The sequence below is a fragment of the Sinohyriopsis cumingii genome, chromosome 13 (assembly GCF_028554795.1).
Source record: "Sinohyriopsis cumingii isolate HCF-2022 chromosome 13, ASM2855479v2, whole genome shotgun sequence".
Lineage (NCBI taxonomy): Eukaryota > Metazoa > Mollusca > Bivalvia > Unionida > Unionidae > Sinohyriopsis > Sinohyriopsis cumingii.
The window spans coordinates 24,495,505-24,567,593 of record NC_142973.1 but is presented as its reverse complement, the minus strand read 5'-3'; the positions used below and the strand labels follow the sequence as shown (position 1 = coordinate 24,567,593).

The following is a 72,089-nucleotide window of genomic DNA, read 5'->3' as shown; positions in this document are numbered from 1 at the left end:
CTTATACTAAAGCTTCTTAAATGGTCTTAAAATTCTCTTAAATCCAGAAGAGCTTTGGAAGAGTTAGAAAAGAGATTTAGTCGTCCTTTAAGAGACATTATTGTTTCTAAGGAAGATATGTATCCTGTTAACATTTTCAGGTGTTAAAATGACTGGAAGAATTATAGTGGAGCGACAACATGATAACTAACCCTTAAAGATAAAAATGGTATATAAATATTGCTGGCTTCACTTAATTCTTGTAACCTATACGTTTCCAGTGATATCCCATGTTAGCATCAGTTGAAATTTCAAATCAAAACAGTTCAGGTATGTGACAGAAGTTTCAATTGATCTGAATTTTCTTCAAAAATTCCCTAACGCTAGTAAAATCTTGAAGAGCATTTATTTAGGTAACGATGAGCATTTGTAAATACGTTGCAAGAAGTTAGATTCCAAAGGAAGACACAGTTCTCGTTATCGTCTTCAAGAGATAAATGAACTTTAAAAATTATTGCAGAGGAACAGCAATCCCCAAATGCCCTTTGGTAATTCTTACAAAAGTCTTCCAATTCTATTCAAACATCAGGCATAAGATGAACGTTGGTTCATATGCCAAAGCGTGTCAAATGCTCTTGAAATGCTCTTAACTCCAGAAGAGCATTGATAGAGATAGAAAAGTGCTTTAGTCCTCGTTTACGAAGAATTATTATTCCAAAGGAACATATGCATCCCGATAACATATCCAGGTGTTAAATGATTGGAAGAGTTATGCTACAGCATAATAACCAACCCATAAAGACAATACAGGTATATAAATCTAAATTGCTTCACTTAATTTTTGTAACGTATTGTCTTATACGTTCCCAGCGATCTCCCCTATTGGAGTCAGTTGAAATATCAAATCAAAAGAATTCCTGTATGTGACAAAAGTTAGGACTTATCTTAATTGTCTTCCGAAATTCCCTAACGTTCGTAATTCTTGAAGAGCATTTAAATAATTAAGAACACTTGCCAATATGTTACAAGAAGTAAGATTCCAAACTAAGATAAGTAACTCGTTTACGTTTTCAAGAGATAAATGCGCTGGAAGAATTATAACAGACCATCAGCAATCCCCAAATGCCCTTTGGTAATTCTTACAAAAGGCTTCCAGTTCTCTTCCCTAACTGGGTCAGTTGACATATTAACTAAAAACTCTTCAGGTATAGAAGACGAACGTTGATTCTTATGATAAAGCTTCTGAAATGCTTTTTAAATGCCCTTAACTCAAGCAAGGCATTGGAAGAGTTGACAAAGAGATTTACTTGTAATTTAAGAAGAAATATTACTCCTACAGAAGATATACATCCCAAAAATATTTTCAAGTGCTAAAATGATTAGAAGAGGTAAAGTGGAGCGACATCATAATGACTAATTTGGGAAGAGAATCGGAAGACTTTTGCAAGAATTACCAAAGGGCATTTGAGGAATGTTGTTGCTCTGTTATAATTCTTACAGTTAATTTAGTTCTTGATGACCGAAACGACATACATTTCTTTCTTTGGAATCTTACTTCTTGTAACGTATTAGCAAATCCTCTTCACTAATTATAAACATGCTCTTCAAGATTTACGAGTGTTTGGGATTTTTGGAAGAAACGTAGGATAAGTCCTAAATTTTGTCACAAACCTGAACTGTTTCGATTTCGATTTGATATTTCAACTGACTCCAATAGGGAAGATCATTCTAAACATTGTAGCCAATACCTTGCAAGAATTAAGTGAAGCAAACAAGAGTTATGTTCCGTTATCGTCTTTAAGGGTTAGTTATTATGTTGTACCTCCACGATAACTCTTCCAATCATTTTAACATTTGAAAATATTATCGGGCGACAGATCATCCCTAGGAATAATAATTCTTTATAAATGACAACTAAAGCCCTTAGCAAATTCTTCCAATTCTCGTATGCAGTTAAAACATTTCAAGATCATTTCAAAACCTTTTGCATAGGAACCAACGTTTGTTTAATGCCTGAGGAGTTTTGAGGTAATTTGTCAGCTGACCCGATTTGAGTACAGAACTCATAAGAAAGATCTGCATCCCGTTAACATTCTGAAGTGTTAAAATGATTTGAAGAGTTGTAATGGAGCTACATCATATTAACTAGTCCTTAAAGACGATAACGGCATATAAATATTTCTCCCTTCACTTAATTCTTCTAACGTATTGGCTAATACGTTTCCAATGACCTCCATAATTGGCGTCAGTTGAAATATACAATTTTAAAAAATTCACTTATGAGACAAAAGTTAGGACGTATCCTAATTTTCTTCCAACATTCACTAACACTCGTAATTGTCGAAGAGCATTTATATAATTAGCAAAGGTTATTTGCCAATAAGTTACAAGAAGCAAGATTCCAAACGAAGATATGTATCTGATTTACGTCTTCAAGAGATAAATGCACTGGAAAAATTATAACAGAGCAAAGTTACAAGAGTTCTCACATGCCCTTAGGTAATTCTTACAAACGTCTTCCAGTTCTCTTCCCAAATTGGGTCAGTTGACATATTACCTCAAAAGTCTTCAGGTATAAGACATATAGTGACTCTTACGCTAAAGCTTTTGAAATGCTCTTGAAATGCCCTTAACTCGAGAAGAGCACTGAAAGAGGTTCCGAGAAGAGAAGAATTAGTATTCTTTATTCAGTTACCATTTTCAGGTGTTAAAATGATTGGAATGATTATAGTGGCGTTCTACAGTTTCATATTTGGCATAGGGTTAGGATTTTAAAGAAAAAGAATTTCCCCGGCTTTCCTCACTGGTTATACTGGCTATTTAAAAAAGACCTTGTCTGTCTTAGGTATAATTCAAAGAACATTTAATTCCCTTTAGTTTGGTGTACGATTGATGGGTGTAATATGGGTTATATAGTGTACAGCTTGGCCTTACTCCAGATGTGCACCTTTCAAAAAGCTGCTAGCTCCGCTTGGTCAATTTCACTTCCTGAACTTCAGAGGTAAATTATATAAAAAAGAGCCGATAACTTGTTTTAAATTTTCATATATTTGGTAATTCATTCATTGCACTTTTAGAAGCTGGTATTGTCTAGTCTGGAAAAATTCATTTTCCCTATTTTAATAGCTGCTAACGATACTGTACTTTAGACTAATTCAGGTTGATGTTTTAGCACAAGGGAGCAGTCATTTTAGTTAGCAGTGTGTTTAAATCATGTACAATTTCCAAAAGTACAATATCCAAATAAATATCATCCACATTACATTAATGTAGCATAGAGGCATGCCAACATTCTCTCCATTGTGCATGTTTTAAATGCAAACAACGTCACCTTACATACTTCACTCTCTCAAAAGTACATAATAACTGGTGAGCGCCCCCATACTACCACTTCAGTATAATTCGTAACCATTAAAGACGATAACCATATATACATATTGCCTGCTTCACTTAATTCAAGTAACGTATAGGCTAATACGAGTACGATGATCTCCACTTTTGGCGTTAGTTGAAATATAAAATCTAATCAAAAGTTTTCATCCAAAATATCCTAACGCTCGTAAATCACGAAGAGCATTTATTTAGTTAGCGAAGAGCGTTCGCCAATACGTTACAAGAAATAAAATTACAAAGGAATAAATATATGTCATTTATGTCTTCAAGAGATAAATGCAATGAAAGAATTATAACAGAGCAACAGAAATCCCAGAATGCCTTTTGGTAATTCTTACAAAAGTCTTCAAATCGTCTTCTCAAATCGGGTCAGTTAACATATTAACTCGAACATTTTCAGGCATAAGACGAATCTTTGGTTCTTATACTAAAGCTTTGGAAATAACCCCTAAAGACGGTAGCGGTATATAAATTTTGCTTGCTTTCCCTAATTCTTGTAACGTATTGGCTAAGAATTACCAAAGGGCATGTGAGGATTGCTTTTGTTCTGTTATAATTCTTTCGGTACATTTAGCTCTTGAAGAAGACATATTGACATACATATCTTCCTTTGGAATCTTCCTTCTTGTAACGTATTGGCGAATGCTCTTTGCTAACTATATAAATGCTCTTCAACGTTTATGAGTCTCGCCGCCCTTGTGGTACTGTTCTGTCTTAGGAAAGTGGTAAATTTCATATTCGGTGTCCATAGCTTTGAACAATTCCACACTGACCAACATTTTCGTCAAGGCGCGTTCTTCCTTGGTGTGCTGACAAGGTTCGTCTTGGTTGCACGTTTCGGCACAAGTACGGCACAAGGGAAACATAAGTCTTCCTTGGTCATGGCAAGGTAAAACGGGATGGTACAAGTCCGTGGGATGCAAGACTTTACATTGAATTAATTCTTCGTATTGTCGAATGTAGTCCAGGTGGATGTGTTCCGTTAGCAATTGCGGGAAAGCGACAATATTTGCACACTTATGTATACCGAACACACGTCCATTTATTTGATTTCTTCTCCTTTCTTATCTTCGGCGTGGTACAGCGAACAAGTGGAATTCGTCCGTCCTCTGTACAAACTGTCCAGCGGGTTCAGAGGGAACACCTGCTTGTAACTTTCCAAGATACGTTCAAACTCGAAATCGGCTTTCAAACTGTTATCGTACCCGTGTTCTCACATTTCCACCACTTGGTATCCTTGATGTTCTAACTTCAAGCGTCGCTGACAAGTGGCCTCGTACAAGTTTTCCATGGTACGTTGTAAAAACCGATTTTTAGTGTCACGTTGAGAGTAGCAGAGGGGAATTAAGCAGCCGTTAAACTCGTACACGATCTTGGGTTTCTTAAGTCTCAGCCATCCGCCGAATACCTTCCGATGGTCCTTTCGCCTCCTCCGTTTCGGGCATGTTGGATCCATTTGTCTTCTTTGTCACACAGGTAATGGAGCCAGAGTAGGGCTTTGACCGAGTATTAACGTTTGAAAAAATTCGTTGTTTAAGGGCTGATGACAGCCAGGGTGTTTTCGGGCATGAATCGTTGGCGGTACACTAAGAAACACGCTTTGGCAATGGTGCAGGATTATTTTAAAGAATAAGTCCCTCCGTGTTCCATGAACAGTTCTCAAACCTTTCCACAACACCGCAGTAAAATGTCCACGTCGGAACGACAGTACTTTAGTATTTCTTCCTGAAAGTCGAAAGGGTCCGAGGCATGAGTAAAGTACCCTGCGTAGAAAGCTTCTCGTTGTTCGGTGCTCATGTTGTCAGGGTCGTAGTAGTGAGCCTCAGGCAAACGGGGTAGAATACGTGTTGATTGGCTTCGGTATTGAAAAAGTTCGGAAAATAGCCTTTGGCCATTTCTGTCATTCCAATCGTTTAAGGCATTCGGCTCAAAGGCATGGTCAAGTAACTCATCGAATCTTCAAACTGCACTTGTCCCACTTGCATGGAAATGATGTTGGCTCCGATGAAAGTGACTTTAGGACTTTCGGTACTTCGCTCCGTATAGTATCTGAGAAGAAACTGTCCATCGTATCCCGAGAAATTGTAAGCCATCACCATGTCATTGCGATGACGATCTCGAAACGTTTGATGTCCTCTTGGCTCCACGTCTCGTCCATGAGGCCTAAGATCCATCGGGCGAAATCGGCCAGCGTTTTCCGTCACCGTTATTTTTTTCCCACGTCCTCCAGTAATCTTTCTGCCGTGAGGGCAATGACTAAAGATAGGTTCTTGGATGCATGTCTCGCACGCTTGATGAGCCACGGAGAAATTAGGAATGTCAATGACAGTCTATTGCATGCATTCTAAATGGAAAAAGATGAAATTGCATTTTTTTTGGTCATCGTCTTCTTGATGTTTGAAATGGTATTTTTGAATGAAGCATTCGTAATCCAAATCCTCAGTTCGGCGACAGATGTGACATCGTTTCTCTCCTGAACATACGTGTACCTGGGCACTGTTGACATGTATGCCTTGTCCACAAGTAGAGCACAATCTCAGTAGCTGACAAGCACTTTTCCTTTGTGAACTTTGCGTGTTTAGATGTTGTTGGTAACAGATAGGGCTTACAAAAGTGCGCTGACTAGGCAATGTACTCGTAGTTGTCCTTCGTCAGTACAGGTTTTACAGGCCAAACATCCGGAGCATTTCGATCCACAATGCTTGTGTTGCTCTCGATTGTTGTAGCTATAGTCATATTTCTGACAGTAATATCTGTATCCGAGGAATCTAGTGATACTGGTAATGGCATCGAAATGTTCATCTTGATAATAGACGTGAATGTATTTTCCTTCTTTGAAATGGTTGCCTCGAAACAACAGAGGCCTGCGGACTTCTTGAGGTTGCACTTTCAAGGTGTAGCGTGGAGCCAGACGTCTAGAAATTTTTGCATTTCAGGAATGCCACAGGGCGTGTCTTTGGATATCCGCGCATGCTTAACAGGAGTTCTGATTCACTTCGTTGTTTGGATCGGTCCGATTGTCGAACAGTTTTCCAGGCTCTTTTCCATTCTGCCGTGTCGTTCTTGTCTGCATACGTTCGTTCCACAGCGATGGCACGGGCTAAATACATCTTGTCTTGACGGTTGTTATTTCGGACGAGGCACGTTTTGGTGCTACGAAGGTCGCTCACCAATAACACCTTTTGGCGTCCGGACCCTTGGGATATGGACACGTGGGTCATGAACAGTGTCGCGTTTCCATCGGTGATGTGAAACTTTGTCGTTGGATTGTTGCACGTGTTGAATCTTGTCGATGACTTTGGAAGGTGTTCATTCTGCCGGGCCGCTAAACTCGATCCAAACGGGGTACTTCAAACTGTTATGATGAATGGAAAGTCCCAAGCGATCGTCTTCTTTGGCTTCACATTGTCGTTTCAGTGTAATTAACAAAGAATCCCACAAGTAGGTGATGAACACTTCTGTTTTCTCCAACGGTACGTCGGACTTGAAACCTTTAAAGTACACAGTGTACGTGTAAGCCGTATTCCAAATTTTCTAGAGGAGCCCTTGTCCGTCTCTCGAATTTGGTAGTACTTTTCAGGTTTTACTGGTGGTAGACTTTGGTTTGGAATAGGCTCTCTCGGTCTGGTCGCAGACGTGGAAGGTGTTGTTCAGGTTCGCTCATGTCTTCGATTTGAGCCATCACTTCTGTTCGTGTGTGAGGCGATACGTCACGTCTCTGCCTCTTACCTTCGTCTTCTCTCTCACTGAAATCGTGCAATCGTTTCATCTCAATTGATGATTCAGAAATTATTTAACCAAGTTCATTCTTTCTGTGTATATATAACCCTCTCTAACTCTTGTTGTGACAATGACTTGATATATTTCACCACGGCAAGTGAAAGCCAAACAGATAGGAACCCCTGGCTGACTTATGCGAAGGACAATGGTGCGTCTTAAACACCACGTGCATCTTGAATACCCTTCGGTTCAAACCCTATCACGAACGAAAAAAGTTGCACGAAAAGAAAAACCAGACAGTCGGTGTCCGCAAGAGAAATAGAGACGTATTGTGCCGTTCGGACAAGTACGCACTACAGAAAACCACGTTACTCGGTTACGATGCCTTCTTCTCTCAATAACTTCTATTTTGTCTTGTTATATTCAGTGAATAACAAGTGCCTTGTCTTGTTGTATTCAATGCATAACAAGTGCCTTGTCTTGTTATATTCCAAGCATAGCATGTATCCTCTCTTGTTATATTCGAAGGCTAACAAGTACCCTGTCTTGTTATATTCGATGCATAACAAATACCTTGTCTTGTTGTATTAAGTGCATAACAAGAACTTTGTCTTGTAATATTCAGTGCATAACAATTCCATTTTCTTGTTATATTAATTGCATAACAAGTACTTTGTCTTGTTATATTCCAAGCATAACATGTACCCTGTCTTGTTATATTCAATGCCTAACAAGTATCCTGTCTTGTTATATTCAATGCATATCAAGTACTTTGTCTTGTTAAATTCCATGCATAATAAGTACTTTGTCTTGTTATATTCATTGCATAACAAGTACTTTGTCTTGTTGTATTCAGTGCATAAAAAGTACCCTGTCTTGTTGTATTCAGTGCATAACAAGTACATTGTCTTGTTATGGTCAGTGCATAAAAAGTATCATGTCTTGTTATGGTCAGTGCATAATAAGTACTTTGTCTTGGTATATTCAGTGCATAACAAGTACATTGTCTTGTTATGGTCAGTGCATAAAAAGTATCTTGTCTTGTTATGGTCAGTGCATAATAAGTACTTTGTCTTGGTATATTCAGTGCATAACAAGTATTTTGTCTTGTAACATTGAATGCTAACATGTATGTAGTCTTGTTATATTCCACGCATAATATGTACCTGTCTTTTTTATTTTCGGTGCATATCAAGTAATGTGTCTTGTAATATTCAGTGCATAATAAGTACTTTGTCTTGTTATATTCAATGCATAACGAGTACTTTGTCTTGTCATATTCAATGCATAACGAGTAATTTGTCTTGTTATATTCAAATCAGAAGTTGAGTATTATAACTTATATGACCGTTGCAAAACTGTCTTAAAAATCGCATTCATAATTTCTTCCATAATAGCATTAATGTTAAACAAATCATTCTGAACAATTAATTTTGATTCATAGAGAAAATCATACCACGGCTTATAAAAATCTTGCTTAAGTTCAAATGCACTGTTCTGATAAATAAGAGAGAAAAAGAAGAAAAAGTGAAAGAATAGTATCATACCTTGGTTCTTGTTGACTGTAACTGTGAAACTGTCATGGGAAACTTTGTTTATATATATATATATATATATATAGAGAGAGAGAGAGAGAGAGAGAGAGAGAGAGAGAGAGAGAGAGAGACAGAGAGAGAGAGACAGAGAGAGAGAGAGAGAGAGAGAGAGAGAGAATATATGTTTGCTTGTATCTATAAGCCCAGTCTAATGTCACCATCTAATGTGTAGGTTGGTTAGTGTGTTTGAAGGTCGGCACTAACGTTTGAGCGTGTCGAACACATACAAGCTCGCGCTTGCTGGTGTACCTGCCAACATACACATTAACATACAAAGAGATAACTATGTTAGTACTAAACATAATCTACAGAGAAATAGACCAGATAGGAATGCGCCACATACGTTAATATAAAAGTTTTCCATACATGTTTAAAGCTTTTTACTATATTTCTTTTTTAGCCCCCCCCCCCCCCCCGTTTTTCTTTTCAAGGGAGCATACCCAAATTTTTTTTAATTTTTGTGTGTGGGGATTGGTTTGTTTAAAAAATACATTAAAGATATTAGGAAGAGAAGTTTTTCGGTATATAATAAATTGTCTGTAGTATGTGTACAACGCATTTTGGACATAAAATTTACCTACTGTCAGTGCTTCAGCCACTCAGTAGCATATCTACAATGCTCCGTCTACTTATTAGCATATCTACAATGCTCCGTCTACTTATTAGCATATCTATCAACAATGCTCCGCCTACTTACTAGCATATCTACAATGCTCCGTCTACTTATTAGCATATCGACTTTTTAAAATAAAATATAAATCGTGTTGTGAAATTTACATACGTACTTCACTACCATTATGAAAGTTACCATTTAACTATATAAAATAGGAGAAAATATGAAGGTTAGAGCGGGGTTATTTTGTTCATCCTACATAGAACATTTCAAGTCTCAAAGTTCCGTTAACGTAGACTGTGACAAATAAACAGTACGTAGTTAATTGCTTCACAACTGTCAGGTGGCTCGTATTATTTTTGTCCGTGGTCCAGTCGAATCACTATTCAGCAGTATTTAACAACTTACTATTTATCAGTTATACATTTGATTTCTGTTGGGTGCTTAACATTTTGGATATGAGATTACTGAGTGAGTCCACGTGACTGACTATCGGTATAACAACTTGAGGGCTGTAAACATTTTGCAGTGTAAGCGATCATTCCATATACGAGTGTTGTATACAAGATGGCATCATTAGGCGCTGTGTTATTGGTTGCGTTGATAACGTTCGCATGCACAGCAAATGGATTTTTTGTGTCAAGCATAAAGCAGACGATATCCCAGATTCCAAACGTTCCATGCATGGTTGAACATTGCTCGTTGCAAATGTTCAAATGCGTAGAAGATGCAAACTGCCGAGACACGATGGAATGCATGCAGTCATGCGGAATGAAAAACCACACGTGCATGTATGGCTGTCTGAACACTTATGAAGACGCTGTGTTTGATTCTTTTATGAATTGTATCGTGGACGGGCACCACTGCATGAAACTCGAACCTCCGGATCCAGGCTTTAGATGCAAGCCACCAGCGTACTACATAAAAAATTTCACTCTGGACCAACTCATAGGTTCGTGGTATATTGTACGCGGAATCAACCCAGATTATGACTGCTTCGACTGCCAGATTTCTACATATGCACCTGATCCGGCATCCAGTAATTATACTTTAACGGAAAAATATGACGTCACCATGTTAAACGGATCCATACGTCACCGTGCGACTGTGCAACAAGTGCAGCAGAGAGATCCACAAAATGGCGGGCTTTTAGACTATACGGATACCTTGATGGGCTTAACCATGTATGAAAAATGGCAAGTGATAGACTACGATATTACCGGTCAGTATGCCATTGTTTACTATTGTGGCCATATGTCAGACGATTGGTTCTACGAGGGAACCCTGGTTTACTCAAGAACACCTGCTCTTAGAAATGTCGACATTCCAACGATTGCCAATGTCCTAAAAACTAAGGTGGGACTGGATTTTAGTAAGATGTGTGTACCTAAGACCAAGAAATGCGAACAATAAATCTGTGTCGCTCAAAATTCAAGTTTTATTCTTATTGTTGATGTCATTGAAATGAGTGTGTATTTGTATCTAACAAAAGCTGAAAAGTTTTTCAAAATCTGTCTTTTAATAATTCTGGAACCCGTTTAAACACGCTCACCTTTCCTTTTCTTATTCCTGAAAAAAAAACCGATTTTTTTCAGTAAGATCATTTAGATAAATTGTAGAAAGGCAGACTAATTGTTTTGCATATGCACAGAGTAGATATAAAGTTTGATCTCGAATACAATCATGCATAAATGTTATACATGACCTGTAAAGGTGCTTCGTTTTAATCATCAGGTATTGTACGCTCGTTCGATTTTATATTTATATCAAAACTTCGTATATTCATACATCACTGTTCATATTCCACTGAGGAAATTATACGACTGTGTTGCTGTGACACTACTAAACCATTTAGAAAAGCATACAAGACAAATGTTTGATATATACTTGGACATCGTGTTAATTAGTACTTGATGCTAGGTTTACATTTCCTTGACCTATATTTTGCATGCTAAATCGACAAACTTTTGAGGGTTACAGGTAACAAACGTACCAAAATCTTTCTCTCACATCGTGCAAAACATCCAATGAAAATGACCCATTTAGCACGAAATTGACAAACTGAAGTAAATACAAGTCATGTAACTGTATGAAACGTTATCAGGTTCATATAAAGGAATCACACGAAATAGTCAAAAAGAACCGTCACAGTACAGTTATTAATACCTTTCAAAATTCTTTATCTCTATCGGTGGCCTATTTCTTTCTCTCAACACACACACACACACACACGCACACACACTGTATATATATATATATATATATATATATATATATATATATATATATATATATATATATATATGAGAGAGAGTATAATAACTTATCAACTACGTTCTTGTTTACGGCTAATTCACATTGTTTTTCCCTCTACGGCGTCAAGTATTTCTGTTTTATTGCAGATTTATTATCAGTTCATCTGCGATTTGTGTCGCTGGGCAGCATTTTGACTATACAAAGTTTCCTGCTGAGTTCAAACTGTTGGAGAAGTCTGTGTTGACATTTTAATGCCAAGGCTTTGGTAGCTCCTGTTTTTTTTTTCTTAAAAAAAAGTTCTTTTGCCTACATACTGGATGATACAAATAGTATACGTCATGACGTAAATGATGTTTTTACTGTCACATTTAAGTTTCTGTTGATATTACAAGTAAGTACTGATGATTATCTCTTGAAAGTACTAGTCTCAGGCAGTGGCTTATACATTAGAAAAATATTGTCTTTGTATATTCCTGCTTCCCAGCCATAGCTCTAGTAGAAATGCATAAGTTGTTGTGGGACACTTTTTAAATCATTCGAAAGCTTCATGTCAGAAAATGCACTCAAACTTACATTTTTTTTTAACCGTGTACTTGAGATAAAACTCTTTAATCCACTGAAACATCAGCTCATCAACCTAACCCTTCTGCTCACGCGCAATCCATTGTAATGTTTTATTAAGTAATGTTAAGTAAATATTTTGCTAAGTAATTTTTTTACTAAGTAAATCTTATTACTTCGAAAATATTTTACTCAGTAAAATATTACTAAGCAATTATTTTTGCAAAGTAAAATATTATTTAGTAACAAATTCACTAAATACAATATTTTACCTATTAAGTTTGCTACACAAGTTTTAAGTGAACACAGAAATAAGTAATTATGAGTAAATAAAGAAAAACAAATCTAAATGACTTTAAATAAAATAGATCAAATTGAAGTCTTTCCAGTAATGCATGCAATCTTCATCTTGCAACAGTCATTCTACATTATTCAAACTGAAATCGTACACTATTCGTGCAAGCTTTCGAGAACCTTGCACAAACTGTTATTGTCAAAGTTAGTATTTGGAACCTTGTGGCAAGCTTGTGTAAACCACATCAAAGAAATAGTGCACGTTTGAAGAAAATTGTTGCAACAGTGTAATGTGCCAGTTTATGCAAGCCTAAATTATGTAACGAACAAACGTGTATATCCAAAAAAACTAAAAAAAACAAATTTGTTCAAGCTATCAAATTCTGTGCTAGCTTATGAAGGTTCATTGTTGTAAAATTATTGCATGCAAAATGACATTATAGACCATTCAAGAATAATCTTTATGATAGCAAAACATTGCAGTTAAATTAGAAAACTGTTTATATGTAAAACAAATCTTAAGATAAAGGAAAAAATTAAACTATTTTTTAAGTAGATTTATTTATTAAAATACGCATATTTCGAAACAGCCTTTTCTCACATAAAGTTTTTAAAACTTATACAATTACCTTGCTTATTCTTTGTATTGCAATGTGAAAATCACGTCATCAACTTCACATCAGATACTGCATTTACCAGACACTGTATAACAACTTGGACCATTATAGGTATATCCGTGTTTTGCATTTCAAGCAGAAATGATAAACTGATAAAACCTTTTTTCATGGAATCTAAAATCCGTTTGGTAGATTGCAAATGCGGTATTAGCTACATTTGAATTACCAGTTCTTATGGATCATATTAAAAAAGAAAGTAGTCTAGGGTACTTTAGTATAAGATAACAAGTAATTAATATCACTTCACAATTACAGCTCCCACTAAATACCACTTCACAATTACAGCTCCCACTAAATAGCACTCCACAATTACAGCTCCCACTAAATACCACTTCACAATTACAGCTCCCACTAAATATCACTCCACAATTACAGCTCCCACTAAATGCCACTTCACAATTACAGCTCCCACTAAATACCACTCCACAATTACAGCTCCCACTAAATGCCACTTCACAATTACAGCTCCCACTAAATACCACTTCACAATTACAGCTCCCACTAAATATCACTCCACAATTACAGCTCCCACTAAATGCCACTTCACAATTACAGCTCCCACTAAATACCACTCCACAATTACCGCTCCCACTAAATACCACTTCACAATTACAGTTCCCACTAAATACCACTCCACAATTACAGCTCCCACTAAATACCACTCCACAATTACAGCTCCCACTAAATACCACTTCACAATTACAGCTCCCACACCAACTTAGTGTCCATAAGATTCTCAAGTAAGATGTTACACCTGTTAGTCTCACGTGCTTTTTAACATGCAAATTAAGTACAACTCACAAGACCAATAGAATCTAACAAAATCTGAAAATCACATAAGCAGGACCATAGCCAATGTATCACTAAGGGAAGATTTCAGAAATGTTGGCTGCTACACAGCAAGGCTAACTTTGCAGTCTAAGATATCTCTCACTGCCATTTTCTTGAATATGCTCGGAAAAATCTTCAAATTTTCTCTTTGGCTTTATAAACTTTTTACTTCGCTTCCATGTAGAATTCCATTTGGGCAGGACGGTGTCAGACGGTTAAGCTCCACTACCATTTCTTAAAATCGCGCAATATTAGGAGAAACACAGAGATGTTAGCCACTGAACAACCTCTTCTGAACAACTCCTCTCATCTTGCATACTCCCCTGTTTCATGTAGATTCAGGTACTATCAACTGAAATAGATTACAGTAACATATACAATTTGACCTGGACACAATATTTGACTATTTACCTGCTTGGCAAAAGCATTTCAGTTCTTGTTCAACAAGTCATAGATAAATTTTATAACTGTTATTCATGACCATCTTTTAAATTGATCATAAATTTTAGATGTACCCTCTATTTTGAATGGACTGTGACATCTGTCAACGATTGGTACTGTATATCTTTCAACTGAAGAAAAAGCAATGAAATTATTTGATACCTTAAGACCTTTTAAAAAGACTCACTGCCATCTTCTTTGAAAATGAAAATGAAAATATTAAATGCAATGACCTCTGAACTTGTCTCAGTTAAAGTTAAATGCTCCAAGGCAATTGCTGAATTGCATATGCGTGAAGAAAAACGTCCCTGAGAAAAATGGATACGAGGTTAACAAGCATGAATTTAATACGTCAAAGGAGATGACTTTATATTTTTTCTCCACATAATCACTGAGGCAACTTTGCAGCTCATTATAATTTACAGCTGCGCTTGCCAAACTGCAGTTCTCGATTTAATGTTGTCAGTTGTCAACAATAGGTTATTTGCTAATTAGTCAAACTAATGTCAATAACTGACAACATTGCATAGAGATCTGCTGTTCGGCAGGCGTAGCATTAAATAATAATGACTTGTAAAGTTATCGTCTCAATAATTACATGGAGCAAGATTACAAAGTCATATCATGTGACATAGGCCTATTACGTGAAAAAAGTAAAGCGGACGCCAAACTGTAGTCCCGTAAACCCGCAAAATGAAACACTTTTGATTTTACTCATCAACACGATAACTTCGTAATTTTAAATTATCTCTGAGGTTGGATCATCACTTGCTGCACACGAATTGGTACTAATTGCAATGAAAATTCCCGAATTACCACAGGGGCTCGTTACAAAGAAAGTTTGGAGCATCCGTCAATGAATCAAGGGATGGGAGGTCTAACCTGTAACAATATAACACAAAGGAAGACACGAGTCCGCACCTGTCGGTAGTTCCAACACTGCAAGTTTATCCTAATTGCGTCTGCTAATTTCCATCTTTAGCCAGTCGTAATGAAGAATAATTCAATTTTCAAAACTTCGTTCAGTTTTTAATCGTACTCTCTTTTTTTTATTTTCACTAGTAGATTTTTTAAAACATTATTGACATGTTTTTCTCACCATTAGACTTCATGTTTAATGATATTTTCTTATTTTTTGCCCCATTAAACTTTGCTTTTAATAGTATTGCTTGCTTATTTTCAGTATTAGATAGTATTTGTAGCAATATTGTCTTGTTCAGTAGACTCTGTTGCATAATAGACAGAGGATCCTAAATCAGACTTAAGACATCAACGCTTTTCTATTGTGTAAGAACTTAAATAAGAGGGCAAACAGCACACCTATATATAATAGTCATTTTTCAGTATTTTGCTCTTGCACAATCTGTATAGTTTTAGGAGAGGTTTTCCAGAGGGACAGTGGCATTTCAAGATTTGTTATTTACTGATGACTGATTTGATATCATGTCTGCACGTTATCAAGTTAGCATTCAATGCAGATATATGTACCTGCAGTTTGAATGGTGAAAAATCCGGTGATACCATTTGATATGCAGTCGTCTTTAAATTCATAATATAAATTATGTTGCTGACCGGAAGAAATCTGCTAATAATAGCAGCTGCATCAGTTGAGAAAGGTAGGGAAGATTTCCGTTGGTCAGAACATAACCATGTGATAAGACCTAATTGCGTTTATTTGTATTAAGCTGTATGGAGAACTACGTCTTGCTTATATAAATAGTCACGTGCAAAGTAACTAATGTAAACACTGAGACGGAAGGCATACACACTGTATGCCTTTGAATAGAAATAAAAAACGGTGGGTTTATATTTTATTTAAAAATTTAATAAATTGATTTGACATATTAAAAAAAATAATCTTTATAATTTTTCTGAAGATAATTCTTTCTTTGATTAGGTTTGAAAATATAACACTGCCAAACTCAAAATCTGCCAATAAGAACATTGGGGCTATGTCACAATACTTTCACTAGGGCTCGTTACAAATGAATTTAAAACTATAGGTAAACGAATATAGGAATTGGGAAGAAGGGGTTTCAATGACTAACATTATAACAATTGGATTCACAGTCCTGCATTAAATAGTTACGATGTGGGTGTTGAAGTGGGGATAGAAATCCCACTCCTCCCCCATCGTAACTTGCATGATCGAAATCTTTTACTATTTGGCTATTGGATCCCCATCACTATAACCATTTACCGATAGTCTTAATTTCATTTGTGAATAGCCCCTGTAGGTAGCCTAAACTGTTAATGAACACGAAAATAGATTTACAGAAACCAACATTATTTACTCACGTGTCCAGGCAATAACGATTCAACCAAGTCACAATGAACTCAAGAGAGCACCAACATCCAAGAGTCAATCGTATGTCAAACAAAGCAACAACACACCCTTTGCTTTGAACATTGAACGTCTACTCAGATTACATATGCTAATTTCGATAAAAGATTAAGACCATGCTGTGGAATGTTCAAAGCCTTTGATCGTCTAACATTGGTAGAATTATTGTTATATGTAGACATAACTATTACATTGCAGACGGAGAATCCCCTGATCTATAAATAGCTATGTAGCAAACGCCCTCTTCAAGAATTCATACGCTAAAAATAAAGCTCTAAAACGGATAGGATAATATTTGTGTAAAAACAAAACAACAAAATAACAATAAAATTTTACAAAAAAACAACATTAGGAATTTCAATTATAAGAGTGCAATGTTGTTTTTTCCACTCGTCGTATAAGTTGCCAACTGAGACAACTTACATATTGGCTGTGTGCATCGGCAACTGACAGTTTATACCACGATAAACTCAGACCAAAAAACCCCAATAAACTCTTAATGAATGATGTCTCGTATAAATTACACTAACTGACAATGATTTGGACATTTTAGCTGCTGTATTATGCACAAGTCTTTAATATGTTTTTACTGCTTATTTGTTTTCCACCCATTTTTCCAATTCTTTACACCTTCCTTACTTGTTATTTCTTTGCATATTCCTTTTGAAATACACATTTTTCAATTATGTGTGTACTTTTGAGTTTCTGTATAATGTAGGTATTTCTAATTTTGTCTTTGATAAATCCAAAATTCTTTTTCCAGCTGATTTTGCCTCTGTCGCACGTTGTTGGACACTTCGCATACATGATTCCGACCTCTGACACGACTTTTTCCATTTATCAGCGGAGACAAGTCTTCACTATTTAACTACTTTAAAAATAGTCGTGGAAGTGTTTTGAAATGAAGAATTAGAAAATCCTTATGTGAAGATCACGATATAGAAGATGCACAAGTTCGAAACAGAAATGATACGATGAGTCTTGCTAGTTGATTTCCAGAGCAAAGTCCAGAACGTTTTCGCACTGAATTTCAAGCTGTAGACGAATGTGTATACTCGGGCAGCTACTTGGAAATTCTGAATATACATTAAGTGATATATGCTGCAGTTACATACAAAGATAAAAGGTATGACAGATACTTCATATAACAATGCAGATCCAGTTATTCAAAGATCGCTGAAGATTGGTCTTTTTTGTTTTTACTGTTGTCAACTAGATCAATAAAGAAACAACCGGTGGAATCCTATTGTATTAACGAATTAAGAATGAATGAATTAAGAAGCTCGACTTTGTAAACAGCTAAACAGTTGTATCTTATGCCGAAATTCGTAATTTAAGGTTTGGCGTTATTGACATTGCCATTTGCGTTATTGATCAAATGTACAAACAAAACATCAAAGAGATTAAACATTTGCAACATATTCAGAACATAAACTTTAGCAGCTTCTGCAACCTTTAATATCAGTATAAATAATAGTTTCTTTGGTGGTGAATATTGTTACTTTTGTGGTTCTAAAGCGCCAGGTGCGATTTGAACGTACGAGTCAAGCTGATAGACGTGATCATAGTCATTATAATCCTTCTTGTCAAAATGTTTTACTAGCTTTGTCTTCGATGTCATCCTCTACAATTTCTAGTTGTTTCTTGTTATTTTGTTTGATATATTTCCATAGTCTTTTCTTCAAAGTTCTGTTAAACCTATCTATTGTAGATGAATTGTTTAGGTAAATCAAAAGACATTTGATTTGTTTCTGTTTCTGCGCAAACCACATAACTTTCTTGTTGTTAAACTGTTTTTCTTCATCAGACTTTTTCTTATCAGGCTTTGCCCTTCTAATATTTCGGTAAAAGCATCATGTACATCAGTTTTCATTTTGCTTTTATTGCACAGACCAGGGAATTTCGAGAAGAAGATCTATATTACTCTTAAACTACAATTGTTTATATTTTTGTAGCTTCAAAATGTTCGTATATCCAATATGCCTGCCTGTCGTTGATCATTCAACTATGAAACTGCATTCTACTTTGTTTGTATAATGTTTATGTAAATTGTTCAGTTAACCATTCTTTGAACACATTACACGTTGATTTCCCTTTCTTGTCAAGAGTCACTTGCCTCCATGGTTCTTATAACAGGACAGCACAATACACTTTTGAACGATTGATTTGTTAGTAAATAATGGACAACACTACTTCAACAGTTGCGCACATTCTTTTCTTATTCAGATCACGAAAGAAATGCAATCTTATCTTGATGGTAAAAGCAGAAGGAACCCATTCCCACCCCACCCCCGATAAACTAGGTAAAATATTGCTTTCGAATCATATGAGAGAGAGAGAGAGAGAGAGAGAGAGAGAGAGAGAACACCTCACAGAAAGTTTAAGGTTCAAATGGTTAGGAAAGAAAACCTGCATACAAATTGTGTACGATGTACTAAATTTCAATTAATTTTCTTTGAAGTCTATGATTTACCTGGCGGTATCAGTAGCAATAAATCTATATTCGATATATTCTATTTTCCTTCTTGACCTCAAAAGTTCTTTTTGACAGCTAATACTACTTTCATGAGCGGTTTTAACAATTTAACTACCATCAACACGTCTGCTTAGTTCATTACAATTATTTGCATTAGAGAAATAAATATTACGTAATAGTCAGTACTAGGCTGGGAATTACCTTGATTTTTTAAGAGAAATAATTTTGATGATACACTAAGTGGTATACCAGATTTGTTTACAGACGTCGAAAACATTATGACCCAGAAATTAGGGATCGTTTTTTTTTACGCTAGCAGACGAACCAGATTTAAATCTCGCAATATGCATACATGTTTTTTTCATTTGTATGTGCTGTTTCCCCTTGGATTATGAAAAGTATCTATGTTACTACGAATATTTTCTGAGCATATTCATGAAAGACACAGCAGAACATAAATGGTGAAACGCCGAAATTATTGCCTGGGATACAAGAAGAAATCCGTAGCACATTCTGCTAGCCAATGCATTTCAGCATAAAATATAAGTTTTGCTACCCCGGCTGAATTACGAATATATTTCATCTCGTTGGTTCAAGAAAAACCCTCAAGTATTTTCACTCAATTGATGAAATATATCAGCTATTCAATTTGAAAAATCAAATATCCTCTATTTATTTCCGTATTCTGACTTTATCCGGTCGCAGAGACATTAGACTTATTCAATATATACATATCGATTTTCAAACCTTCGATTAAAAGCCTCAAAACAGGCACGCAAAATTAACAATAAACATTAAGTTCATATATATATATATATATATATATAGAGAGAGAGAGAGAGAGAGAGAGAGAGAGAGGCAGACAGACAGAAGCATACACAGACACAAACGGACAGAAATACAGACAGAGGGAGCACGAGAGAAACAGTCAGATAGACAACGAGAGAGATAGAGCCAGACAGAGATAGAGAAAGAGACAGACACAGGCAGACAAAGTGAGCAAGATCAAGACGAAGTCATATAGACTACGAGAGAGAGAGAGAGAGAGAAGCATACAGAGACAGAGACGGACACAGACAGACATACAAAATGAGCTAGATCGAAAACGGAGTCAAATAGACAACGACTGAGAGAGAGAGAGACATACAGAGACAGATACAGAGCAAGAAATCATCATTAGTTAGAGTTAACTTTGATATTTGCTGGTTAAATTCTAGTACGCCTTAATGTGACTCCTAGTACTAACCTCGTGAGAAAATAAAGGTAGGAATGGTCTGTATAACTTGTGGATTTTATACTTGCGATAAGACTTTGAAACGTGGACACGACATTCGGGCCTGTCAATAATGGCCTGATAATCTAATCAGTTGAAGTTTCCGAGTATATGTACAGGCATAAAAACTTAATTCGAATATAGTTTATGTTACATCTAGGGGCTTAAACTAAGTAACAAGACAAGGTAAAACCCAACAAACAATAAAATTTCCAAAATATACATTTATTTCCCTAAAATTTAAAATCAAATAAAGTGAAAAACTGAAAACAATTTACAGTGTATGGAGTCCTTGAATATTTTCCTAAATAATAATATTGATTTCACATTATACTGGAAACTATTCAAAGGTATTACGCATGAAGGCTCTAATGTGCATATATGCTAAGATAATAACACCACTGAATAATCACAGTTCTAAATCCAAATGTTTTTTATTTCAAGGTAATCCCTTGAAAGTTGAATATCACTAATGTCCTTGAAATTTTACATAAGCCATAAGTCCTTGAATACCTGCACATCATCATCAAGGTACTGTCTGTTCTGTTTAAGAATAAATATTTCCAACTCTACAAGTCCAGCGAACATATTACAAATTAATTACAATTTCCTCTTACAACTCTACAAATCTGGCATATGAATTTAAGAATTACAATGTTGCTGTATAGTTAGCATATATAGTCTCTATGTGTGTACCACATCAACAAAATCATGAAATCATAACAAAATCTCGAACATTTTAATTATTACATTGTGAAATAATTTAGCAGTCATGGTCTGACCTTCTCAAATTATTGAGCCAATCAACGACAAGGGCGTACATGGTATCTCTACAGGACAAATGTAATCCTAATATCACTCCATGTTGATACGATCTACATTCAAATAAGATGTGCGTACTCTGACCGAAATAGTTGTTGACTTAACATTGGCAACCGGTCAATATTTATCAATGAAAATCTACACTGTTGCATATGTACTTTTTACTCTTAAGACAAGCAACCCAATAAATTTAAAGAATTGAAGGATTGAATGGAAAGAGTTCATAGTATAATAATAGGAAACCTACGTGAGTTAAAACTAATCGTCGTTAATTTTTTTGCAATGTTTAAGTAACAAATAATTGTTATTTGGAACATGTGCGGTGCTGAGGGTAGGGTGGGATGATAACCCACTTACATATCTGAAAACACAGTAAATCTAATCATTTATATAAATGTTTTCGTTAAAAGTATTAGTCCCATATATAACTTTACAAAAATTACTACAAAGTGCATGTCCCATATACACTTTATAGGGATTACTACAAAGTGCTTTTCTAATGTACACCGTATTGGGGTATTGCTATAAAGTACTTGTCCCATATAGATATTGATACAAAGTACATGTCCCATATACGCTTTATATGTATTATTAAAAGTACATGTCCCATATACACTTTATAGGTATTGCTAAAAATATATGTTTGTTCCATATAAACATTATAGGTATTGCTACAAAGTACTTGTCCCATATACACTTAATAGGTATTGCTACAAAATATTTGTTCCATACAAATGTTATAGGTTTTGCTACAAAGCACTTGTCCTATATTCACTTATAGGTATTGCTACAAAATATTTGTTCCATATTCACTGTATAGGTATTGCTACAAAGTACTTGTCCCATATACACTTTATTAGGTATTGCTACACTCGTTCTAGCCGAACGATCTAAGGCTCTCGCTTTTACCTATCACTAACATCTCACCTATTCTCCATGTGGGATATAATCTGGAACTCATCCAGCGTGTGTAGGTGAGAGGGCTTCTAGTAGCTTCCAGTGGGTTGATGGTTCTTTTTGGGTTCATCATCCAACATAAATAATGGCCGCTATGTACAGCATATCATGCGCTAAATTTTGTGTCAAACCCACACAAGTAACAAGTTTACTAATTATGCCCCTTATATATTTCCTTCATTTTCTACATTCAAATGAAGTCAAGTGCATTTTTACGAGTTCAGATACAATACGACTACGTTACTTATTTAATGTCATCCTGTAAATTTTTTAAAAGGAAGTCATTAAAAGTTTGTTTCCATTTTTGAAAATTGACTCCATTATTTATTTTGAAAAAAAATACCCAGTAAAACATTTTAATGCCAAATGCTTTTTTTTGTGTCAAATGTGGTCAGATTTCATTATGTGCTTTTTGAGAAGAAGTTGTTAAAATGTTTTTGTTGTTAGTATTGGTGGCCATATTTAATGGCGGATGGACAAGTTTGAACTGCTATTATGCAAAAATGAGCCTAGACTTTGATTCAAATTGGTCCAATGGTTTTCTTTGTTTTTCAGAGGAAGTGTAAAAAAATACCAATATTGACACGCGCACGATGGACGAAGAACATATAACAGATGCACGGCCATAATATAAGCTCGGCTGTACATAATATCAGACGACCTAATGAATAACAACAAAAAGTTCATATAGAACAATATTCGTTGTTGTTAAAATAAAAGATAAGATCCAAATAGCGTTAATAAAGTTAGAAATTCCGCATTATTTATCAGGTACCTGACATAAAAAGTCGTTAGTACTTGTACGTGGCTATTAGGGGACAATGGGCTATTAACATTTGACCATAGGATTCATGGAGCAATGCATGGGAGACAACAATCCTATTTTAAATTAATTCATTGATTTAACATGGGAATGGAATTATATGGGCGATCGTGATTTTGGGGACAAAAACAAAAATGTTTGAAATGTCAAGGAAAAATGTAATGTTAAAATGGTTGATGAAAAAGGTATAAACGCTATAATTTTCTGGCTAAAAATACAATATATTTTTCGAAAGTAAGCACTTAAAGTCTAAAACATCTATATAAACAAACGTTTTCTTCCTCTGAAAAATAAACCTACCTCAAATAGGAAAATGGGAAAATCTGCAAAAATTAATTCAAAATTGACAGGGACAGCCACTACACTCCAACAAAGTGTAATACAGATTTTCCGGTCAAATAAAGATGACCAGTCACTAACATAGGTCTTTAAAGTGCCATGGGAACTTCTGAATCAAGACGACATCAAAAAGGCATTTCAACATTCGAGAAATATCTGAAAAGGAAATTAAAAAGATGGATGATCTCTCTCTTAATAATGTCCAAGTGGAATTATCAAATGCGGGGAAAAAAGTGGCTGTTATTTCAAACCAATACAAATTAATATACTGACAGCAAAATAAAGCTTAGTCCTGATATATGTGCATGAATTGCAACAGGGAGATTTCAACATGACAACTGTTATCAACTTAAATAATCCTGCAATTTATGAACCTGAAAAAGGTGGTAAATGTAATACATCATGTAAAGACATGTCGTGCGTGAGAACATTAAATACCGACTTACAATTACATATGTACACTTATCCAAACATAAATTTACTTATCAATCACCCCTACATTTTACTCAACACAAAGATGGTAATTATACAAGTCCAAAACAAAACAAAGACCAGCCGTGTGAACCGATTCCAATGTAGACTAAAATATAGATAAATATAGCAGAATTTGATGAAAAGGATTTTTTAACTTGCATATAATTATGAGGATGAGAAAAGTCTTTGTGCATTATCATGAGAAGAAGAGCTTCAAATAACGAAAAATAAATATGTCTGAATCATTTTTACTTTACTGTTGGCTAGGTGACATGTATTTGCAGGAATTCTATCCTGAGGATAATAGTTAATGGCAAACAAAAACTGTTGGGCATGTAATATGGAGTAAAGTACATGGAGTTTTCAATGGTAGTGATGAGGGGATACGTACTCTCCACACAGAAAATTACGATACTGATAATTAGCGCGTTCGTGACCATGCTAACACTATTGCAACAGTTCATCCACAAAAAGAGATGTAGGAAAGCAAAAGGAGAACGTCAAAAAGTGTGTTCACAAAAATGGGCGGAGAAACAATGTCTTCAAAACAAATTTACTCATTTCAAGATTTGACTTGCAAGCTGTCCAGATAACTCCTTATTGATCAGCATGCAACTTTACGAATGTTAATAATTGACATGCACAACCCTTTGTTCATTAATTCCTTTTTTCAATATAAACTCTCTTGCTAGCAGAGAATTTAACAACTTCGAAGGTATCATAACTGCTGGGGTGGTGGTGGTCATAACATAAATTGTATAACATGCATAAGGCTACAGCGTTAACTATTCTTGATTTAAACGCGGTAGCATAGTCAATCAAGCATTTCCAAGTGCCTTTATGTTGAATGAATTTGCATCGACAGTGACACGCACGCGAGAAACCGGTTAACCCTGGATTTTTTTGCAGGACATGTCATTCCTTGGGTTGCTTACGTGTTGATACCTTGTAATTGTTTCTCATATGGACTTGCATCACCGGTTGAAGTTGTTAATTAATTAACCCGACGCAGACAAAGTCGTCTAATATTATTTTAAGTATGTCAATAGTATTTGTTTTCAAAATATGTATATTGGATTCTGATCGAGGTAGTGATGTTGTCAGTAAAAAAAAGGGTAATTGGCTATAAGTGATTGTGCATACTGCACATGTTCAAGTTCGGCCTATCGAGCAATTGTAGAACGCAATTACAGTATTAACCCTATTGGACCCTCAATGTTACCAATGTGAAAAATTAAACAAAGCGGAAACTATTAAATTAAATCAACAAGAGAACCGCACTGCTTGTAAACTACAAACTTGCATGTCTTATTGCAAATGCAGTTTGTGGAATCTCCGCGGCAACAACTATTTGGGCTATATCGATAGTAACCCCTGTTACGGGTGGTGCTGGTAAAATAATTTCTATACGGTTACATCCACAAATACGTGTTTATTCAAAACTGCTTGCAACGACACAAAGTAGACTTAATACGATTGGTAAACTGTATTTGATGGCTATCGAGGATACAGTAATTAAGGATGGGATAGTTCGAGACTATGTTGGCGTAAATGGAAAATCACCGAAAACTCTGAGCACTGATAAGGAACCATATGGTATCAGATTAACAGACAATAAAAGTCGAGTAAAACAATCTCAAAAGCGGTTTTGCCCGTTACTGATCTAGGTCATATACTCTCTCTTGCATGACTCTGACCACTTGTTTGGCCACTTTGCTTTCATGGTTTATTAATCCACTGGTTGCACATATTATGTGGCTTTTTTTGTTAAAAGGAGCAAAAGTAACTGGAGACAGACTTTGACCTAGAAAAGTAAGAAAAGTTACAAAACTGCCTTAATTATACTTCTGTTTGCTTAATGCTCTAGAACTGTAACTTCTTCCATTCCGATTTAACATGCTCCTTATTTACCTGCCAAATTAAAAAAAAATATCCTAAATTAAAAAGTGCTTTCTACAGATATCTCATATTACCAGCTTTTAAAATAAGAACGAAAAAGATAATTGTTCACACCTGAAACTGAAATTATTTCGAAGTAGAAACATTTTATTTTACCCTCGATTCATAGAGGTAAATAATTTATTTGCAAAAATAATGCAAAAAAAAAACAAAGATAGAAACTTTACAGATTTTTTAAAATATAATTCTATCAAATTCCACGTCTAATATTTCAAAATGTGACAAATGTTTAAAACACCCGTTACCGTTCAACCCTCCATATTATAGTTCTTATGTTATTTTCTGTATAAAAGTGAGATCGATGTCAAATTAGAAGATTGCCGTCAACCAATACGTTTTAAACATGAGCTCTCTTACGAACTGGACAATTCTGATTGACTCGAAAATAGGAATATGCAAGACAGCTGTAATATTAACTGGAAACTCTAGATGACTTACATCATGACAAACGAGTAGATCAAGACCAAAGCGCTTCAAGTAAGGCTTGGCGGCCTTTAAAGGGTACCGTACGATCACTTTCTTGGCAAAATAAATGTCGTCTGTAAGAATATCATGACATAATGGTTGCTGGTTAAGGGAAATTCCTGAACGGAAACAGTCTGCCATTGGCGTAAACAAGGAAACAAACAATCGATCAGTTCATGAGTTGTTTTATCAAAGAATAAAAAAAGAAACAAATCAGTTCAGTTAGATCAGTAACTCTTGTATGGTAGAGTTCTTGTATAAAGTGGAACTTTATTTAATTTTGAAAGAATGTTGTCAAAAACTTGATCGTTCACAAAATCTTAAATGATTTTTGTTGTCATCTATCATTTTATCGGAACGGCATAAAATATTCGGGTGGAATTCAAATGGAAGCAGAAAACTGTACAGTTGAGAGTACAATGAAAATTATATAATTTGTGTAGATTTTGACGATTCCTCTTCTCAGATGTATTTACCGCCAAAAGAATTCATTTTTAATTTTTTTTTAAACAAAATAAAATTGCTAACATTGTTTTAAATCAATTACAAATATCTAGGACTTACTTTTATTGCAAGTTATTTTAAAAACATTGCACACCCAGAAAGGCGATTTTTGGGAACCAGAAATATTTTAATAAACAAAGATTTACAAGCGCTGTTCTTACCATCAAACCTAATTCCAAAACGGAACCAAAGTGTTAATAGACGGACGGAAGATCGTTGTAAGAATGGACGAACAAGGATGGTGAAGCATGCGAAAACGTTTTAGATAAAAATGGACTTAGGCCAGAAAAGCTACATGAAATATCAAAGCATGGTATGGTTATTGAGTTTTAATGTCCATCGAAACTGCATTCTATATACTTTTCCTACTTCTATCGTGTTTTAATGTCCATCGAAGCTGCATTCTATATACTTTTCCTACTTCTATCGTGTTTTGATGTCCATCGAAAATGCATTCTATATACTTTTCCTACTTCTATCGTATTTTAATGTCCATAAAAACTGCTTGCTATAGACTTTTCCTCTATCTGTCGTGGTTTAATATCCATCGCAATCACAGTCTATACCCTTTTCCTCTGGCTTTCACGTTTTATTGACCATCGAAACTGCAGGCTATATAATTTTCCTCTACTTGTCGTGTTGTATTTCCATCAAAACTGCAGGTTATAGACGTTTTCTCTATTTGCCGTGTTTTATTACCCATCGAAACTGCAGGGTATAGATTTTTCCTCTGGCTGTCGTGTTTTATTGTTCATCGAAACTGCAGGCGTTTCCTCTGGCTGTCAAGTTGTATTGTCCATCGAAAATGCAGGCTAAAGACTTTTCCTCTGTCTGTCATGTTTTATTGTCCATCGAAACCGCAGGTTAAAAAAAGAATTTTCCTCTAGCTGTCGTGTTTTATTGTCCATCGAACCTGCAGGCTATAGAATTTTACTCTAGCAGTCATGTTTCTATTGTCCATCGAAACTGCAGGCTATAGACTTTTCTGCAGCTTGCCTATATTTTGTTTATTTTAAACTGTTTAATGCCTTAGTCTAATATGTGCTACTGAATTAAATATAATTGTCTCAACTTGCATAATGAGCTAATTGATATTATATTTGAATCATGCATAACATTACCTATTTACTTAGTATATACCAGTGTTTTATCCTTTTAGTTATTATTTGCGTTTTATACCCCATTTAATACTTCTTAATTCTCGACGCAACTAATTAAAATACTATTTTATTAACACGCATGTTAGGCTAACATATATGATTTTGCTTCAAAAGAAAATATTTTCACATTTACAAAACCTTCAAAGTTCAACAAAGAAAGTTACATTTCCTTGGCACTATATAGCCAGTGTTGTATTTATTTGCTTTAAAACATAAAAAAGAAAGAACAAATAAACAAAAGCATCGTTTTCAACAGGTCCAGTCATATTCTTTGATGTTTTTAATCTTGGTAAATTTTATTGATTATATAACTCACCATACTGCCTGCATTCGTCATCCCTCGTGTGCATGTTTGAAAGCTCTTTCTTAGAATCTATTTACTAATTTATTGATTTCATACCTTGCAAAGTATGAAATCAATGGCATGCTGACCTTGCAAAGTTTGAAGTCAATCGCATGCAAATATCTTTTCTCCTAAGTTTAAAATCGCTGGCAGTGAAGCCTGTGACGTAATAAAACTGATTTTCTTTGGACGGTCAAACAACAATAATCATAACAATGCAAATAAGATTTGAATATATTTTGGTTGTAAAAAAAGAAATTTGGATTGTACCGACCTCGCTGTATTCATATAGAAAATACAGCTAATACTGATAACAGAACTGTAATTAAAACACTGGTGCTGGTGGCGTAGCATGCTGAGCTTGTCTTATCGTCAAATGTTGCTCCAGCAGCTGTAAGAAAAGAAGGAAACATATAGATATACTTGGTGCAGCAGGGCCCTCATGTAAACACAACTTCTGTATCAAATATGTGTTTTCTGGGACGTTTGTGGGCCCGTTGCTGAGGAATCTAGAGTGTGCATACTTGAATTGAATTTGCATTTATCCTAGTATTCCTACGCCTTCTGCAAAATCAATGAATAAAATCCATCACAATAACAAGTACGATAATACTTGGTTCTCATAGGCTAGAGTCCGTTTGAATCTATGGGTAGACTTTCATGCAGACCCATGGATCATACGAGCTAATAACTAAATTCTCACATTTACTTTATCTTACATGGAATGACCTGATCTTTTCTATTGCCAACAAAAGACATACATGAGCTAGTTTATCAGCGATATATATATATATATATATATATATATATATATATATATATATATATATATATATATATATATATATGTAGCAGAATCTGTACTTTCTTAAACTATGACTCAGTATATATATATGTCAACTGAATGCTTGTTTGCGTGCAACATTATGTGGGTTTTTTTTCGCTTACTTATTTTTTTTTCCCGACAAATATTATTTTACCACAAAGTGATAGAGATTTTTTGAGGTGAAGTCTGCCATGTTTATTCAGATTTAATTATAGAAGTCAATGTTTATCGAGAAGGATGTTGGGGAGCAAATGAAGGGAGGGAATACTGGGCGAGGTTTTATTGTAAACCAGATTACAAAGAGACTTAAATCTCAAAACACCGTTAGACAGAATATCGTGGTTAGTTTATTTGCTTGTACTCCCCTTTTGGGTTTTTCACGAAAATGTCACCCGACAAAAACCCTACCCACATTCACCCCCACCCCACTTTCCATAATTTGGACATCTAATGTGTTGCATAGTACTATGACCTGAATATGAAAGTAGGTTAACAAAGTATAATTATGCATATGAAAACATGAAAAATGTGCACATACCTTAAGTTCCAGGTAGACATTTTCATATCACCTTACTCTTTAAGGAAAGGGAAGTAACTCGTAGAGAATGTTTGCTTAGATTTACGGTTCTTAAACACAGAGAAAATACGATTCCGGATATGATTGTTTCGTTTGGTCTGGCATAAACTTACTTTTATTGAAATAAACCTAAACAATTGTGACTGGTAACAAGTTCTTACAACCTAGAAATAATTCTCCCATACAAAGAAATTGTACAATATGATTGGTATATTTGTCTGAGGATTTCATTCATACATAACTTACCGGGACACCAATTACACATGCTGGGGCATTCTTGGGGAACATTGGTATATATAGAGCAGCCAGATTTTCCAAACTGAGAACACCAATATGGGTCACGAATGTCCGTGCAGTTTACTGCAAAACAGATCAAAGATAAACGTTTAACAGCTTACAATACACATGCTGTTTGAACAAATATGTCGTACCTTGAAGAATAAAAACCCAGTTCATATCGACTGTTGTTTCTCTCAAAAGTGCTTAATTGTTTGATTAGTAGGCTTATTGGTGTGTTTGTTTGTCGAGTGGATTAGCCGTTTCTTCACATAATCAACAGAAAATCATCTCTCGGAAAATGTGTCCGTCATCTTTGAGTGCAACTAACCCTAGCATTATCATTGATAGATTTATCTCCACGGAAATTGTACCCGCTATCTTTCGGGTCAACCAATCATAACGTTATCAATGACAATAGTATGTGATATCTACTTTAAGCAAAGACCATACAAATACGATTCATTTTTAATAATATATTATTCACGCACTTGTGATAATTATTCTTCTTTTCAAGAAATATATGTTTTTTGGCGTTATTTAATATTTCATAGAATTGATTTCCCTCTTGCAAATGTTGTAGGATCATGACCAAAACGATGGCGAGCAGTGATTTAAGATAAGTACTTATGAAATCCCAGAACGGCATGCGAAACAAATCCATTATAAGTACAATAACTGCATGCAGGAAAGAAGACAGGAATAAAGAAACACTTAGGCATTGTTTAAAGCTGTCGACTGTCTCTAAAAATAATTCCTTCCTCAGTTTTGCAGAAAACTATAATGCATATTTCCATGCTTTAAATAGGCTAAGGTACAAATAAGAAATAGGCAGCATTATACATTCGAGAATGGGCTACATTAGAAATGTGATAATAGGCTATATTAGAAATGTGAGAATATGCTACAGTATTAATGTGAGAATCTGCTACATTAAAATATGAGAATATTCTACAGTATTAATGTGAGAATATGCTACAGTATAAATGTGAGAATATTCTATAGTATAAATGTGAGAATATGCTACAGAAGAAATGTGAGAACACGCTGCAGCAAAATTATGAGAATACGCTACAATAAATAGAAATGTGAGAATAGGTTACAATATAAATGTAAGAAATGGCTACAGTATAAATGTGAGGAAACAGTAGGAAGATATCAGATAGGTACAGCTTATACTTACAAGAGCACGATGGTTGAAAATAGAATGGTAAGCCGTTGTTACATGTGCATGTACATTTATCCAAGTCCATGTTTCCTCCATTTAAGCAAACTTTGTTTCCACAACCTAAAATACAAAACAATGAAACACAACAAACAACAAATATATTTGTTGCTGTTTATTTATAGTCGGCATAATCTCTAGCATTAGTAAAAGAATCTACAAGAGGGACGAAAAGAGCAATTTTCACAAATGTCTAAACCATATTATACGTTTCTCAACTAATATCTTGGCAGTCTCATTTCAAGATAATATAATAAACTCCTCACGGTGATCAAACAGTCGTTTCAATATGTAGGATTTTCTTTTCTTTTCTTTCTTTCATTCTGTTTACACTGGACAACAAATTTTTACAAAAGTCATGTTACTGAAATAAAATTAGTCAATTCTTATCAATTTTTATGTGCTGAACACGAATATGACAGTCAAATTGCAAAATTGGCTCTAGTTTTTTTGTAATCTGCAAGAAATTAATGTTTACATAACGAAATGCATTCCAATAGTAAAAGGTCAACTGTAATAGCCTACCTATAAAAAATCAAGTCATTGACTACATCTTAGATTTCTTCGCCTGTCTCTTGTACAGCTGTTCGGGAGCATCTCTGAGGAGTGTCCAGCAGTAGTCAGCCAGCATTGTAGTGGACCATTTTCCCTGGTATCTTTGTTCCATTGTTGCGATATCTTGATGAAAACGTTCGCCGTGTTCATCACTAACAATACCACAGTTGCTAGGAAAGAAATCCAAATGGGAATGAAGGAAGTGAATCTTTAGAGACATATTGCAGCCAAGTTTCTTATACTTCATCAACATGTCTTCTACTAGTTCCTTATAGTTTTCTGCCCTAACATTTCCGAGGAAGTTTGTAGAAACTAGGCGAAAAGCATTCCATGCTTGTTTCGCGTCACCTTCCAGCAAGTTGTTGAACCGGTCATCTTTGAAAAGCTCTCGAATCTGAGGACCCACAAAAACTCCCTCTTTAATCTTTGCTTCGCTGAGTCGAGGGAATTTTTCATGCAGGTATCGGAATGCTGGCAAAGTCCGGTCAATGGCTTTCACGAAGTTCTTCATCAAACCTAGTTTGATGTGAAGGGGTGGTAGCAAGATTTTCTGAGCCTCAACCAGAGCTGGGTGTTGGATATTCTTCTCTCCAATGGCTACATTCTGCCTGTGAGTCCATTCCTTCCTCATGTAGTGCATTTCCCTTGCTCGGCTATCCCACTCGCATAAGAAACACATGTATTTTGTATATCCTTGCTGCAGTCCCATTAAAAGGGCAACTACCTTCAAATCACCACAGAGGTGCCAGCTGTACTTGTTATACTCAATGGAATTCAGTAGCTGCCTTAAGTTATCGTATGTCTCTTTCATGTGGACAGCATACGCTACTGGAATAGATGGAAGAATGTTTCCATTGTGCAAAAGCACAGCCTTGAGACTCAGTTTCGAAGAGTCCACAAATAGTCTCCATTCTTGTGGGTCATGAGTGATTTTTAAAGCATTCATGAGGCCCTCAATATCGGAACAGAATATCAGATTACTTTCCTTTCTGAAGAAAGGCTCCAATTGCTGGTGGCGCTTTCGATATGCAGTAATTGTGACATCTTCTTCTAGAAGATTCCATTGTTGGAGTCTTGATCCTAGCAATTCTGCCTTGTTCTTTGATAAGTCCAAATCACGAATCAGGTCATTTAGTTCTTCCTGTGTTATTCTGTGTGGGGTTGATGATGCACCACAGTGAAAATCTGGATCACTGCATGCTGATGGACCAGGAGAAGAACAGGTCGACTCACCTTTGTCTTCGTCAGATGAATCAAGAGAATATTCTGCTGGAGGTTCTGGAATAGGAAGTCCCTCACCATGTGGAACTGGTCTCAATGCAGACGGAATGTTTGGGTAGACTATTCTCGACTTCTTTCGCTTCGTTATTCCGCCGGAAAGAGGAGGAACCAAGCAGAAGTAACAGTCATTTAGGTGGTTGCTTGGCTCTCTCCACACCATTGGGACTGCAAACGGCATTGATGACCTTTTGCAATTCAACCACTGTGAAAGCTGTGTTGTACATGTAGCACAGCATATATGCGGAGCCCAAGGCTTGTCTTGGTCACCAACCTTGCATCCGAAGTAAAGATGATATGCCTTCTTCACTTGAGAATTGATACTTTTCTTCTGGTTGGCAAATGTCACTTCCCCACAAATATAGCAAAAATTGTCCGCGGTATTAACACACTTTCGAGGCATTACTGTTCTTTATTGTACGTAAATGGATAAAATAATAAGTTTTATGTAACAGTAGCTTGAACTGTCTCGCACAACGTCTAAAATATTTTAAATGCTGAACCTATCTGATTGGGCTTTATATAGTACACTGCTTACGTCAGCTTCAGCAGCCGCCTGGCATTAGTATAATAGGCCTACACATGTATAGTACACTGCTGACGTCAACTTACTTCAGCAGCCGCATGGCATTAGTATTGCATTGCATCAGAAAATGATGCAATCAACTGTGGATGATGTGAGCATGATGGTATTATGCAATGTTACATCATTATTCCGGATGTTGCTGCAGTCCTACTGGAGAAATTTACACAGTGAAACATAGAAAATGAGGTATATGAATATCTTCAAAACGAGAGCCAATACAAATTTTTCACGGTTATATTCGTGTTCGGCACACCAAAATACTACAGATTAGGGCCTTTTCAAGTCAGTAATGATTTCACTGTTGACCAGTGTTATAAGTCACACAGGTATGAACCCATTGGTCCACGTGGCTGTACCCGCGATTCAATAAGGCTGTATTAGGTCAGGTTTCTTACTCACGATCAGATATATTCCTGACATACAGTTTCATTTTCTATGTTAAATATTGAAAATGTATAGTAGCTGTGACAGTTTTTATTACTTACCACAGAGTCCATTGGAACATGTAGAAGGACAATTAGCGCATTGTGTTCCCCTTTTGTACGGATATGCAGGGTCCGAATTTCCCCTAATAATAATTACATACAGATGCCATCACGAATCAAATAACTATGTACAGTTAAAAACATTCTAACAAAGTAATTTTAAAACGTCCCAAATCAAAATGGTTATGTACAGTCATAAACATTCTAACTAAGTAAATGTTAATCAAGATGGTCATGTACAGTCAAAAACATTCTAACAAAGTATTTAAAAAATACAAAATCATAATGGTTATGAACAGTCATAAACATTTTAACAAAGTAATTAAGAAAAATGCTTTGTGGGTTATTAGTTTTTAATTACGAGCTAAAACAGTCGAGGAGAAACACATATTGAGCTGACATCCCAATTTCGATCTTCATTTTTGTATCGCATTTGAAAAGAAATACTGAAACAAAATTGAACTGAAAAATCAAACACATTTTTGTGGGTTATTAAAATTAGTCATTATGACACTGAGAGAATCAAAGTTTTTGACAGATTTGTAGTTTACAGAGTGGCCAGTTTCTTAAGGTTTTACTAGCATTGGAACGATTACATTTGGACGAAAATATGAAACCAGTTGCATAAAAGGTCATGTTATAGAGGAGTTGAATTAGGGATGTTTCATTGCGTATTTTTTATCAGGCTGATAATATATTTCTTCTTTATCAGCCATCTACATGATGGTAGTTACTAAACTAAGAGAACTAAAAATATGGTATCCAAACAGTTCGAAAACTTGCCAATTACTTTTGTTCATAATCAAATTTATAGCACAGTCTCCACAGAAATAAATTTGATAAAAACTTACGCTGGAGCATAATTGCACACATAGTAGTGTGTTCCTGTGCAATTTGCATATCCGCATCCTATTTTCACTGACTCTGCCCAGACCATCTGATGAAAAATGTAAATGTATATTGAATCATAAATAAGTGATAAAATATAGAAATACATGTAAGAATGTAGAATTCGTAAAAGCAATTAGGTGTTTTGAACTTGACTATTTTCCTGCAAGAAGAATAATATATGCATTGGTTTTCCAATTTAAACTCGTAATTGGAGATGTTTGTTTTGGGTGTTATCCACTTTACTTTTAGAAAAAATTAATTGAAATCTTGAGTTATTTGTCAAGTTTATTTTGTGTTATTTGACAATCCGATTGATCAAGCTTTTATTTATGATTCCGTTCAACAGCGCACAACTGCATCTGTTCGCACATTATGGGACATCAGGTCAGGCTCCACGCTGTGCCAATTTGGTTGGTTGGCACGCTGTACCAGTGTGATTGGCTGGATGGTTTTAATGGCATTTTGAACACATAACTGGTCTATATCAAGCCAAGGACACGGAAGCTATGCGCCTTTTTCAGGAACACACACTGAGGCAGCTAACCTTGGCTTGTGTTCAGGTCGGATAAATGCGTCATATTCAAAAGGGTGATGTATGGTTGCAATCCTGGCACTTGTAAATACCTCATACCTTAAGGTATTTTAGTTGGGTACAATCATGGCACTTCTAAGCACCCCATACCCTAAGGCGTGCCAGCTGGTTACAATCCTGGCCCTTGAATTACCCTATACCCAAAGGTGTACCAGTTAGTTACAATCCTGGCAATTGTAAACACCCCATACCCAAAGGTGAGCTAGTTGGTTACAATTCTGGCAATTGTAAACACCCCATACCCAAATGTGTGCCAATTAGTTACAATCCTGACGCTTGTTAACACCCTGTACCCATATGTGTTACAATTGTTTACAATCCTGACGCTTGTTAACACCCTGTACCCAAATGTGTTACAATTGTTTACAATCCTGACGCTTGTTAACACCCTGTACCCAAATGTGTTACAATTGTTTACAATCCTGACGCTTGTTAACACCCTGTACCCAAATGTGTTACAACTGTTTACAATACTGACGCTTGTATATACCCCATACCCAAATTGCGCCTGCTGGTTATCATCCCAGCGCTTGTAAATACGCCATACCTAAAGATGTATTATTGGTTATAATCCCAACGCTGGTAAATATGCCACATCCAAAGGTGTGTTGGATGAAGAGAAAAATATACAAATATGTGTTACATGGCTCTAACTCTCGGCTATAATTGTAAAGCAAAATGATGTAAATTACGGTATGATTACGCTCTAAATGCAGTAAGACGTAGCTTCTACGCAGTACTCGCAACTTCAACATGTTTGACTCGTGCCATTCCTAAACTGTAACCAACTGTAGAGAGAGAAAAAATCGGTATAAAATATGCCAACGAAAAATAAGTCACTGGTTTAAAGCGAAACCAATTATCTAAGCAAGTAGCCGAGTTTGTGGAAAGTTTGTCGAAATCAGTTCAGCTTCGTTCATGGGTCTAACTTCCCACAAAAACTGATAGATACAGCAAGACACCTGGTTGGTAACCTGTAATGACAATGTGTTGTACAGCCGAATTGTCTTTTACACCAGGTTTGACTTGAAAATATTTGACCGACTTTAACTGAAGTGAATAATTACGACCGGTTGTCCACCAACGGATCATTCTGAAACCTCGCCTATAAGTTCACAATCAATCAATCAATATATATATATATATATATATATATATATATATATATATATATATATATATATATATATAAAGTTGGATAAAACAAAAAGTATTTGAAGTATAACATCTAAAGCGGGTGCGCATACATTAATAACCACGTCCTCCTGCTGATACACCATAAACTTTCTGTAACTTTCTGATTGTGAAGCAATCTAATTTGGAAATTGTCCCCTACTGTTCGCTTATTCAGCTTTACAGGTGCTTCAGTGCGTGACCATGATGGAAACGCCAAGATTCGAAGTTAGGGTTATGTTCAATGTCGATATATCGTAATTGATTCATTTACGGAGATCGTTATTTGGGGAGGGGCATGAGGTAAAATCTGGATTTTACTCACAACATTCAACGATAAATGTTGACAATTTCATTGCAATGATCAATGTATCAATAATAAATTCAAAGAAGCTGCGTATTCACGTGAGAGTAGTAAATCTTCTTTCGACATTTGAAGTAATAATATTTAACCAGCTCAGTTAAAAATGCTTTCGGTTTAACACATTAACCCCTAGCGACGACTTTACGGGGCAGGAGGTAGTAGCCTAATGCCGAGCTCTGTAGCGTCAAGGTCATGCAAGATACACTAAAGTGGATGGTATTATAGAAAGGTAGACAGATGAAGCTCTACAATGATACCAAATAATCTGGAAAATCTAGTTGCACTACAAAATACAGATAGAAAAAACTCATTTTTTGGACCTAACTTTTTTTAACGTAAAATTCGCCCGTGGTCGGAATCCCATTTTGTGTCCGGATTTTAGACTTTTTGGTCTCAGATCTAAGGCAAACCGGTATGAACTGCAAACAGGCTGATGAGGCTTTCAAAAAGTAGGATAAGATGGGCATTTGAAATAAACAGTGGTCTCCATACAAAAATAATGGCTCCGTTTAGCAACAAGCTCATATCATTGATCGAAATCCAAGCTATTGTTACCATCACAATCTACTGCAAAATTGGCGAAGGTCAGATGCCTGATATCTCAAAGCAGGTGGTTACCAAGTGGATCAGATGCAGGATATCTCAAAGTATGGGGTTACCAAATGGGTCAGACCCGGTTATAGAGAATCAGGTAGGCACTAGCATTTACTTATCTGCATTAACAAAGCAAAGGATGAGGTACACATTTTTCTGTTGACAGTAATGCCCTTTATCTTCCGGACCTCACTCTTGCTAGGTACGCCAAAACAGTGATCTGGATTCGCTACTGTGCCATTTTGTTATTATTCTTTGTCAATCTTACCTGTGTATAGTGACCGATAGCTTTATTTCCCGCTCCAACACTGGAGCCATATGTGTAATAAGCCTTCTCGTCTGCCCATAGCTTGATGGCCTGACTCCAGGTCATCTTGTAGTTACCCCATGCGAGGTTTTGGCCAACTGAAAATCGTCCTGAAAGTAAAGAGTGGAATGTTCCATTTGTGTTATATAACACTCCCGTTAATTAAAAAAACTTAAATAACTTTTCTTTTTAATTCTCTTTTCTACCTTCATTTTTTTTCTCCTATTATTTTATTTCAATACTGCTCTTATAGTGTTCATTTCTGTAAATAAGAAGCTTTACAGATGACTACAATTCTTGATGAAAATTGTTTTTATAATGTGATAATGTTCATTTTATCCACAAATTAAAGAAATAACTGAATATAGTATGAAAAGAGAATATAATATGATAAAGTATAACCTGGTCATATGATACAAGGAAATCCGTTATAACTAAATCAGCTATTTTTAAAATAAAACTACAACTGTTTTTTTATATTCGTTTCTTTCCCGTTTGTTTCCTTCATTTATTTACCATTGCAAACAATCAATACTGTTTTAATCTGTAGCAGTTTAAATGAGCGGAATGTCGAGAAGTCATTGATAGTTCTCCTGAACCTAGACAAATTTCACATAAGTTTCATTAATAATAAACACATAAATTAACACAATTCGACAACTCTCCCCCCCCCCCCACACACACAAAACACTAATTTTTTATTTTAAAAATTTATCGCAAAATAACGCGCACAATCTGATTGCCATACAAATTAAACAACATCTTAAATACGTATAACACAAAATATAGCAGACACATTCTGGAAAATGTTTTGAGTTTCTTCAACGAAGTACCATAAATGTATCTGTTGTAATTCGGATCATGATTCAGTTTACAGTTCTCTGCCCACCGCTGTGCTATGAATGCCACCTCCTCGTCCCAACTCTGACAATAATAATAATAATAATAATAATAATAATAATAATAATAATACCTGGATAATAAGCCTATATGGGAAAGTAACTGCATATGGAAAATATGAATATACGAAATATTATAGTTTTGGACATAAAATTTGCTCGATTTACGAGTCATCTGTTCCTAACAAATAAAGAGATTAGCACAAATATTCATTTTCTTCCTTTAAAGTTTAACTGTTCCATTGTACTAAACATATATGTCATTCCTGTAATTACAGTATGCACTCTCAAACAGTAGGGTCCAACAACAAGCAAATTGGCTATGATCTGCCATTGCATAAGGGTCTATCTCGTGTCTTTCTTCTGACTACATGACTGCTACGGTGGCCTAGTGATTAGAGACGGGATGTCGCGGGTTCGAAACCCGCCCGAGTCATAGCAATGACATAAAAATGGTACTAACAGCTGCCTCGCTTGGCGCTCAGCATTAAGAATTTCATGTTAGGACTGGTCGGCCTGGTGTTAGGATAATGTGACGGGGTGAAACGTCACGCGACATGTCTGCGGCATGATGCCCCAGTGCAAGACATCGCTATAAATTGTCACGCTGCAGACATTGTAGCGATATGACTGAAAAAATTGTTAAAGCTATGTTAAAAATCGAAATCACACACACACATACACACACTTTTTGACTAACATGATCCATATTTATCATACGCAGATTTGACAATAGTAGTAGTGGCAGCAGCATTGGTAGTAGCAGCATCTCCGTCATTAACATCACCACAATACATATACATTTTCAGTGTATGTATTTATATATTTTTATTTCGATTCAAATTCAAATATTGTAGTACTTCTTTTACTTCATATAAATAATGTTAGACTTTTTGTTAACTCCACATGACTGGCTTCTCTCACTACATACAAATAGTATGATTACACTCCTAAGAGGCAGATAGAAACATAAATAAATAGATATATATGTAGATATAGAATGAAACCAGTATGATAGGTTAGAGAATTATAATTATTTTTTAAACAGGAAATGAGCCTGTGATGCGAGTAACGGCATATATCGACGAGTCATGTACAAAAACTGACTCGGCCAATCTTTTATCCGGAATGAAGGACGGAACTATGTCCAAGCGGAAGGGCTTGACCTGCACGAGAAGCAAATCTCTGGGCAAGCGGAAATTAATCACTAAGCTAAACGTATTTCTATTCCAAAATGCAAGACATGTAAATGAAGTTACAATAACAAATTGGCATATATATATATATATATATATATATATATATATATATATATATATATATATATATATAGAGAGAGAGAGAGAGAGAGAGAGAGAGAGAGAGAGAGAGAGTCTGTCAGTCGTTTTCTCTTTTCGAAATATTCTTACTTACCATCTTAAGCATATTAGTTGCCGATACTTCTCTTCTAACTCTGTTATGCTCATTAACGATAACGTCGGCTTCATTTCCTTGTAAACCTGTAAATCAATGAAATGTTGAATGGATATATAGAATTCAAGACACTAGAAAGATCGTTATAGACTGCGCACGTCCGTCCAAAAAGAAGAGACAGGTTTAGGGGGTTGTGGTTAATATTATCGATATCAATATATGCAGCAACAATATTAGTTTTATGTGTGTAAATCAATATAGATATATGCATCAACAACACTAGTTTTACGTGTGTAAATCAATATCGGTATATGCATCAAACACGTTAGTCTGTATGCGTTTAAAAATTAATATGCCTCAACAACATTTATTGACTACATATTTTTAGGTCAGACACTGCAAACAACACTTTGCTATTATTTACTTACATTACTGTTTTATACATTTAAAAAAAAACGTTGGAAAAAGATGGTGATAAAAGAATATAAAACACAATTTCCTGCCTGATTCCTGGACTTTACTGGACCTATCCAGACAGGCAGTATGATCAGGGATGATCTGAAACTTAGCCTGACAGGGTCTCTGGAAACAACAAATGCATATTTAAATCGACCTATTATGATAATTCGAATCTTAATTGCTATACATACATGCAAAAATACACACGCACACACGCACGCACGCACACACACACACACACACACACACACACACACATATATATATATATATATATATAAGAATGTACGCGCACAGACGCCCGAACACATACATACAATTATAAACAAATCAAAATCTTCCGTGGTGATTATCATAAAGCAAAAAATAAATCCATTGATCTATTAACACCTAGTTTAATGTTTTCCTCTTTTGTTGCTAAATTATCTATGTCCTAATGAAAAATTAAAAAGTAACTAACAAAGCAAGAGAGTCTTTAGTCCATTCATGGGAATTTGATCATTACCATGGAAACGTTATTGTCTACTTACACTTCTTTTCATCCGACTGTGTTGATTTCCTGTGATTTCGACTACCAGATTTAATGATGGACTTGTTGAAAATATTCCTGTGGCACATAAAATAAAAGTAAGCTGACGTTATCAATACTTGGTCATGCATTCTTTTATGGGCATAGTGCTGTTCTCTTGAATTATGTCTCGTACACTATGTGTGTGTGTGTGTGTGTGTGTGTGTGTGTGTGTGTGTGTGTTACGTGTTTAGGCTCGAATAAAACAGTAACGCAAGAAAGAGTGAAAACAACAAGCTTTGAAAAATATAATAATTTATTTCCCTGGAAAAATTCTGTAAAAATGAAAAAATATGAGTTTACGGTTTTAAGAATCAAATGCAAAAATAATCCAAGAATAATCCGAGAATAAATTTTTTGAAGTCCTAATAACAAAATGTTCTAATGATTTCAAGTTCGAGTCCCGACGAAGAATCCAAGATGAAAGACGATGACGTATCCTGTAATATGTAGTGTTGAAGAATACAGTTCCTTGTACAAACAAGAAATGTCACTCCGGTTTTGGAAATCCGAATGAAGTTCTATCAGAGCTGTCTTTGTTCACGAATTTTACATCAGCACACGTATTTTCCAGGAATTAATCCTTTTCAATCCAAGTAATTTGAAATAACTCCAAATAGTACAACATACAACTTCCAGTGTAAAGAAAAAGCCCAATTACTGAGAATATGTCTCCAAAACAAAGGTTATATCGTATTCTAAAACGCAAAAGGGGATCAAGGGATCATGTTCCAGAACCTGGTCGAAATTATTTACTCTTTAAAGATCAAGTACATCCGGTGTGGCCCTGACAAAAACCAATCATTTTACTCTAAGAAACAAAAAATTTAAAAAAATTGTTTACATTTTAAATCAGTAGTCCCATCATGACCTCGACAACAACCAATCATTTTAAAATTAAAATAAAACTTATTTACGTGATTGCTACTAATTTCGAATCAAAGTCAGGCTCTAGTCAACACCTGGTATTTTCTAAAACGAACAGTCAAGGTCAAATTATTTTCTGGAAAAAGTATCATCTCCAGTAAATAAATTTACATTACAGTTGCATGTAATGAAAAATAACTAAACTTTAAAACTGACAGACAAATAATTAAATCGAAATAAATACATATTTTAATCAGATATAATTAAATCAAAGATACACAACAATATTGACGGCCTAACTGAGAGGGTTAACATATGAAGATAGAAATTTAATGTTGCTGCACATATGTTCATGTGAATCTAATTGTAACTAAATGTATTTTTTCATATTTTATCAAATCGAAACTGAAAACTTTCACGTATCTTGAATAATATGGGGCATAACTAAGCAATTCATCTTATTTTATCTATGTAAAAACAAACTTTTTTGAAAATGGCTGACTCAGTTATGCCCTTAATTTATATATATCAACAATTTATTTATAATTACATATCACAAGAGTTAGCGTGTGCAATATGCCTACATGTTTTCTATGCCGTGTTTTTCATTCAGTGTGACCCTGACGTGTCACGACGATACCTACTTTCACTCAAGACAGTTATGCATTGCTATTATTTTTTCAATGTTATGTCATCTGATTACCCTCCTAAGACGAACATTATTACATTTTTTCCTGAACCCATGTTTTGACTTTAGAATTCAGAGTTAACCATAGGCAGGGTTATACAGTGCAATGTCGCTTGCTTCATTCTTGAAAAAGCCGTGTGATTGCCTTTTTTTCTGAAAAACTGTAAATCTAATGTTAGAAGAAATAAAATTCCGTGACATGTTGCAGTTCCAAAATAGGATAAAGTTAAGATACCAGAATTGTGCAAACTCAAGCTTTTATTTTATCCAAAGATTCACTGATGGAAGAAAAAAAATCGTTCTACAATTTTTTAGAGTGTAAACTTTTGAAAAAAAAAAGATGACAAACGGAACAGTTCGCGTAATTATGGTGACCACTGATCACAATTTTGGAGAGGTATCTTCAAACGGGAACATATTTCATTAGGGTATAAATCAAAACCACAGAGAGAGAGAGAGAGAGAGAGAGAGAGAGAGAGAGAGAAAGCATGTATTCCTACTTTAACAATATCACGACACGTACGTTTGTTTTTTTACGGTATATTTTCCTTATGAAAGTTTCAAAGAAACACTCATTCCACTTACATAAGATAAGAATTCTTTATTTCAGACTACATAGTGTATACATCTAAATTAAAATACAGATATAAAGTAAAATCACTGAAAACATAAAAGAACATATAGAACATAACAATCACATCCATAGAAAAAATACACCCTTTAAAAAATATCACAAGAGTGAACTGAAGACGCCATGTGATTAAAGAGTGACCACAGAAAAGTACATCCAAACAAGTCGTGATATATTTCGTAACATGACTAACATAATTTCCATGAGTCGCCCATGGCGTGATCATTTGTGTGTTAGTTTTATTGTTTGTGAAGTGACTAATGGTCAGGTACAGAAAAACGCGTCTGATCATCTCGCGGTGCGAATAACAAGTGAAACCAATTTGAAGCTAAGGCGGTAGAAAATATCGACTGACCAATGAAGTCACTTACAATGTGCAACACATTGTTTGGTTGTTAATTCAGGGCAAGTAGAGTAGCGACCAGCCGCAGAATAAAAAAAAACAAAAAAAAAAAAACACGTCCGATCTTGTCACTGTGCGAAACGGTACTGAAGCCAATTCGAAGCGAAAGCGGTAAGAAAATAAGTATAGCCAATGAAATCGTTTATGATGAGTGATGCATTGTTTTTTTCTTAATTAGTGTGGCAAAATAATGCCAACGCAAGAGCGTTGTTACCATTGCAGTGCAGACAGATTGGAGAGTGTAAACGTACAAACCCTTTGTTGCGTATTGTACCATTTCTTCTTGCCAGATCAAATACTAAACGGCCACAGTACTGGTTCGCGTTTTGAAACTGACAAACACTTTTAATCTTACTCAAACATTTTGACGAGCACACTCACATGAATAGAGACAGAACTGTAAAATATCGGTTGGCCCAATGAAGTCACTTACAATGCGTAACACAATGTCTGGTTGTAAATTCATAGCAAGTAGTGTAGCGACCAGCCGCAGAATAAAAAAAAAAAAGCAAAAAACACGTCCGATCTTGTCACTGTGCGAAAAGGTACTGAAGTCAATTCGAAGCGAAAGCGGTAAGAAAATATGTATAGCCAATGAAATCGTTTATGATGAGTGATGAATTGTTTTTTCTTAGGTAGTGTGGCAAAATAATGTCAACGCAAGAGCGTTGTTACCATTGCAGTGCAGACAGATTGGAATGTAAATGTACAATCCCTTTGTTGCGTATTGTACCATTTCTTCTTGCCACATGAAAATATTAAACGGCCACAGTACTGGTTCGAGTTTTCAAACTGACAAACATTTTTAATCTTACTCAAACATTTTGTCAAGCACACTCACATCAACAGAGACAGATGTGTTACAGTACCAGGTGTCAGTTTTTTGTTATTTTTTTCCCTTCAAGCTAGCGATTTTGGAGTTTGTATGAAGTAAAGAAACTGAAAGTACAATGAACCTCAAGGATGATAACCCAAGCTGTCTATCCATTGATGTATGTATTTACATCAGAAGAAATATGATCCTAAAACAAAAAGATATAAGGCAAGCATGATTAGAACGAACACAAAGACAGCAAATTGTAGTAACAAAGGTATGTTTTCCTTCACGTCCGCGTAACTTAAAGTTTCAATCCCCTTGCAAGACAAACTTGGTACCTTTTGTAAAGCTTGAAATAAAAAACTGAACAAACTTAAACACTTTGCTATATATACATGCATTTTCTTTTTTGCAGCAACAGACTAAACAACATAAATAAATTAAATCTTCTAGCAAAAAAGAAATACATCATAAAAATAGAATTAAAGATTAACGATGACTAACCAACAAAACCGAATTTAACAAAGGCAATGACATGTGTAGAAATGCCTCTCAGTTTGAGAAAGTATTTGGATGTCATATGCCATGTACCAACAACTTGAAAAAAAATGTATAAACAGAGAGAAACCTTAATTCAAAATTTAATTTTGTTCCAAATTGTTTGTGTTTTTTAGGGAATATACCTAAGCACTAATAAAGGGTGGAACAGGGAAGATACACATAAAAGCTTTGATATTTCTGAAAAAAATGAAGTGATATTCCTACAGTTCTTAACCAGCTATATATGCTGGGACGGGTCTGTTGGATATCCACAAATAAAGAAGTACAGATTCTGGTCACGTTGCAAGTGTGAGGGTGTTTTGGAAAATGGTAAAACGTGGATACACTATTTTCTCGTGACACTTATAAAGTGAAGAGTCTGTACAACTGTCAGAAGCCAAAGTCATATAACTTTTGTACGGTTTGTAAAGATTTCCACTTTAGAAAATGTGAAGTATCACAAGTTATTATCACAAACAGAAATGGAACATAGGGGCTTGACAGTTGTTGTTTAGACACCTCCGCTCAACTTCACAACTTACTTGCTCTGTCTCATATTTTGATCTTAAGGAAAGATCATCTATGTGCAGCAACAGTGGTAACAGCAGGAGGAGACGCCGTCACTGCTGTCGAAAAAGGGTAGTTCTTTTAAAAATGCGTTTAGTATATTTTTTAAAAATATCAGATGAAGAAACGTGTGTTAAAACAGGGTTGGTAGAATGTATTCAGCGACAAAGTAGAAGTGACTGAGAGAAGGAGACAACTTTGTCGAGTGGCGTAGTTTTCTGGAGTACGTACGTGTCCCAGCGACACAGTGCCGGCGTCTCTAGCTCTCTTGAAGGCACCAACTGTCTGGGTTTTTTTCTTGCAACTTTTTTCTTTCGTGGTAGGGTTTGAATCGAAGGGTCATCAAGATGCATGAGGTGTTTAAGACGCACCGCTGTCGTTGGGCTCCTATATGCTTGGCTTTCACTTGCCCTTGTGAAATATACCAAGTCATTGTGACAACAAGAGGTAGAGAGGGTATATATGGAGAGAATGAACTTGGTTACATCATTTCTGAATCAGCAATCGAGATGAAACGATCGCACGATTTCAGTGAGAGAGAAGAAGAACGTAAGAGGCAGCGAAGTGACGTATCGCCTCACACACGAAAAGAAGTGTTCGCTCAAAACGAAGACATGAGCAAACCTGAACAAACACCTTCCACGTCTGCGACCAGACATAGAGAGCCCACTCCAAACCAAAGTCCACCAGTTAACCCTGAAAAGTACTATCACATTCGAGAGACGGAAAAGCGACCCTCTAGAAAATTTAGAACCACGACTTACACCTACACGGTGAAGTTTAAAGATTTCAAGTCCGACGTACCATTGGAGAAAGCAGAAGGGTTTATCACCGAGATGTGGGATTCTTTGCTCACCACACTAAAGCGACAATGTCAACCCAAAGAAGACGATTTCTTGACACTATCCATAGATCACGACAGCTTGAAATCCCCTGTTTGGATCGAGTTTAGCAGACCCGCAGAACTAACCCCTTCCAAAGTCATGGACAAGATTCAACACGTACAACAATCTAATGATCAGTTTGACATCACCGATGGTAAAGCCACACTGAAAATGGCCCACGTCTCTCCTCCTCAAGGGACTGGACGCAAAAAGGTCTTATTGGTGGACGACCTTCGCAACACCAAAACAAGTCTCGTCCGAATTAACAACCCTCAAGACCAGATGTGTTTAGCCCGTGCCATCGTGGTGGGACGAACCTATGCCAACAAGAACGACACGGTAGAATGGAAAAGAACCTGGAAAACTATTCAACGATCCGATCGAGCCAAACAACGAAATGAAGCAGAACTCCTGTTACACCAAGCCGGACTGTCCAAAGACACACCCTGTGGCATTCCTGAGATGCAAAAATTGCAAGATGCCCTAGCTCCACGATACACCTTGAAAGTGCACCCTCAAGAAGTGCGCGGACCTCTGTTGTTTCGAGGCCAAGACTTTAAGGACGGAAAATACATTCATGTCTATTATCACGATGAACATTTCGATACCATTACCGCCATCCCCGGATTCCCGGATACAGATATTACTGTGAGAAATGTGACCGTGGTTATAATAATCGAGAGCAACACAAACATTGTGGATCGAAATGCCGAGGATGTTTGGCCTCTCCACCCTGTCTGAGCGAAGGGCAAAAACCATTGCATTGTCCTGCTTGTCTGCGCACGTTTGTCAGCCCTGCCTGTTACCAACAACATCTGAAGACGCAAGGTTCACAGCAGAAATGTGCTTGTCAACTCCTGAGATTGTGCCCTACGTGTGGACAAGGCATACGTACCAATAGTACCAAGACACACGTATGTTCAGGAGAAAAACAAATGTCACATTTGTCATCACATCGTGGACTTGAAACACCAATGCTACGTGCAAAAATACCAACCCCAACCAGAGAAAGAGGATGGTCACAAGAAGAAAAGCAATTTCATCTTTTTCGATTTCGAATGCATGCAAGAGACTGGCATTCACATTCCTAATTTCTGCGTGGCTCATCGAGCGTGCGAGAAGTGCATTCAAGAACCTATCTTCAGTCATTGCCCTCACTGCAGCAAGATTCCTGGAGGACGTGAAAAAATCTTTCGGGGACCGAACACGCTAGCCGATTTCGCTCGATGGGTCTTAGACCCCATCGACAAGACGTGGAGCCAAGAGGACATCGAACGTTACGGAGATTGTCATCGTCATGCCACGGTGATGGCTCACAATTTCTCCGGATACGATGGACAGTTTCTTCTCAGATACTATACGGAACATGGCACCGAGCGTCCTAAAGTGACTTTGAACGGAGCCAAAATCATTTTCATGCAAGTGGGACAAGTACAGTTTAAAGATTCGATGAGCTATTTGGCCATGCCTTTGAGTCGAATGCCTAAAACGTTTGGAATGACAGAAATGGCTAAAGGGTACTTTCCACACTTTTTCAATACGGAAGCCAATCAACACGCCGTTCTACCCCATTTACCTGAGACTCACTATTACGACCCCGACAACATGCGTACCGAACAACGAGAAGCTTTCTACGCTTGGTACCAGGCTCACGCCTCGGACCCTTTCGACTTTCAGGAAGAAATGCTAAAGTATTTTCATTCCGACGTGGACATTTTACGGCGTTGCTGTGGAAAATTTCGAGAACTGTTCATGGAACACGGAGGGGTCGATCCTTTGAAAGAAGCTTGCACCATTGCCAAAGCGTGTTCCTTAGTGTATCGACAACGATTCATGCCTGAAAACACCGTGGCTGTCATCAGCCCTCAAACGACCAACTTTGTCAAACGTCAATACTCGGTCAAAGCCCTACGTTGGTTACATTACTTGTGCGACAAGGAAAACAAATGGATTCAGCATGCCCGCAACGGAGGGGGTGAAAAGACCATCGGAACGTATTCGGTAGATGGCTAGGACTTAGCAAACCCAAAGATCGTGTACGAGTTTAACGGTTGCTTATTTCACGGATGTCCCGTCTGTTACCCTGATCGTAGCACTAAAAATCAGTTTTTACAACGAACCATGGAAGACTTGTACCAGGACACTTGTCAGCGGCGCCTAAAGTTGGAACAGGAAGGATACCAATTGGTGGAAATTTGGGAACACGAGTACGATCACCGTATGAAAACCGATCCCGAGTTTAAACGCCTCGTGGAAAGTTACCAGTTCATGGACCCGCCGAACCCGAGGGATAGTTTGTACGGAGGAAGGACCAATGCCACCTGTTTGCTGTACCAAGCCGACGAAGAGAAAGGAGAAGAAATCAAATACATGGACGTGTGTTCGCTGTATCCCTACGTGTGCAAATATTGTCGCTTTCCTGTAGGGCACCCGCAATTGTTAACGGAACACATCGACCTGAAAAACATTCGACAATACGAAGGCTTGATCAAGTGTAAAGTTTTGCCTCCCACAAACCTATACCATCCCGTCTTACCTCACCATTGTCAAGGCAAACTGATGCTTCCATTGTGCCGTACTTGTGCCGAAACGTGCAACCAAGACCAACCTTGTCAGCACACCCAGGAAGAACGTGCCTTGACGGGAACCTGGGTCAGCGTAGAATTGTTCAAAGCTCTGGACATGGGATACCAACTGTTAGAAGTGTACGAAATTTGCCACTTTCCCAAGACACAACAATACCACAAGGGTGATCCCAGTCAGAAAGGCATTTTCGCTGACTACGTGGATGCCTTTTTGAAACTGAAACAAGAAGCCAGCGGCTATACTTCCTGGTGTCACACTCCCGAAGACCAAATACAATTCAAAGAGAAATACTATGAACAAGAAGGCATCTCTTTAGACCACATCGAGAAAAACGAAGGCAGGCGATCGTTTGCCAAAGTGATGTTAAATTGCTTGTGGGGTAAAATGGCACAACGACCGTGTTTACCCAAGACGGAATATTTGACAGAACCTTCCCGCTACTTCCAGATGATTCACGACAAAACCAAATACATGAAACACGTGGACGTCGTTCGAGAGAATTTGATCTTGGTCAATTACGAAGAAGATCTGGACTTTGTACAAGACGACCCTTTTGGAAATGTCATCATTGCGGCTTACGTGACAGCTCATGCTCGCTTAAAATTGTACGAAGCTTTAGAACTGTTAGGGGAACGCGTCCTGTACTTTGACACGGACAGTTGCATCTACATCGATCGACCGGGTCAGCAACACCCTAACATCGTAGAAAACCGTTTAGGAGCCTGGACAGACGAACACGCCGACGACAAGATTCTAAGTTTCGCGAGTGGCGGTCCTAAAAGTTACGGCTACCAATACCGGGACAAACAAGGAGAAGTGCACACGGAGTGCAAAGTGAAAGGACTGACTCTGAATTATCGTACCAGTCGAGTGGTCAACTTTGGGGTATTGAAAGAAGCCTTGCAATCGGGAGAGGATGGAAACTTTAAAGTGACCACTCACCAACCGAACAAGATTGTACGTTTACCCACTCACCACATCGTCAGTCGACCCCTGGAAAAAATCTATCAAATCGTGTACCAGAAGCGAGTGAGACTTCCCAATCACTTTACGTTGCCGTACGGTCACATCGATATTGGTCAGCATATAAAAAGGGACAACGTCCAAGACCAATAGTTCACTGTCACTACCAAGACCAATCGACAAAAATGAATCCTTTCAAACAGCAAGTATAGAGCGTAAGACTCAAGTCCAACGAGAAACTCGGGTGTGATTCTATGCCTCACGATCACATCACCAATGCAATACCACATCTTAGTTGTTATGTACTAATGCCATGACAAACTACGTGCAACCAGTGAAACTTCCAGACCACAAAACTTTACCTTATGGACATGCTGATATCACCCAGTATAAAAAAGGACGACTTCCAAGAACGACACTTCATTGCGAGGACAAGCGACGAGAAAGATGAATAACTCTACGCAGAAGAAAAAAGAGAAGGAACAAACATCATTGACCTCTTTCACCACCATACCGTCACAGCAAAGTGCGTTCAAGAAGGGAAAGGATTCAATAGACCTAAAGGAGTATTTTAGCATCCAAATGACCCAGACAGCGACCTCGAGAAAATTTAGAACGACAACTTACACCTACACGGTGAAATTTAAAGACTTTGCGTCTGACGTTCCAGCCGAGGAAGTATCAGGTTTCATTACGGATCTACTTGACTCACTGTTAGAGGAACTCAAATGTCATTGCCAAGTCAAAGATGAAGGTCGTTTGAGCCTATCTATGTATCACGACAGTTTGAACTCGCCTGTATGTCTCGGATTTAGCACACCTGCAGAAATAACTTCTTCCAAACTTTTGAGGGCTATTGAAGACGTGCGGTCGGTGAGAGAAAAATTTGACATCACCGATGGAAAAGTGACTATTCATATGGCATATGTTGTACCTCCATGGGAAGAAGACGATCACTGCTCTTGATCTGCTTACCGATAAGTGTACCTAGCACGATGGACGTAACAGCAGATTTACGACTGACAGGGAATACGAGATCGGAAACATCTATGCTGGGACACAAGTGGTAGCTGACCAGATTTTAAACAACGTGTGTAACGGATAGAGAGACAAACACGAACTTTCTCTTATTTGATTGTTTGTTACTTGTTTTGTTTTAACTTTTTCTTATAAACGAACATTTAATGTAAATTCGTTGCATATGAAGTGATTTTAGAAAGGAGTGAACGTTAATTTTAAACATTAGTTTACTAGAGTCAATAACTAAACAACTCGTAAATATGTTTCTTTTATGTTCAAATGTTTATGTATTTAATGGATAGTGCTTAGACCAAAGCACAGGCCAGAGAGCCCATGTATATATGTACTTGAATAAATGTTTTGAACCCATACAACAGACTTTTCTTTATCGAGTCTCTATTCTATCTGTGAGTCTTTCTTTAGAATATTTCTGTCCTCTTTTCTGTGTGTTTCAATGTGTATTTGTTTGTTTCTGTATGTCTATGTTTGTCCCTATCAACCCTTTGTCCCTACAAATACATTTCCCCCTATAAAAGGTTTTGACCCTATAAACCTATGACGTTACCAATGTTTAATTCCCACTGATCCCCAGGTGACATTCCCATGTTCAATTTCCATGTTCAATTCCCCTTGTCGCTAGAGTGACCCAGGGTTTTTCTCCATGTTAAATTTCCCTTGTCGCTAGAGTGGCCCAAGGGGTTCTGTAATGCTAATTCCCATTGTCGCTAGGGTGGCCCGATATACTACTAACAGGAATGGCGACCTCCTGTAAACCAGCTTGCTTCACTACATAGCATACGACTAACACGGTGGCCCTGTGTTAGCCATACTGCTTCTGTTGAACTGGTTATGAACCTCAGGTAAACTTTGGTCAGAACAATAACGTTACAGGACCGCAGACAAGGTCGCTAAAACAGCAGATCCATTTATCAAAATAAAACATGACCCAGGTCAGCATGCCGCCAAAACACAGCCCTGTATATTAAATCGGTTTGAGTTTGAGATTCCGCTTTCAAGCAATCTAAACTTTCATTATAGAAGTAAAATTATTTGGGGCTGATAGTGCAAAGAAAGTTCCACCCAAGCCACCAAGCAATGGAAAATAAGATTGGTTTAATAGACAGTTTACGGTGTCGTAGGCTATTTATGTTAGGTTAGTTTTTTTCCATATGTATGTCTATCTCCAATAGTAGTGATACCATTCATTAGGCATTATTAGAATCTCATTATACAGGTCTGCGAATCGGAAATTTACTTCAGTGATAAACTTTTAAGAATTCCGGGGCCATCAAAATGGTTAATTTTCTTTGCTATTTTGAAGACAATGGGATTATATCCACACGAGAAGGATCTGGAATTCTAACGTTTCGTGCACTGATGTCTGTTGACTGAAGTTTCTATTTTGTCACCAGCACCTGCACACCACCACCACCACCACCACCATCATCATCATCATCATCAACAACACCATTATCATTTCGATATTTTTATCATTGTTGTTGCTGTTTTGGTAAAAGTAGGAACAAAAATAACGTAGACAGAAGTGGTGTAGTAGTAGCAGTAGCAGTATGGTAGTAGTAGTAGTAGTTGTTGTACTAGTAATAGTGGTAGCAGTAGTTTTCGTAATAGCCATCGTCATAGTTGTGATAACAGCAAAAGTAGTACTGGACCCATTATGGAATTCTAAAGGATTAATGAAGAAAAAGACCTTACTGTAGTTTAGACAAGATGAAGTGGAGGAGGACTAAGACGTTGAAGTTGTGTTGTAAATATGTAGTGATGGCTATGGTAACAGTATTGAGTATTAATGTCAAATCAGTTAGTGACGGTATTGAGTATTAATGTCAAATCAATTAGTAACGGTATTGAGTATTAATGTCACATCAATTAGTGACGGTATTGAGTATTAATGTCACATCAATTAGTGACGGTATTGAGTATTAATGTCAAATCAGTTAGTGACGGTATTGAGTATTAATGTCACATCAGTTAGTGACGGTATTGAGTATTATTGTCAAATCAATTAGTGAAGGTATTGAGTATTAATGTTAAATCAATTAATGAAGGTATTGAGTATTAATGTCAAATCAATTATTGACGGTATTGAGTATTAATGTCAAATCAATTAGTGACGGTATTGAGTATTAATGTCAAATCAATTAGTGACGGTATTGAGTATTAATGTCAAATCAGTTAGTTACGGTTCTGAGTATTATGTCAAATCAATTAGTGACGGCATTGAGTATTAATGTCAAATCAATAAGGCATTTAATATCTTCAAGCAATTAATGAAACGTCAGTCAAATTAATAAGTAACATATATGGCCGTACTCACCTGTCACGAAAAGTAACATCCCCAAAACTGACGGTAAAATATTAGTCATGGTTTTAACTCAACGTCTGCACTTTCGTTCTTCACATATTATCTAAAAGATTTAAAAATCAAAACACCTTGCACAGTACTTGAATGGGATAATTATTTCGTGAGACCCTTCTCTATTTAATCTAGGTCGCCTTCTACTCCAAGGTAAAATACTACCGTCCAACACAAAATCCGATTACTGTACTATAATGTCGTGTTTTCTGTAATGAACAATGTGTCTTTCGCGTGTGAATAAGAGCTACTTCAGTCGTTCCGATTTCTGAAGAACATCTGTACAAACAAAGCAGGATATAACAAACAGGGCTGTCAAAATTATATATCATTCGACAGATGAATATGAGTAAGCTTGTCAACACGCACACTTCCTCACTGAACCGTATCTACTGACATACTTCTGACCAAGTACATGTACATCAAAGCTCCCCGATAACTTGATTCTGTTTTATTTCATTTATTAGTATTCCTTGCGAAAATGTTGCAGTGATATTTGATCAAAAATCGAACTCCGCAGCACGACATGTTCCCACACAATTATTGGTATCTCCTGTCGTCACATATTGAAATATCCCTGAGGTTATTAGCGAAAACTAACCGGATGGAAGTTTATCTGAATTGGTCTTCTGCAGCTGTCATGTTTTATCATTCCATCAGTTAGTGTCCTCGTCATCCAATCCAGTGTTTAAGAAATTAGAACAGCAAATCTCAGCCCACCGATATTCTTATAATTATATATTACTATGTTGCAGTGGCGTCACCAATGGGATGCGGACCGCACCGGGTGACACCATCTAAGGGGGTGATACCAAAATCACATAACTAAGGATTCGTATGGTCTGTTACGGAAGGCGTCTCCATGGGGGTGACACGATGAGTTACCCCACTGGGTGACACCAACCCTAGTGAGGCCACTGCACTGCTACGCTGTTTATGGCGCAGTGCGTATTATACTCCGTAATGTAGTCCTAAATAAGGAAGTGGGGGAATGAGTTGTTACTAAATGCGGTGGACAATGGCGATTTTTTTTTAAAACTACTTGTATTATATTTCGAAGGAATACTATATCTGATTTTATGCTAGGCCGTGAATTACTGGATGAGAAGGGATTACTCATAAGTAATAAAAAAGTGATAATTCACTGCGGTGAAGTAGGCCCAATAATTTCGCTGCCGCGTCGATAACAAGATAAGAGTGAAATTAGAAAATTATTCTTAGATGCTTATGTGGTCGTGTTGTAGAATAACTGCTCCAACAAGGCGCGAAATTTTATTAAAATTTTTTTTTAATGCGATATTTAACTTTCAATCGGGAAGATTATGACACTGTTTATATTTTCTGTGTGAATAATCAAAAACATAGCAGAACATAAACGGTAAACTGCTGAGTTCACGTGGGATTCAGTATTGTTATAACGCATTGTATATCTTGCTATCCAATACGTTTCAGCTTTAACAAAAAAAAAATGTGCTCGATATGAGTGAATAATGGATATATTTCATCTCGAATCTTAAATTCGACACTCAATGAAATATATCCGTTATTCACACGTTGCAAGCAAATATCATCTTAGTACTAATATTAGTACCCTTACTCGTACCTCGTGGACAGGGTACTAACATGAGCGTATACGTGTTAATGGAGCAAGCCGGGTGTGATTCACACCCGGCGCTCTTTTAGCCTAATAATAATACTTTAAACATATTCCTTGCATATAATCTAATAAACTGAGTAGTCCTCTTATTTAATACCGGAAGTATCGAAAATCATTGTAGAAATAGTTGTAAAATCTCGTTTACCTTTTTTAGCCGATATTTTCGTTTAGATCGTCCGCCATATTATTTGAAATAATGATGACTTGCGTTCTCAGCCTCGTTTGTTTGTGTGCCATATAAGGACATTTACGCCTTATTTGGAAATGTAAACAAATCGTAGTAAAAATTTGGCGCCGTTTGGGTCAGAAATTCTGTGCATTAAAAGTAAATACGATTTATCGGCAACTTTGAAATTCCACCAAGAAGCGATTATTTGCACTTGATTGATGATAATATAGCGTAGAATATCCAAAATATGTTCTGGCAAGCCTTACGTAAGAAAGGGGTCACGGCGTGAGTCTCGCGTTATCTGTCATGGCGGACAGGATAAGGTTAGAGTAACCATGCCAATTTATTTTATCGTGTAAGGGCTTAATAAATTCAAAATAAGCGAAACTTCTTTCACAGCATGATTATACTTATGTAGCAGACCAGAAAGTTGTTCTCCACCTTTTTTTTTTTTTTCTTTCACTGGCGGTGGAGACCAACGTTGTTCTGCACCAGTCGTGCTGATACGTCTGAGCTATGTCACCTCGGATGATCGGACCGCGCGCTATTAATTAATAAATTTATTTAGACTAACCTTTGTATCCAGACGGTAAGTATAATCCCTCTTCTAATGATCCACAGCGTTAAATCCTTTAGAACACACACTTTTTTAGTATAAATCCCTGTCAGAACAGAACACCTGTGTATTCATCGGCTGTTGACCTCAGATTTGAATTACCCACGCATGCGTGTAAAGCAGCATCACCACAAGGTAAGAGTAACGCGTGAAAACCGTCTAGCGAGGCATATTTCACTGGGAATTTACTGATGCTTGGGTGGGAACTGTGTCGTTACGGCAGAAATTTAGGAGATAGACAGAGAGAGAGACGTCATGTCAGAAATGTGAGATAGAGTGAATGATAAATAAATTGTAAAAAGACCACAAACTGTATTCAGATGTGAAAATATGCTACACAATAATAATAATAATAATAATATTAATTTATTATTATTACTAGTGGTAGTATCTTCAATCATATTTAATAAAATTTACAATGGATTTTATGACATACTACATACATATCTACATATTAATACTTTACATTGCTTATAAGAAGAACATGATTATTATGATGAATATTATTAATTAACTTTTGCAATGGTATTAATGAATACATGCATACATACATACATACATACATACATACATACATATATACATTACTTAAAATTACTTATAACATGATTAGCATGATGAACTTTATCAATAACATTTACAATGGTATTTATGAATACAAACATACATGCATACATACATATATACGTCAGTTATAATTTTACACCATAACTTATATGGATAATGTTATATTTTAATCAAAAACAATAGTTTCTTCTTCCCTTTTGACCACTGGTCTTCAAAATTCCTTGATAATTCTGTCCTATGTCTCTTTACCCGTGGAGAAATTATACATTTCAATTAAACTTGTCTTTGCTGATTTTTCGCCTCTATATACTTGGTCTCCCATTTCTTCAACCAACCAGGACCAAACATTAAATACAGCACTGTATGTTATGAAATAATAATAATAATAATAATAATAATAATAATAATAACGATCCTTTTCATGTTAAATATTCCCTCGCACTGCTGGTATCAGACCATGTACATCCGACTCACTTCCCTATCAATAGTATAAGGGGTGAGATTAGCGACAATGGGAATTAGCATTAAAAACACCCCCTGGGTAAGATTAGCGACAATGGAAATTTAACATGGGCAAAAAACCCTGGGTAAGATTAGCGACAATGGAATTTAACATTGGAGAAAGGAAAAAAAAGGAAATATTGAGATTAGCGACAAAGGCATTCGAACAATGGAAAAAAATATCGATTCTAGGGACAAAGGCAATTGAACATGGGGAATAGAGTTTGGGTCTGTCTAGGGACAAGGGGAATTGAACATGGGAATAGAGTTTGGGTTTGTCTAGGGACAAAGGGGAATTGAACATGTTAGAAAAAAAACTACTTTAGGGACAAGGGGAATTGAACATGGGATTTTTTTTTTAAAAAATTTTTATAAAGGGGTAGGCAATCGAAAGGCTATCTCTTTTCGAGAAATGTGGGTGGCCCTGAAAAGGGCCTTTGGGTTTATGTTAATATTAATATTAACATAGACGGCATCTGTCACATCTTCTTCTTCTTCTTAAACTCCTTCTAACTGCAGGTCCATACACAAGTACCCTCTTGAGGCATCCTTGTCTTTCTATGTAAACTCTTCTCATCCATAGACTAGTATCTGTCCTATCAACAACAGTCCACTTGGACCGGACATACATGAGCATGTCCGTCCTAAACATCATTGAAGACACAAGGCTGGATGATTCAACTGTGGTCCACATCGTGAGGCGACGAGAACAGGTGAATCAATGCAGTGAACTGCGCTTATTTATAGGTAGAGGAAGGATTGAAACGGATTGAGTTCATTCACCAATCCGAACACGCGTTACAAAATTCAGTCAGTCCGCATCCAATCCGAAGACAGCAGTCTGTGACGTCATGTGGTCTATATAGATTCGCTAGCGCCTGTGTGCTGTCAATCTATGCGACAGTGATTCAACATGACGGAAATTCAGAAAACGATCCATTGGGGTGCACCAGCAGTGGAGACCGCCCAAGGGAACCCGGACTTACTTTCAGAAGAGGTACATTGGGATTTTGTGGATTTTCTTACCTCGCAAGAATTTGTTCCGGAAACTTCGTCTCATTCTTCATTACCGCAAGTGGAGAATTTTAGACAGAGACAGAAAGAAGAATTGGAGAAATTTATGCAACGACAAAAGGAAGCGGAACAAGCTTTTCTCCTACAGCAACAGCAACAGCAACAAGAAGAGGTAAGAAAAAAACAACAACAAGAAGAAGTAGCAGCAAAGAAACAAGCGGGTGAAAATCAAACGGCTACGGTACTGTTGGACATTTTAGCGGAGTTAAGAAGTCTGAAACAAATGTATCAGACTTCTTTATCACGACCGAAGAGAATACGACCTTCCCGAGCTAAACACGCCAACCCTGTGACTAAGCCTATCGTACCACCCTTAGTGATTTCAACCCAATCATCATCATCAGAAGTAGGCCTCGGCCGTGGCAAAGGCTTAAGACAGTTAAAGTTGATTGCTTAAACTCACCTCTACACCAAAAAATGCCCTTTACAGGGCCACCCACTTCTCTCGAAAAGAGATAGCCTTTCAATATGCCAATAACTCAAAAATCAACAACAAAAAAAAAAACATTTTACCCTTATAGTACATGTCTGTGTATGAGTGCGTGAGTGTAGCTTCTTATTTTAAAATCAAAACTCAAAGACACTTACCTTATATAATTAATGTATTCTTTTCTCCATAGTTACAATCCAATTCACAATGCACAACAGAACACTTTATAAATTACATTCACTTCTTCTGTTTCTTTTTTTTTACTCTCTTTTTTTTTCAATATCTTCACCGTCACAGTCTTTTCCTCCTCTTCCTCCTCACTTTCTTCCCTTCTTCTTTTCTTCACCTGGCTGCTTTCTTCCTCTGAAGAATCTCTCTCTTCTTCTGAAGAATCCATCTTTTCTTCCGACTCCTCTTGTTTCTTTTTTGGGCAATCTGGAGACCAATGTCCTTTTTCTTGACAATAATAACAGGTATCTTGACTTTTGTCTTTTCTAGCCCCTGTTTTTGTTCTTTTTTGACGGTCTGGACACTCTGAAGACCAATGCCCTTTCTTCTGACAAATATAGCAAGTATTTTGACTTTTATCTCGAAAGGAAGGAGAGTAGTCCGTCGGCTGGTCTGAAGAGAATTTTCTAATGACCCCTCGCAAAGCTCTGATGAAACGTTCCATCTGGGTAGTCTCTTCCATCGTTGTGCTTGGTTTGAGAGTGAAATGAATAGTGAAAGGACAAGACACACACCCTTTTTATATACGCTGGTTTGCCATGACTATAAATTAGTCTTTGGTGTTTAAACTTGAGTCATTTGACGTTTTGCACTCAAGATGAAACGATCCTATTCATTCGAGAAGAAAGAAGAAGAAGAAAGAAAGAGGCAGAAACGTGATCTATCGCCGCGTACCAGAGCTGAAATCTTGGCACAAATTCATGCCAGTGATTTTGAAGAGGACATGAGTGAACCAGAATCCGAACCCTCTAAACAAAGTTCACCACTCTTAGTCAACCCTGAAAAGTACTATTCCATTCGAGAGACGGAAAAGCGCTCCTCTAGAAAATTTAGAACCACGGCTTACACTTACACAGTGAAGTTTAAAGATTTCAAGTCCGACGTACCATTGGAGAAAGCAGAAGGGTTTATCACCGAGATGTGGGATTCTTTGCTCACCGCACTCAAGCGACAATGTCAACCCAAAGAAGACGATTGCTTGACACTATCCATAGATCACGACAGCTTGAAATCCCCTGTTTGGATCGAGTTTAGCAGACCTGCAGAACTAACCCCTTCCAAAGTCATGGACAAGATTCAACACGTACAACAATCTAATGACCAGTTTGACAGCACCGATGGTAAAGCCACACTGAAAATGGCCCACGTCTCTCCTCCTCAAGGGACCGGACAACGCAATAAGGTGTTATTGATGAACGACCTTCGCAACACCAAAAAGAGTCTCGTCCAAATTCACAATTCTCAAGACCAGATGTGTTTAGCCCTAGCCATCGTGGTGGGACGAACCTATGCCAACAAGAACGACACGGTAGAATGGAAAAGAGCATGGAAAACTATTCAACGATCCGACCGAGCCAAACAACGAAACGAAGCAGAACTCCTGTTACAACAAGCCGGACTGTCCAAAGACACACCCTGTGGAATTCATGAGATGCAGAAATTGCAAGATGTCCTAGCTCCACTCTACACCTTGAAAGTGCACCCTCAAGAAATGCGCGGATCTCTGTTGTTTCGAGGGAAAGACTTTAAGGACGGAAAATACATTTATGTCTATTATCACGATGACCATTTCGATACCATTACCACTATCACTGGATTCCTGGGATACAGTTATTACTGTGAGAAATGTGACTATGGCTATAACAATCGAGAGCAACACAAACATTGCGGCTGGAAATGCCCAGGATGTTTGGCCTGTCCACCCTGTCTGAGCGAAGGACAAGAAAGAGTACAATGTCCTGCTTGTCTGCGCACGTTTGTCAGCCCTGCCTGTTACCAACAACATCTGAAGACGCAAGGTTCACAGCAGAAATGTGCTTGTCAACTGCTGAGATTGTGCCCTACGTGTCGAAAAGGCCTTCGTACCAATAATACCAAGGCACACGTATGTTCAGGAAAGAAAAAATGTCACATTTGTCACCACATCGTGGACTTGGAACACCAATGCTACGTGCAAAAATACCAACTCCAACCAGAGAAAGAGGACGGTCACAAGAAGAAAGGCAATTTCATCTTTTTCGATTTCGAATGCATGCAAGAGACTGGCATTCACATTCCTAATTTCTGCGTGGCTCATCGAGCGTGCGAGAAGTGCATTCAAGAACCTATCTTCAGTCATTGCCCTCACTGCAGCAAGATTCCCGGAGGGCGTGAAAAAATCTTTCGAGGACCGAACACGTTAGCCGATTTTGCCCAATGGGTCTTAGATCCCATCGAAAAGACGTGGAGCCAAGAGGACATCGAACGTTACGGAGATTGTCATCGTCATGCCACTGTGATGACTCACAATTTCTCCGGATACGATGGACAGTTTCTTTTGAGGTACTATACGGAACATGGCACCGAACGTCCTAAAGTCACTTTGAACGGAGCCAAAATCATTTTCATGCAAGTGGGACAAGTGCAGTTTAAAGATTCGATGAGTTACTTGGCCATGCCTTTGAGTCGAATGCCTAAAACGTTTGGAATGACAGAAATGGCTAAAGGTTATTTTCGTCACTTTTTCAATACGGAAGCCAATCAACACGCCGTTCTACCCCATTTACCTGAGGCTCACTACTACGACCCCGACAACATGCGTACCGAACAACGAGAAGCTTTCTACGCTTGGTACCAGACTCACGCCTCCGACCCTTTCGACTTTCAGGAAGAAATGCTAAAGTATTGTCGTTCTGACGTGGACATTTTACGGCGTTGCTGTGGAAAATTTCGAGAACTGTTCATGGAACACGGAGGGGTCGATCCTTTGAAAGAAGCTTGCACCATTGCCAAAGCGTGTTCCTTAGTGTATCGACAACGATTCATGCCTGAAAACACCGTGGCTGTCATCAGTCCTCAAATGACCCACCATGTCAAACGTCAATACTCGGTCAAAGCCCTACGTTGGTTACATTACTTGTGCGACAAGGAAGACAAATGGATTCAGCATGCCCGCAACGGAGGAGGCGAAAAGACCATCGGAACGTATTCGGTCGATGGCTGGGACTTAGAAAACCCCAAGATCGTGTACGAGTTTAACGGTTGCTTATTTCACGGATGTCCCGTCTGTTACCCTGATCGTAGCACTAAAAATCAGTTTTTACAACGAACCATGGAAGACTTGTACCAGGACACTTGTCAGCGACGCCTAAAGTTAGAACAGCAAGGATACCAAGTGGTGGAAATGTGGGAACACGAGTATGATCACTGTATGAAAACCGATCCCGAGTTTAAACGTGCCGTGGAAAGTTACAAGCTGATGGACCCCCTAAACCCGAGGGATAGTTTGTACGGAGGAAGGACCAATGCCACCTGTTTGCTGTACCAAGCCGACGAAGAGAAAGGAGAAGAAATCAAATACCTGGACGTGTGTTCGCTGTATCCTTACGTGTGCAAATATTGTCCCTTTCCTGCAGGGCAGCCACAATTGTTCACGGAACACATCGACCTGGAAAACATTCGACAATACGAAGGCTTGATCAAGTGTAAAGTTTTGCCTCCCACGAACCTATACCATCCCGTCTTACCTCACCATTGTCAAGGCAAACTGATGTTTCCATTGTGCCGTACTTGTGACGAAACGTGCAACCAAGACCAACCTTGTCAGCACAGCCAGGAAGAACGTGCCTTGACGGGAACCTGGATCAGCTTAGAATTGTTCAAAGCTCTGGACATGGGATACCAACTGTTAGAAGTGTACGAAATTTGCCACTTTCCCAAGACACAACAATACCACAAGGGTGACCCCAGTCAGAAAGGCATTCTCGCCGACTACGTGGATGCCTTTTTGAAACTGAAACAAGAAGCCAGCGGCTATCCTTCCTTGTGTCACACTTCCGAAGACGAAAAGACATTCAAAGAGAAATACTATGAACAAGAAGGCATCTCTTTAGACCACATCGAGAAAAACGAAGGCAGGCGGTCGTTTGCCAAAGTGATGTTAAATTGGTTGTGGGGAAAAATGGCACAACGACCGTGTTTACCCAAGACGGAATATTTGACAGAACCTTCCCGCTACTTTCAGATGATTCACGACAAAACCAAACACATGAAACACGTGGACGTCGTTCGCGAGGATTTGATCTTGGTCAATTACGAAGAAGATCTGGACTTTGTACAAGACGACCCCTTTGGAAATGTCATCATTGCTGCTTACGTGACAGCTCATGCTCGCTTAAAATTGTACGAAGCTTTAGAACTGTTAGGGGAACGTGTCCTGTACTTTGACACGGACAGTTGCATTTACATCCATCACCCGAGTCAACATCACCCTAACATCGAAGGAGACCGTTTAGGAGCCTGGACAGACGAGCATCCCGACGACAAGATTCTAAGTTTCGTCAGTGGCGGTCCCAAAAATTACGGCTACGAATACCGGGACAAACAAGGAGAAGTGCACACGACGTGCAAAGTGAAAGGACTGACTCTGAATTATCGTACCAGTCGAGTGGTCAACTTTGGGGTATTGAAAGAAGCCTTGCAATCGGGAGAGGATGGAAACTTTAAAGTGACCACTCACCAACCGAACAAGATTGTACGTTTACCCACTCACCACATCGTCAGTCGACCCTTGGAAAAAGTCTATCAAATTGTATACCAGAAGCGAGTGCGACTTCCCAATCATTTCACCTTACCGTATGGACACGTCGGTATTGGTCTGTATATAAAAAGAAACCCTAGGCAAGATAGATAGTTCATTGTGACTACCAAGACCGAGCGAACAAGATGAATACATTCAGAGAAACACAAAACAAGTTTAGACAGGCACAATTCAAGTGTGGGGCTTCTGAAGTGGAATGCGATTGTCAGCCTTGCGACTTTTCAACCTGTGTTAGTGACGGTGCCAGAAGAACCCGTCACCCAGGACGGGACTGTCGTGGACAGGCCTGAAAGACCCTTTCGGGAGGACACTTGTGTGACCTTACCCCCTACTATAGAACTGGTTAGAACATTACCAAAAACATGTTGTACAGACATTTGTGTTTATTCCATGTTAATGGTTATCATGTGCCTTTTATCCTTATACTTAAGCCTTTGGCTTTTATGTATTTTTGTCTTTCGTATTCATGTTTGAAACATTCAATAAACGTGTTCTGAAAAAAGTATATAAACTCTTGTCTTTTTTGTTTTCGTGTCACAAGTGACATTTCTCACACTATGGCTACCTCTACTGTCTCTGCTCCCTCTTCCTCTACTGTCAAAGTCATCGACGAACACTTAGATCGTGCCAGTTGGGAGGCTTTGTATCTTCGCCATCCCTTTAACATGCTCATTGCTGGACCTAGCGGTTCAGGCAAAACCGAATTCGTCAAACGTTTGATCGAACATAAACATCATTTGATCGATCGGCCACCTCAACGGATCGTGTGGTGTTACAAAGAGTGGCAATCGGCGTACAGCCTCTTGCGAGAAAGTCAAGGCGATTCCATCGTGTTTGTGGAAGGCATTCCTAAAGAAAACGACGGCATCGTCTCTGACTCCCGTCTAACCCATTTGGTCATTTTTTGACGACATGTTAGGAGAAGACGAAGAAATTAAACTGTGGTTCATGTGCAAAGGGCATCACCGTAATGCCAGTGTCGTTGACATCACCCAAAATTTGTTTCAACAAAGTAAAGCCCATCGCACCATCAGTCTCAATGCGCATTACGTGGTCTTGTTTAAAAGCCATCGAGATAAATCGCAAGTGCAAGTCTTAGCCAAACAGTTAGGAACGCCTTGGCTGACTCAGGCGTACGACGATGCCACTCAAACTCCACACGCCTATTTACTCGTCGATTTGAAACCTACGACCCCCGAGGATTTGCGATTTCGTACCCACTTGTTTCACCACTGGTGCCAAGACGGAGGGCCTGTCCTGTACACGTCTCCGTCCTCGACTTCATTTCACTCCACAAAAAAAATCTATAAAAACCTCAAACCCTTTTCGTCTGTCTCACACAGCGTCAACATGACGTCCCTTATGTCGCATCTTCCCGTCAAATTGATTCGTGCCTTGTATGGCATCAGTCGAGAAAAAAATCCACAAATACGAGCTCGTGTCTTAGAAGCTAGTCTCAAAGAAGTCTTACGATGGTTCACGGTGACAGCACGTCAATTACTCCAAGGAATCATTCAGATTCCTCATCAAACCAAACGCTTTTTCGATCGAAACAAAGTCGCTTTGGTCCAACTGGCCGATCCCCGCATCGACACTCAAACCAAAAAACAAATCATTTTGAAACCTGGAGGGAGCGGTACTCTAGGAGGGGCCATCATTCGCTCTCTCTTAAGATGGGATCCTAATGCCCCCAAACTTCTCCCCAAGAAAAAAGTCCAACGAAGCCCCAAGAAGAAGAAAAAGACCAGGTCCCCGAGAAGAACTTCTCCAGTGGCGGGACCCTCCTCTGACCAGACACCACCCCAGAAAAAGAAAAGAAGCCCCCAGAAAAAGAAACAGAGAAAAAGTCCCCAGAAAAAGAAAAGTCCACGGAAGAAAACTAGTCGCAAGAGAGGCACTTCGGCCATGACGCAACTTTACACTCGCAAACCACGACCTGCCACGGCAGTGACTGCGTCTCCGGCAGCCTCACGTTCATCCACTTCTCCGTTGATGACACCAAGAACTGAAGAGTACTTGGAGACGTTGATCACACCAAGAACTTCTCCGTTGATGACCCCAAAAATTACTTCCCCAGTGGCAGGACCCTCCAATTTAGTGGCAGTGGCTGCTGCTCACAAAGTACCTTCTCCCAAAATCAAAGTTCAAGAAAGATCGGGCATGTTACAAAGTTTACTGGATTTGTCCAAGCAAGAACTGGCTCGATTTAGTCCGTTACGTACCCCTGCACGACGTGTCATGCCTGTCCTCAAATTGATACGACGTAAAGACAATCAGTGGCGACGCGTTCCAGTATAAAAAAGGTGTGTGACCAAGTAGGGTATCAGTGTTTTTTGGTGCTCCTGAAGACTCAAAGATGTCACCCTCCAGAAAACCCCAAGGAAAGAAAAGAAAAGGACTACCACCACGTTTAATCAAACATGGGGACATGTTATCTGTCCTGTCCAAAGCTTCTCCACCTCTACGAAAAAAACTCATTCAATCGGCCTCCAAAGAGGTCATCGATACCGTGTGCAAATGTTGTTTGAACGTCTTGAAAGGCACGATCCCTTTGTCCAAACACCAGAAACAATGCTTAAGCAAGCATCGTCACGTTCTTCGCCAAATGGTTCAAAAGAAAATTCCGATTCGTCAAAAAAAGATGTTGGTCCAACGTGGAGGCATTTTACCTCTCTTGTTAGGCCCTTTACTGAAAGGAGTCTTGGGAACCATGTTGGGAGGACTGGTGGGAGCAAGATAAAAAGGCCCTCGGAAGTCCCAAGATTTCAGAATCGACCCCTGACGACCCCATGGAAGGACGAAAACTAGCTTTAGTGTCTTACAGACGATGGATGGAATACCATCGGTGGCAAGAACAACGCACCGCGCATTTACCTCCCAATCCGCATTTGAGTGAGATGTCCCAGTTACAACACGAACTGCAGTCCTTGATGGATCGCCAAGATTTGTCCGAAACAGAAAAATCGCAAAAGTACGGTCAACTCTTGCAACGACTGCAACTCTTTCACCAGAAAGCTTTAGACGAAACAGCTCTACCCACTCTGAAAGATTTTAAGACCTTGATGAAAAGTCCAGGACCATCACCAGTACCAGTACCAGTACCAGTACCACCACTACCAGTGACCAAGACAGAAAAAGGAGAAGAAGGAGAAGGGTTTCAAACTCCACCAGAAAAAGTACGCAAGTTAACAACACCACCTACCTCCAGAATTGGATGGATTAAAAAGATGATGGCCACCCCTTCTTCATCACAAGAGAACAAGAAAGTGAAGACAGAAGTGAAGATAGAAGTGAAACAAGAACCGATATCCCCCGCTCAGACATCCTCCTCTTCGACACCTATTGCCGGTCGCACACGCAAAGCATTGCAATCCAAGAAAGTACTCCAAGAGAAAAAGAGTAGCATCCTCCAAGAGTGGGTGTCTTATTAACACACCAATCAACACAAAAAAATAAAAATGGAAAAAGTCTTAGCCAGCATTTACTACGATCCCTCGCATCCTGCAGGTTACGCAGGAGTTCAAAAATTGTATCGTGCTGCCAAAACGCGACTGAAAAGTCTCCGTTTACCACAAGTGCAACGATGGTTACAAGAACAAGCTACCTACACTTTACACAAACCCATTCGACGCAAGTTTGCCAGAAGTCGCACCCGAGTGGAAGGCATCGATCATCAATGGCAAGCCGATTTAGCCGATGTCTCTCATTTGGCCAGCTACAATCGTGGCTACAAATATTTGTTTTGTGTCATCGACGTCTTTTCCAAATTTGCCTGGGTCGTGCCCTTGACTTCCAAATCGAGCAGCGAGTTAGTGCGAGCCCTGCAACGGGTGTTGAAACAAAGTGGTCGTCACCCTCTTCGATGGCAAACGGACAAAGGCACCGAATTTCTGAACCAAGCTTTCCAAAAAGAATTAAAGAAACGTGACATTCATTTTTTTGCCACCGAGAATCCCGAAACCAAAGCCAGCATCGTGGAACGTTTTCAACGCACATTGAAAGAACGCATGTGGAAATATTTTACGCATCACCACACTCTGAAGTACATCGACATCTTACCGCACCTGGTGCAAGCGTACAACCAATCTTACCATCGAAGCATCGGACGTGCCCCGTGGTGTTTGAGCGTCTGTTTGGTACGTCCCCGACGAGGGCTGTCCCCAAGAAAAGTGGAGAGTTGGCCGTAGGAGATTGGGTGCGCATTGTCAAAACCAAACGCACTTTCGACAAAGGTTACTTACCTAACTGGACGACCGAATTGTTTCGCGTCACTGGACGAGTGCATGGTCGTCATCCTGCCGTCTATAAATTGGAAGACATGAATGGAGAAGTGCTGAAAGGAACGTTTTATTTGCCCGAGTTACAACGTGTCACCAAAAAAGAAGACGACGTGTACGACATCGAAAGCATTCTCGAACGCAGAACCCGTAAAGTGGGCAAACGAAGTGTCAAAGAAGTCAAAGTACGTTGGAAAGGATATTCGCAAGTCATCGACTATAAAAAGAAGTGACCATCATGCCCTTTCACACAGACGCAGCTACGTCAACCACTCCTCCTTCACCTAGTTCTTCTGTGCAAGATTTACAAAAACAACCCTTGTGGGTGTGGTGTGGAGAACGTGTGCCTAAAACGCAAATCGTCTTTTTCTGCCAAATCTTCGTGGTGTATTGTGTCATCGGGGCAGCCATTGCCAATTTGAGTTTGCAACAAGGAGACAAACAATTGTGGACCATTTTATTGAGCAGTTGCATCGGTTACCTGCTTCCTAATCCCTCCCAGAAATTCTCCTCGAACGGGAACCACGGGAACCTTGTGTCCAGTGCCAGTGCCAGTCACCACTCCAACAACAATCACAACCAGAACCCCATTTTGGGCGGAGACACGCCTCTGACATCCACTAACCCCTCGGACAGCCACAGAACTCTGGAATTATGAGTCACGAAAACCTATTTTACTTAACCTTACGCAGTGACAGTTCCATGGAGGTGTTTCCCCACAACACGTTGTGCTGTTACACGGCTAAATTACCTCAAGCTATCCAGTTAGATCACGAAGCCCATTGGGAAGTGGCTTTAGTAGAAATGATTCACCCTACACAAATCCAAAACATCACCGAAAAGCAAAACACTTTTGAGGTCGAAATCCTGAACCAACAATTACAAGAAGCCATGAATGACATCGGGTTTTCAGGGGACACAAGACCATATAACAATTCACCCTTCAATATCTATACCTTGAAAATTCCGGCAGGGTTTTATTTTAGTGGTCAACATTTGGTGGACACCATTACTTCCAGGTTCGAGTTAGCCTTTGGCAAAGCCCTGAACAGAGTCAAAAAAAGTGTCACCCTGGAGTACCATAAAGTGGCTCGTCGCTTACTGATGAAATTTCAGGATACCCAAACGTTGTCCATCAGTTTTAATCGTGACTTGTTTGATATTTTAGGTGGAGACACAAAAATGGCTCCAAATTTTAAACCGAAGATCAACAGCAATACGGAATTTTACAAGTTTTTTCGATTCCCTGTAGAACTGAACCAAGGACTGAATTTGATGTTCGTGTACTCCGATGTGGTAGAGTATAACGTGGTGGGACACACCTCTGTGCCGTTACTGCGTGTCATTCCTTTCAAAGTGGATAGTACCACGACCAGTGACCAGGAAGGTGGAAACCCCTATCACGTCCACCGGGAATTTGTGCATCCTCATTATTTGCCTGTCAGCAAGTCGTATTTGGACACGGTCAACATTGCTATAAAAGGAGATTTGGGACAAAATATTCCATTCACCAAAGGAAAAGTCACGGTGAAACTCCATTTTCGAAAACGGTTCTCTCACGACTCGTAAGTCATGTATCCAGTGTATCGAGGGGTTGCTCGACAGCGAGAACACGGTTTAGGAGATATGTTAAAATCGGCCTTTCGTTCGGTGGCCCCAGTGTTGAAACCGATGGTGACACGTGGATTGCACGCCTTGAAAGATGCAGCACTGACGCAAGGCAAAGAATTTCTCCAAAATGTCATCATCGACAAACAAAACCCTAAAGAAGCCTTCATGAGGGCAGGCAAAAATGTCTTGCTGCAAACAGGCAAAGACCTTTTGGGCCGACGCGAAACACCTATAAATGCCCTGCACGCTACCGAGTCAGGCATTCAGCAAGGACAAGGCAGAAAGAGACGACGAAGAAAACACCCTTTCACCAGACTTCAAGCGAGAAAGGCAAAGAAAAGAAGAACCGTTCGAGACTTAGACGTTTTCGATTATTGAGACACTGCAACAAAAAAATGATGCACCGAGAGTCTTGCGCCTGTTCCAAGACGGAACTGGATCTGTTTGCCATGCCACCCACCATGATGACCATGCAAGAATCCCAATGGGTGGAATTTCATCCCGTCTCCTCATTGACCGATTCCGCTCCCATCGAGTTTGAAATCAAAGGACAGCCCGAAGATTACATCGATTTGAATAGCAGTTACTTGTACTTGAAAGTCAAAGTTCAAGATAAGGATGGAAATGCTATAGACACTGAGCCAGTAGCTCCCGTCAACAATTTCATGCATTCCTTGTTTAGCGGAGTGGATTTGTACTTGAATAACAAACTAGTCAGTAGCAGCATGGATACTTACCCTTATCGAGCGTACCTGGAAAATCTCTTGACGTACGGAATAGACGCCAAGAACACTCATCTCAATGCCTGTGTGGTATGGGAAGCTGACGATGCAGGCGAATTTGAAACATTCAAAACTGATACAGCCAAAGACCACAATGCGGGATTTGTAGAACGAAGAGACAGAATCAAAGACGGACACAGTTTAGAACTGATGGATCGTTTACATTTGGACATGTAGTTGCAAGAAAAGTATTTGCTGAACGGGGTGGATGTCCGCCTGAGACTGAATCGCAGCAGTGCCGCTTTCCATTTAATAGCTGATAGTGACGATAATTACAAAACCAAAATCCAAGAAGCCAGACTCTACGTACGCCGTGTGGAAGTGTTACCTAAAGTGGGAAACGACATCAGTCAGACATTGAGCAGAACGACCGCCAAGTATCCGATCCGACGCGTAGAAGTGAAAACTTTCACCATTCCTAGGGGACAGCGATCCATGATTGAAGATCATCTGTTCCAAGGACAGTTACCCAAACGTTTGATTGTTGGTATGGTCGAGAATACAGCCTTCAACGGAGCTATCGCTAAAAATCCTTTCTACTTTCAACACTTTGACGTGTCCAAGATCGAAGTCAGTCGCGATGGCAAGACCTTGTGTACCCGACCTTTCGAACCTAACTTTGACAAGAAGAATTACTTGAGGTCGTACTTGTCGCTGTACGAAGCCACGGGACAGTTAGGAACCAACACCAGTCACGGCATTGCGTACGAGGACTATGCAGGAGGCTACGCTTTGTGGGCTTTCGATTTCACTCCAGACCAAGGCAGCGACGAGGGACATTTCCACCCTATAAAATCTGGCCAGATTCGTGTGGAACTTCAGTTTGCAAAGCCACTGGACGAGACAGTGAACGTCATCCTGTATGCAGAATTCGATAATACCATAGAAATCAACAGTTTGAGAGAAGTCATTCTAGACTATTAGAAGCTATGGAAGACTGTTCTCCTTCTTTACCTAGTGGAGAAGCTTTGAAGATGGAATGTGAGGAGACCGTGGAAGGAGAATCCCAACACAAAGACGAAAAGGACATCGTGATCAAGTCGAGATGTCCAGAACAAGAACAGCAATAGGTCTCCTACTGTGCTACATACCTGGCAGACACAATTACGATATGGATGAAGCATGATTACTATGGATGTCAAAACATCAGTCAAGAAGAAAAATTCAACGAATATCTGGACGAAGCTTGGAGTCTGTTTAAAAAAGACGTGTTACGTTGATGGTATAAAGACTTGCGTGAACATTTCTGTCCTCCATTAACGACTCGAGACATCCATTACATCAATGCCCTCTTTGACAAATTCAAAGAGAAAGTCGAGATCGAAATTGATCACTTATTATCAGCAAAAGAACATTTAGTGACTTATTTTGATCGTGATTTTTCCAGAAACGATGAGAAAGTAAATCGTTGATTTTGTGACTAGTATGCTTATTTTGTTGTCTTCAGCTAGGAAACGTAGTGTCCATCTATGACTCAATGACTTGCAACAGTGGAAATCACAATTTCATTCACAACGTTACCAACAGTGTTTAAAGTAGAGTGTAAATTGAAAAAAATGTTTGTCATTTGAAAAAAATGTTTGATGTTATATTGTTGGATTATTGTTAAAAAAATGTTAGAGTTGTTGGTTAATGTTAAGTGATTTTGAATAAAAAATGTTGTGTTTTGAAAAAAATGCCTTTGTGGTTTGTTTTGGTTATAAGAATGTTGATTTATGCTCTTTGATTTCTTACTATCCCTCTCATGACACTCATTGAACGTTGCGGCTCGAAAACCGTAGAGGGATGTTTTCCTTCACGTCCGCGCTTTGACTTTGAGAACCGGGTTGTTTCCAGTCTAACCATCCATTGTCGACTCATCCTCCTACGAAGATGTGCTCCAAACTAGCTA

At 38.0% G+C, this 72,089-nt stretch overlaps 2 protein-coding genes across 3 annotated transcripts; one reads left to right on the top strand and one right to left on the bottom strand.

Annotated features, from left to right (window-relative positions):
- Positions 1 to 9,638: 9,638 nt before the first annotated feature.
- LOC149785071 (uncharacterized) lies at positions 9,639 to 10,730 on the top strand. Its single transcript, XM_089978799.1, has one exon. It carries the CDS (start codon positions 9,868 to 9,870, stop codon positions 10,711 to 10,713), a length of 846 nt encoding a protein of 281 aa, XP_089834925.1. The 5' UTR covers positions 9,639 to 9,867; the 3' UTR covers positions 10,714 to 10,730.
- Positions 10,731 to 20,668: 9,938 nt separating this feature from the next.
- LOC149785070 (cysteine-rich venom protein latisemin-like) lies at positions 20,669 to 54,627 on the bottom strand. 2 transcript variants are annotated; one of them, XM_089978798.1, is made up of 12 exons: positions 53,669 to 54,627; positions 41,330 to 41,406; positions 40,844 to 40,922; positions 40,341 to 40,426; positions 38,862 to 38,952; positions 37,990 to 38,138; positions 34,959 to 35,044; positions 34,108 to 34,190; positions 31,162 to 31,266; positions 29,949 to 30,062; positions 28,574 to 28,690; positions 20,669 to 23,550 (listed from the first exon to the last, which is right to left on the bottom strand). In XM_089978798.1, exons 1-11 carry the CDS (start codon positions 53,715 to 53,717, stop codon positions 28,584 to 28,586), a joined length of 1,026 nt encoding a protein of 341 aa, XP_089834924.1. In that variant the 5' UTR covers positions 53,718 to 54,627; the 3' UTR covers positions 20,669 to 23,550; positions 28,574 to 28,583. The 2 variants fall into 2 exon arrangements, with proteins under 2 accessions (XP_089834924.1, XP_089834923.1); XM_089978797.1 differs by lacking the exon at positions 20,669 to 23,550 and having other exon boundaries at positions 26,462 to 28,690; positions 53,669 to 54,626.
- Between the last annotated feature and the right edge of the window lie 17,462 nt (positions 54,628 to 72,089).

What these genes read in the sequence shown, in the direction of transcription:
- LOC149785070 (XM_089978798.1), bottom strand. Translation starts at nt 53,717, where the DNA reads ATGACTAATATTTTACCGTCAGTTTTGGGGATGTTACTTTTCGTGACA. An exon ending in ACAGTCGGATGAAAAGAAGT is followed by an intron (nt 40,923 to 41,329) that starts GTAAGTAGACAA and finishes TGTTGTTTCCAG; the next exon opens with AGACCCTGTCAGGCTAAGTT. An exon ending in CAGTAAAGTCCAGGAATCAG is followed by an intron (nt 40,427 to 40,843) that starts GCAGGAAATTGT and finishes ATTGATTTACAG; the next exon opens with GTTTACAAGGAAATGAAGCC.
- LOC149785071 (XM_089978799.1), top strand. Translation starts at nt 9,868, where the DNA reads ATGGCATCATTAGGCGCTGTGTTATTGGTTGCGTTGATAACGTTCGCA.